Source organism: Ceratosolen solmsi, unplaced genomic scaffold (genome assembly GCF_000503995.2).
Source record: "Ceratosolen solmsi marchali unplaced genomic scaffold, CerSol_1.0 scaffold2, whole genome shotgun sequence".
Lineage (NCBI taxonomy): Eukaryota > Metazoa > Arthropoda > Insecta > Hymenoptera > Agaonidae > Ceratosolen > Ceratosolen solmsi.
In genome coordinates this window covers 5,245,334-5,317,422 of record NW_011948422.1, presented here as the reverse complement: position 1 = coordinate 5,317,422, position 72,089 = coordinate 5,245,334, and the positions used below count along the sequence as shown (strand labels likewise).

At 25.1% G+C, this 72,089-nt stretch overlaps 1 protein-coding gene across 1 annotated transcript; it reads right to left on the bottom strand.

Moving 5' to 3' along the window:
• Positions 1-45,515: 45,515 nt before the first annotated feature.
• LOC105361861 (pro-resilin-like) lies at positions 45,516-59,120 on the bottom strand. Its single transcript, XM_011499142.1, has 5 exons — positions 58,802-59,120; positions 50,957-51,163; positions 46,415-46,676; positions 46,268-46,327; positions 45,516-45,851 (listed from the first exon to the last, which is right to left on the bottom strand). Exons 1-5 carry the CDS (start codon positions 58,820-58,822, stop codon positions 45,667-45,669), a joined length of 735 nt encoding a protein of 244 aa, XP_011497444.1. The 5' UTR covers positions 58,823-59,120; the 3' UTR covers positions 45,516-45,666.
• Between the last annotated feature and the right edge of the window lie 12,969 nt (positions 59,121-72,089).

The following is a 72,089-nucleotide window of genomic DNA, read 5'->3' as shown; positions in this document are numbered from 1 at the left end:
CTATTTACAAAATGTCTATATAATGAAAGTTAGACAAAATTTTATCAACAAATTATAAAGCTCGATTGATTGTATTTTTCAATTGAGTTTATAAGTACGAAATCTTTTCAACAATTTTCGTATTAATTTTGAACCTCAAGTATTATATTACCATGTCAAAAATCTTATGACATATACTATAATAAAAATATATAAATCAAAAGAATCTTTATTTATAAATGATTTGTATGTATTATTAAACATTAAAAGTAAATTAAAACAACATTGATTTAAAGCGGAAAATATATGTCAAATTGGCTTATTCAGAGTGTTGATAATTAAAAGTAGTCTTGAATCTTTTATAAAGTTATAACTGTCTTTTTTGATAAAATTATAACGAACATTTAATGAAGGTATCAATATGAAATAGCAGAAAGAATAATGAATGAAAGACATAAAGGTAAGCCTTTGAAAAATGAAGGATATTTGAGTGTACAGAGGCAAATTGGAGGTAAAGAAATAGTAGATAGCGAGAAAGAAAGAAAAAAATGTATGAGTAAGTTGCTTAATATGCATGTATATGTCGGAATACGTGAAATATGCTCAAAGTGTACGATTGAAGTGGAAAAAGAGAAGAGGAACAAAAAATAAATAAATAAAAATTATAGTGTTTTCTTTTGTGCAATACAGAGATATAACGATAATTTTCACCAACTCGTACAACACTCTTCTTATATCCGTACACACACACACACACACACACACACACACACACATATATATATATATATAAATTGGTAGCTGTAGATGCACATATATATATATATATATATATATATGATGCGTATAATTGTAGTTTATTTACTTGTATACATTGGACAATTTATTATTGTCCTCCGGGATAGGATCCAATTTACTAAGTCGCCTCCTAGAACAAAGTTTACACGAGATGGAGAGTTTGCAACACGCGAGCCGTGACACGCAGAGTTTTTGCTAGAAAACGCGTGACGATCTAACATCGGAGGTGAGGTAGCGTCCCATCCTCCAGTTTTGTTACAGTTTGACGTTGACATTCGAGCCGTTTTGCCTCATATGTTAGAAGGAGAGTTTCTCGCGCGAGAAGTGCAGAAGATTTTAATTTATTAATATTTCACACTTAATTTCAATGCGTGAATTTTAAATGTTTCCTTAATAATTTTTACATAAAAGACTAATTTCGCTCGAATCGCTGAACCTCGTATAATATAATATGACAAATCAAATATAATTTAATGATAATGAGGCATATCAAGCGATAGGAAATATTTTGAGGAAAAATTAATCGTCTAAGCAGCTCAGCTCATTAAATACAAACTTTTCTGTTTGTTCAAATTTAAATTACTATAAAGTACTTAATAATTTCATAATGACGTTTTGTATATTATAGGAATATTAGAAAAATAGAAATATTATAAAGTCCTGTTTCATTATTATATAATCCTTATCAAGGAATAATATTTATTAAATAACAAAAGGTCGATAAAAGTAATTTTTATTACATAGTTTCAAATTGTTCTTCTTTAATAGATGTACCGTTTAATAGGGTATACCATTTACAAATATTTTCATACTATAAACGATACTAATTGCTCCAAATATTCCTTGTGTCATAATGTCAGATCGAATCATTATGTGTAATAATTAACAATTGATAATTAGAGAGTATGTATTTAAATTTATTTACACCATAATCATTACAATCATTACAAAATAATTGAAAATTATTGTTATTAATTATTTCATTTACAATTGATTTTTATGTATTATTTAATTTTTATTTGCTATATAATTTTAATTTTATTAAGTAAACTATTTTATTATTATTATAAAAAATCTTTGTAAAATTAGAATGTGAAATTTCATAATAACTGTGATATTCACGAGGAAAAATTTAAGTTATTTAAAAAATTAAAAATGTAAAGTCTAGTATATTATAAATAATATATAATATATACCGTACAATCTACTTAATAATTCAAAAGATTTTTTAATAATAAATTAATTACAAAATTTCCATGCATAATAAGATTTAATTATTATGTTTATTGTTATTAAAATCACTCTATCTACATTTAAAAAATGATACATAACATTATTAAATTTGTCTAACATTTATTGATTATTTAAAACTTGTACATTATTTATGAAATAATATATAGAGATGACTATTATATAAAATATGTGGTTATATTGAAAAAAAGTGGAATATTAAAAATAGGTAATTAAAAACCAATGGTCAATAACATTCTATAAAATAGTTTTAAAAAATTAAACAATTATTTATAATTATCCATTTGAATTATTTTTATTATATGAAAGTTATCATTTACTGTGGAAATAGATGAGTTTAGGCAAGAAATCAATACACGAATGATCATTAAGTTTCTACATCTTTATGTAGTATATTTTTTTATTAGTTCAAGCATGTTTATTAAAATGTACACTTTGTACTTGCGCAACCCTATCGCGATTATTAGTAGTCATCCTCGCAATAATTTTACAAATTCTTGGAGATTTGCCTAAGACGTGGATTTGGCAGATTCTCAGCTAGAGTGAAGAGATATGAGAGGGCCGACAATGATAACGAAAGCAGATCGGAGTGACGTTCTTAAGGAGAAGCTGCATGAATCGTCAGAAATTCTCGCGAAAGTGTTGAGTGTGCAAAAGTAGGAACAGCCAGTGTAGCCGGATGAGCTAAGATAAAAAGTGAGGGCTTCACAAATCTAAGGTGTATTAAGATAAAAAAGTAAATCGAAAGATCTTCCTAATTAAAGGGCGCAACTAATGTAGAAACAATCGTTAACAATCATCGGGCCGATTTAGCATGGAATTGGTCATGTTACTGCAAGTTGGTCGTGAGGGGGGTGGGGGGATGAGATAATGAATGAATATATATATAGCTTAAGAAAGAGTAATGCAGATAAATATTATCAATATATACTAGATTTTATTATGCTACAGCACTATATGATGCGTAGAATGTGCTACATTGAAAATCACAGCAAATATAATAATAATACCTTAATAAAACATGTTTCTTACACTCTTCAAGTTTAAATGCCTGGCTCAATTAATCCGTTCTTACTAACGAGTTCAGCGGATGGACTGGCGATGAGACTTTGTATACTTTGTATTCAATATTTCTATCTCAAGTAGTCCTTGCACTCTCGAAATATTTCCGTAATATTGAAAAAGTCAACAATTATTTGAAAATATGAATGCTCATTCTGATAAAATGATAATACTTGGTAAAATTTTATAAAACTAGTAGAAATATTAGTATAAATTCTGTAATAAATATATATATATATCAATTATCATTAGTTAATATATATATATCTTTGTAATAAGTTATAATTTTAATTAAATTTTAATGACAATAATAATAGTACAGTGTTACATCCTACATGATAATGTTGAAAAACATGATTTAAATTTAAAATTTAATATTTCGTTTATATATATATATATATATAAATATATATATATATATATATATATATATATTTTTTTTTTTAATTAAATTTTCTTCAACATAAAAATATATTTCTATTAATAATCTAATGTACATATGAAAATAAATCTACTTAACTATAATTATATTTAAAGAGAAGTTTGTTTTGACCTGTGCCATCATTATTCACTAATTCATTTGTAATTATCGATCTATAATAATAATTACTCTACATTTTAAAATACTAAAACATTATTATTTTTATCATTATTATAGTTTACCATTGTTTCAAATACGAATATTCAATAATGATATGTGTATGCCTTGGAACGATTAATGTAACAGAATAGCAAACCTACAATCGATGCAATTATCGATTGTACATAATGTTAATAAGTCAATGTGGCATAAAAAAAAAATATATATATATATATATATATAGTGATATGGTTGATGGCATATATAAAATAGATTAATTTATTTTATCGATTGCGTATGTCTTTGGAGACTAATCGTAGCTTATTGTTATACTTATTTTCTGCCAAAACCTGTGAAATGCATTTCAACGGCCGTTTCGAAATACAGAGCGCGGATGTTTAATATAAATCTAAGCCAGATCTCTATGATAATGACGAGAGAGTCTGAGAATTTTCCCATTATATCGTGGCATAGCGACCGCACCACCACTACTATCGCCTTTGTGATTATTGTTGCGTTACTCTACGTTGGTCGCCTCGTATTATTATACGCTCTCATCACAGGAGACCGGAGACCTCAATCATTATTGGGTTATGCGATATGCACATTAAACATTGCATTGTAGCTGTCAAATTTTTATTAATTTATTGTCGTTTATGACTTCACTCGCTAAATAATACAAAATACAGTTTAATTTCAAGATTCTTAGGTGAAAATTTTATCAACAATATTACTTTCCCGTGAAAGAACATTAATATTTTTTTCACCCAATACTTTCATAAATTCATAATATATGCCCATGAAATTATGTATATATATATATATATATATATATATATATCAATATTTTCAATGAATATTTTTTATTCGGCCTAAATTAATTTATTTAAAATTTATTTAGTCGCTCAATTTATTATTATCTAATTTCCTACTGGTGAATAAATATATTCTATGTTTTTATTAAAAATCCTCAAAATATCTTCTCAGATTACAGATTTCTAATATTATTTACGCTCGTAATTAATTGTCAGAAACTCGAAATACTTTCAAGTAAATGATACAAGCCTGTTATTGTAGTTATCTTCCAATTCACAATACCATATTCGACAATTCATACACTTTTCGTATAATTTATTTCTAGCAATCAAGCACCAGTCTGATTATATACTAGAATTTATGAAGACCAGAAGAATGTTTAGTACGATTTTATATAATCAACTACTCTCCAGATAAATCTTTATTGGTTTTTATCGTACTACGGACGTATATTAGTTTTTTACTAAAAAATTCTTATTTAAAATCAAATACAAGTTATATATATATATATATATTGATGCTTAATTTGTTTAATTTGTAACCTACTAGTTGTACTCTAAGAAATATTTGTTCATATGGAAATATTAGCATTGCTGTTGGTGAAACGTATTTTTATATATTTAATTTAATAGTTTTTTTAAATTTTTGTCCCTTCATCTATTGAAATATGCATATTTATATCTTATACAGAGAAATTTACAATAAATAACAGGTCTAATTATATTTACATAAATAACAGTTATTACATTATATAATAATCAAACTATTAATAAGGTATTTAAACATTATTTGTATAATTATTTATGTATTTAAGAACAATATTTACTACTTTTCCCAACATTTATATAATATCTTGCATAAAAATTACATATAATGTTATTTTCCTCTCGTGCTCGTTTATATATATTTTTTTATAAATTGTCAAATTAATTCTCTATTCCATTAAATACAAAACAAGTTCTGTTAAAAGCAGTTTATTAAATATTTTAATAAATGTTATTAATATATATATATATATATATATATATATATATATATATTTAATTACTTGTGGATGCATAAATAGAGCGGTTACTAGTGTTTCAATTGAATATTTAAAAGTAGTTGGCATTGAGAAACTATTTTAGAGTTAAAATTGAACTTTTGAATCTTGTAAACCTTAATAATATATATGATGAGCTATTCCATATAATTACATAAACATAAATAAGCAGGAATCTTATTAATATTTAATGAATAAAGTAATATAAATTTTGAAGTGATATAAATTATTACATATGCATGAATTATATGTTGAATTTAATTACATGATTCTAGCCTAAAATATTCGAGAGCACAAAAATAAAATGTTGATAAAATTGGAATATTGATTAAATTAGTCGTAAATGATGTAAATGATTAGTATTTTGGCTTATGTTTTTAACTTAATTTTGATTTCATGTTTATGTATTCACTATTATATTTAATTATGTATTCGTATACATGACGTTTCATGCTCTTATTTCAGAATTTCTGATGAATGTAAATTTAAAGTTGAGTCAATTAAAATCATTCAGTCAATTAATATCAGTTTAAAAGAGAGATATAATTGTTTCTTTATTTACAATCGCTTCGTTTCTTATAAAACTAGGTTATTAAAATATATTAACTATACAAAATAAAAGAAATAATAATGTAAAAAAACTCGCCCGGAGTCTCGAATATTCGATCAACGACAAGAAATTGTAAGTGTATGATACATAAACTGAATTGCATTTTAAAGAAAGCGACGACTACCTTATTATAGATAAAAATACATCCATTTAAATTGTAGAATGTATCTCTCTCATTCTCTCTCTCTCTCTCTCTCTCTCTCTCTCTCTCTCTCTCTCTCTATATATATATATATATATATATATCAATGTCTAAAAGAATATTTCTGTTTGCAAGTTTTCTAAGCAATTACGCAGAAATACAAATTTTAACCGTTTTCCCGGAAAAAATTTTCCGTAAACCTAACACATTAAAGAAATGAAATTTTTGCCTTTTATTACCTTTACGAGAGATTTTTATTTTATATAATATATAGTTTAGTATTATTTTATATAATCAAAAATCGTTTGTACAAATACTTACTAAAATATTTCAAAATATTATCAAATCATCCTAAATAGACATATAGTGGTTACTCTTATTAGTATTATATTTGATCTAAAAACGATACGTTTGTAATTTATCTAAAACAGATATTATTGAATGATATAATAATACTACTTTTTACTACCAATTTTGTATATTTTTTCGACACAAGTTAATTAGACAATTGGTTTGGTAGAGTTGAAATTAATAAGCATTATTAAACTTTATTGAAAACGCTAACGTTACTTCAAGCAAACTCATTTCTAAATCATTTCGATATTTTCCTCTCCCTGGAATATCTATATGTATCAAGTTGGTGATGGGCCATCGTTTTGGGAGTTTCTAGGGTTGCTGATGCTCTCGGGATTATACAAGTCTGCAGCCAAGAGTGAGAGAGAGAGAGAGAGAGAGAAAGAGAAATAGTCCGGGGTAAGGTCAAGTAGCTCCACCGTCCGTCACCTAAGTAATAAATGTCAAGTGTGAAAGCCCGAGCAGCACTTTCTCTACTATTATGTTCACTCCTTACCTTAGCCATCCCCTATCTTCCCTTCTGTGCCAACTACTCTGCCGGATCGTTTACAGTTAAGCCTAGTAGTAGTGGATGCTGGGTATTGATTATCGGCAGCAAATCCATCAGGCGACGATACTACTCCATTCTAGTCTTTGCAGTCTCTCCGTTTTCCCTTACCTGTCGACACGTTCGGTTAACTCATTTATATGTATAATTCGCTGCTTTTTCCCATCACTTTTCCCCTTTAGTGCTCCCATTATTCAACTTAGTCGTTTATTTGTATAAAAAGTGAGTTCCCTAGTCGATCCCCTAGTCGAGTTCCCGTACGATGTTCGTTATTCTTTTAATTATGAATATAATGGCCGATGGGTGGCATGATTAAAACTGTCAAATGTAATATTCAAATTATTATGTAATATTGATATTAGTTGTATTGTATTTATGTAGTATCGAAAACTTTACTGGCGTACAACAAATTGCCATATTCTTATCAGTAGAATTTTATTTAAAGATATTTGCGTTAGTAGATGTTTCGTTGCTTGGCTAATATCCTTGATTGCTTATTCTAACGTGACTTTTCACGATTTAAAATATATATATATATATATATATATATATTAATAAACTTATTTTTTAATTGTTTTTTTTTTTTCTCTTCGTATAAAAGTTAATGAATTAATGAAGCAAGCTGAAAGAAATGCAAATTTAGTTTACTCAAATAGATGTTTAATTCGATAATTAGATTTAAAAGAAAGAAACGGATAATTGAGTTCTGTTTTTACTTATCAGTACAAACTACTTCCAGATGTGCAAACGCTTTGTAAACTAAATAACGATAACACGAGCATTGATCAATTTTATTTTATTTATTTTAAATTATAATGAATTACAGCCATCTCAATTAATGTACAATGATTTATATATACATATATAGTAATAAAATATTTTATTATAAATATATGCACGATGATAATACACGGAATGTGCTATTTTATGCATTATGAGAAATATTATAAAGTAAGAGATTATTATATTTTAGCAATATAATAATATATTTTTAAAATGTGCATTAAAAATATATAAGTATTAAGAGAAAGATAAAAATGTATAAAAATTAATATTTCATTTTTTTAAATGCCTGAGCTTAAGAATTATAAGATCTTATAAGATCATATAAGATATTTCTTGAAATTCTTTTCGAATTTGATATTTGAATGTTGAATGTCGTTTAATTTAAATATCAGTCAGATCAAGCATTAAAGCAATTTAAAATAAAATTACAACGAAATTGTGTACAATAAAGAAAACGTCGCATTAATTAATTATGAAATAGGGAATAATTATAAATTTCAACCCTCGGGGAGGTTGTTTGTTTAATATCTAAATTTTTTTAAGTATGTGTCATTTTTAATATTACACGTGAACATTTTGGTCCAGCATAGGCTATCCATTAGCTCAACGTGAATTCTCCTAGCTGTTTTCATGTTGGTCCTGCTCGCTTTTAGTGGGCGTGTCACATAGATAGACAGTAGCCCGGAGTATGTGTAGGCTAGTCCTGGTGCTTCTGAAACATTCAAGAACGTACATTTCTGAATTCGATCAATGTCATCTTCTTTTTCTACAAACAGAACTTCACTCACAACACAAATGGGAGTTCTTTCTCCTTTCGCATGAGAGTTTCAATTTATTCTTATGTTCAAAAGAATTCGTAGATCTAAAAACTTTCGTTTGATAAATTAGAAAAAATTGTTATATTCGAGATTGTTTTTATTATTATTATTATTATTATTATTGTTTTTTCTTTTAATAAAAAGTACATTTACAATTGTATTGTTTTCGAAGAAAAGCCGAATTTTCTCTATACGCAAGAAGTGAAATTTTATTATTAATATTACATATAATACAGTCGTCATACTATTAAAATTTGAAAATCATTCAGAGCTTCTTTAAATTATTAGTTTATAATCTCAGTACATTATTTTACATTTTTTATTTCTTATTTGTTATAAAATTATAGTATATATTTGTTTTCATCTAATACGTAAAATATTAAAGAAATATTTCGGTCAATACTCATTTCATTTACTCATTATGAATTCATATAATAATTGTAACTGAAATAAGTAAATAATTTTTTATAATTTGTATTTGTTATATAAGTACCATTTTTCATTCTCAGTCTTACAGTGCTTTTAATTTCGTTGAATTTCATCGATATACCAATACTTACTATAAACATTGTATCTATTCGAAGGATTTTTTAGTTTAAGACTATTTACCTACAGACAATATAATTTAAATTTTCAAAATTCAGTGTAAAATTAATGTATTAACGAATTAAATACAGAATGTTTCAAAGATGCTTCTTTTTTAATTTATCTTTTCGATTGCACGTTAAAATGGTTTGGAATGTGGGGGTTGACGAAAATTTGTTAAAGCTCGTCGTTTAGTTTTCGATATTTCCGTGCTTTGTAATATTTAACTGACAAACAACAAATATTCAGCATTTCGTATATTTACATGTAACACTGCCCCGTTAAATAAAGTCATTCCAGATATTCTGTGAACTAGATCAATTTGTATTTACTTTATTGTTTGAAATATTGAGAAATGTTAGTAGTGGTAAGCTGATTTATGTAAAGGTATTTAATTTGCTTGTGTTGCTTAAGTAACATCAATAAAGTACTTAAAGTTTTATATTTAAAAGAAAATGAATGGAATATTAAAATTTTTTTTTAAATGTTCTTGGAACCAATTCATATTTTATTTTTTTGTACAAATTTTATTTTTTTTTTTTTTTTTTTTTTTTTTTTTTTTTTTTTTTTTTTTTTTTTTTTTTTTAATGTGATTATAAATAATTTAAATAGTTGAAATAAGGCAACAGTTTTTAAATTTCAAGAAAGGTTATGTACTATAAATCTATTTACAGAAAAATAATATTAATGAGAAAGTTCGTTACAACAACAAATATTTTTTGCGATAATATTATTGTTATCGCTTAAGTTCAATTATAATAATATGAGAAAAATAACAAGAAATTTATATTTTTTTTCAGTTAATACTAATAAAAATTAGTTTCTGAAGTTTAAAACATTAAAAATTGTATAATATTCCTTTTTAACATAGCAACGATTTATATGATCAAACCGCCGATGTTACATTAATTTAGCAAGTTTTAAAAGTTTTTTTTTTGTTTTTGTATTTTTTTTTTCAATAGACTGCAGTAATTTTAAAGTAGAATAAATATTTTATTTCGTAAGAACAAGTCTGGAAAATTATAGCATTTTTGTACTGTCGGAAAATGTAAAATCTCCATTAATACTTGTAGTTCGTTTACTAAATATATAGCCTTTTAAGTAATTAGAAACAGTTGTAAAAAGGGTAAAAAATCGCACAATGATTGCGTAATCCATGGGAGTTTATAAGAAAGAAATGGCTAATGCGAATATATTTAGTAATGTACAAACTGAAGCAAAATTCATTTGATGAACAAACAGAAATTAATTTTGAAATACGCGCTGTGATAGACAACCAACAGATAATTAATATTAAATAATAAATCAGATGGAAAGCGCAGACGTACGTGTGAGGAGATTATTTAATCGTTTGCGAGGGATGCCTATAGTGGACAATGAAAATTGTAATTGTCCTCTCGAAATTTTCAATGGCCTTCGTTTGATTCCGAGCGTACTTATCGCTCCCTATTTCACATTATTTTACCTATTATGAGCTCTCACAATGGCAATTATTAATGCTATAACTTTTATAGAGGTGGAGCGATTTCATAATCTGCAATTTCATGATTCGTTGCTGGAAAAGTGTGTACTCGAGTTAAGGTTTCTCGATTTACCAACACTTTCTCAAGAATTTACAAATATTGCTCTATCGTGCTTTGCGTCATTTAGAGAGTAATAAAAGTTTCAATCGCTGAGCTATATATATTTTTTAAAAGAAATAATGATTTTTTGAATAATATTAATAAAAAAATTTGTAATTGCAAATAAATTGAGTATTATTGTTATTTAATCTGTCACTGTTAAACTAGCGTTGATAATATTCTATTAATGATATTGGTGCTCAAACGTTTTTTCATCTTATATTTCAATCTAATTACGATATATGCCATCGAAATTTCATTTTTTATCAATATTAATTATTTATTAAACACTTTTTTCATTATACGATAATCTATGTATCGATATGAGATTTTTTAATTTTAATTTCTCGACGATATCAAAGTGTTTCTAATTTTATATTACATAGCAGTATATTGATTAATGAATATAATATAAAGTTAAACGTTAATTTGGATTTTACATAATATTAATTTAAGATAATAAAGTAGTTTTATTTTGGTAATTCCGGGACACAATTTTCGTTGCGTGTAACTTGTATAAAACAATGCCATTAGTCACGAATTCATAATTTTTTCATGTTCATTAGCAAATGAGTAGTATTATCGGTTGCTCATTATATAAAAGTCTTATACATATGAATCCAGCAATGGGATGAAAATTTAATATTTCTTGATAATCTATATGTTATAAATTAGACTTCGCCATGCATTTCAAAATTACTGCACATCGTTTAAAGGCACATTACCTTTCGTTGGACGTATTATATAAAAGTTGCGTAGATTACTTTGGATTCCTGAATTCGTGTTTTGCTTGTGCAAACTTTCCATAGTTCATTCGTCGTTTGACTAATGCTTGCAAAACTATTGCACATGGATACGTTGGGCCTGGCATTTCCTCGGTTGGTAAAAGCAAAAAAATCGAGGGCTTTTCATCGAAGTTATCAGGACTAAAGAGAGGCCACCTCAAAAGCCGCGGGATCCCTTTGAGGTTGGCGCCATCCACACCGCAAAGCGTTTTCTTTTCACCCTCATTCTCATATCCAAGCCATTTTAGTCTTACGGTGCGGTCTACGCTCGCTGCAAAAGCATCAGAGTTACTTCGTCAAGAGCTCATCGCTTGTGAATTCCGCCCCTTGCATATCACCGCGTTATCTTCGAGGAACAAACGAACCCCTCGTCTTTTTATCCCTTTGTAGATTTAAGTGTCATGATGCGGTCTTAATTAGCGCATCGTTTCGAGGACGCATTACAATAGTTGAGTGTTCGCTAAGAATTGCAGCAGAAACATTTTTCTCTGTTCTTTGATTTACTCAAATAGGATATTTCATATGAGCTTTTGAGTTCTGCCGTAGCGTATGTATGTATAGTTATGCATAGTAAAACAGACTAAACAATGAAATTTTTTAAAAAATTTTTTTAGTTTTTTTTTCGTTCTTGTTTTGCTTTGTTTTTTTAATCTACAGCGCTACCGCCGAATAATTCTTTACACTTGCATGAGGCATTTATTTAAAATATCATATACGAATTCATATTGAATTCGTATGTATAAATATTCATATATGAATTATTATACATTATTCTATTACAATTATTATATATGAATTCATTGTTTTAAAATTTCATATTACATTGACATGCATTTGAAATTTTGAATTATTTACGTAGCATTTACAATACTCCCGTAGAATATGTTTTGTCATTGAGTATTTGTTATATGATATCCGATGAAGCTTTCAACAAATCGGACCCAAGATTAGAGGCAAATTGCCGAAATACTACTACTTGTCATCAAAAATCTGAATATATTTTAAAAGTTAAAAAAGTAACGTCAATTATTATTGCCAATGAAGCATTTGTATTGTATAAATCCTGTATTTATTTAGTAGAATTTTAGTAAACAAAAACAAAAAAAAAAACAAAAAACAAAAAAACAAAAAAGAAAAAAAAAAAAAAGAAATAAACAGTTTCGTTTAATTCAGAAATAAAATGAGAGACAATTTAAAATTATATGTATGGAGATGTGATGGAAGCATCAAGTGACGAAGATTAGAATATCAGAGATACGTTGCCTGGCATTTCGAACATAATTTCACGCTGACAAGTATAATACGGGCTTGAGACGGGGAAAGGCTGGAAAAGTCGAGCTGCTAAAAAGGAGGCGGTACCATGCAGCAAACGTGAAAGTTGTTAATCTTTAGCTGGTATGTAATTAGCTTAGTCTCTTTAAGATGGCAAGTACATAAGCGCTCATTGACGATGAAATAGGGGTAGACGAAATGATCGATCGATACGTTTTAAGGCGCCTTTAGATTATTTAGCTTTAGGGTAGAAATATTATTATCAGTGAAAGGAAATTTGTTTATATATCCCAGATTGTGATTAAATTATGAAGTTTACCATTATTTATTAAGGAAAGAAATGGAAAGAAATTATGGAAGAATTTACTAACTTTATAAGATAATGTATTATTTATATTTTTAATTTTGCGCTAAATTTTAAATACGGTGAAATTTTTATGTGAAAATTATTTTTTATTTCGTTGAATCGCTATAGTCTTTAAGCAAAATAATAATATTTAATATTCGTATTAGGAGTAAGCAAATTAACTTCGAGCTAATTTTAATGACATCGATAATTAATAAATAAATTTTACTTCTTAATATCAAATCGGAAATAATTCTTTTTAATCGAATTATTTTCAATATTCCTATATCTTTAATACATAATTTTATAATAATTCAATGAACTTTAGATATTACACATAAATTTATCATAGTATAATAGTATATAGTGAATTACATTAATTTTTTAATTAATTAAAGAGAGCAGTGGGGAGCAATTATGTGACTTTTAGAAATTTTCAGATATCGTAAATTTAAGTACAAATATTTAAATATTCCATTAAGATAAATTCTATGACATTTAATCGATTTAATAATAAATAAGCATAATTTCTTTATCAAATGTTGATTAAGTATATATTCAATAAGACTTTAAGAATGTCGATATTTTAACATTTATAATGTATAGACTAAACTGATAGATATTTCAATGCAGTATTATATTTATAATCGTAAAATTTAATTCCAATTAAATTCAGTTTAACGGAAAAATCATTCAAGAATTTTCAATATATGCATTTTTACTTCATACAATTTAACAGAAGATATAAAAATAAATTTTATATTCAAACAAAAGTTGCATAACATAAAATATTAGTATATCAATTTGAAATTTTAAATATTTTTAATGTTCAAAAAAACTAAAAATCCTTTCAAAATCTAATAATAAACATTATATATCTATCTACTATATTTCTTTAACAATTCATATATCCAGATAAATAAATTTTAATTTTTTTTTCCACATCAAAAATTTAATGCAAAGTGTATTTACTTTTCGAGCAATTTTAGTAGGAAATAGTTTTTTTTTTCTTTTTTATAGAGTTGTAAAGTTGTAGAAATACAATTTTGAAAAATCAATTTTTTAAAAAATGTTATCTAAAAATTTCATCCTTAAGCATATACATAAGAAATAATTAAAACCAAATTGGTAACTTTATTTCTTTATTCGCATAAATTCTTAAAATTTTATTAAGTTTTTAATCGCCCGAATGTCATCATATTATAATGGATTTCGAAAAATCTCATTTATATATTTAAAATAACATATTTCTACATTTATAAATATGGAAACGAAACTATGTTGGAAATTATCCATCCGATTTATTTCGTAGATAATCCATTAATAATTGAGACTTTATTTGCATACATCAATTTCCTCATAAAAATACGAGTATAATCAGGATTTAAAAAAGAAAAGAAAAACCGCAGTAGTAATGTAATTATTGAATATTCAATTTTATCGCTATTTATTTTCAGTATTGAATATTTAAAAATTTTAATATTTATATATTAAGATTGTATTTTTCACTGGTAAATATTCTCTAATATCATATATCACAAAACACGGCTCTTAATAAAAAAGAATTTAAACAATTATGATTTTCTCTGTACTTTACGATGAACAATACAATGGAATTGTCAATAATCATAAATGTTTTTTATAATTTATAATTATTTTTAACTTATAATTTATCAGCTTATTTATTCAGATGATTATTACATTGAATCTTAGTAATCATAAAGACCGTTTTAAGATTCGTGTTTTGTATTTACCAATAAATGTAGATTTGATTATATTCGCAATTACCATTATCATTGCAATTTAATATCATTATTCATAGAGATTCAATGAATCAATTACAATTACTATAAGTATATTAATTTATGTATTTATACATATTTATACATATTTATTTTTATCTTTACAAATACATTTGAATCTTTAATGTTCTATATATATTAGATAATACAAATTTACTTCTATCAATGCATTTTTTTTAGAGCCCTAGCATATTAAAATTCTAATTAACGTATTCATTATTAAAGTAATGCAAATTTGATTAAAATTTTTTATTATTATTTTAAGTCGTTGTATTTAAATTAGAAAAAAAAATATTTAAAATTTGATTGTATCAAAATATAAAATTTCATGTTGTGAAATTATACTAAAGTTAGTAGTTTAGTCTTTAAAAATTTCAAAATAAAATACTAATATATAAATAGAAGCTCTTCTTCTATGTTCTCTCCTCTTCTATGTATACAGACGCAACATATATTTTTTATTTTTAAAATGGAGAGCAAATAAAATTCTTCAATAAAAAGTGGTTCTAAAGCCCATAGTAATTCAATGAAAAGATCTATTTTCATACAACAATGTTCAATCCAAACGTTATGAGTAAATGATTTCCTATCATATTTGTACATACCAGTGATTTTTATTACGGCTTTATTGCAAAACATTTTTATATGTGAAAAGGACGTTATTAGGAAAGGAGAGAAAGATGAATCAATTTCTCGAAATCTGACGGTTTGATAAATATTATAATAAATTTTATTTTGTAATTCTGCGCAGAAAAAATTGTAATTTTCTGTTTTGCTTTTAATTATTTATTTGTTATAAAATCAAGTTTACATTTTATGCAATTAATAAGTATTATCTAAGTCATTATTTATTATAATTGAAAATTGTATTAAGTATGAATATATTATATTTACTATATTGAAGATTTCTTTCACATTCATTAATTATAGTCATTAGTTAATGACGGTATTTTAATTGTTTTTCAATTACATTATGATCGAAATAAGTTTTGTATAGTTGATGTGTTTTACACTAAATTTTCGACATATATTTTTCTGTAAAAGATATATTCATTCATACATTAATAAACACGCTGAAATCTGATATATTGAGATAATAATAGCCATTATTTTGTATTGATTAATAGTATTTTTTTACAAACTTTATATTTTAAATAGAAAAGATCTTTTTTGAAGCACTGGGATACTATGTTTTTCTTTAAATATGAGGAAAATATGGTAGTTCCGATTAAATTACATAATTTAATCAAGAATTTTACTACAGAAGTACGAATGATCGTGTTATTATTTTTATACTATACGATTATTATAGAACGATAAAACTCGATTTATATTTTATTTCTCGATAAATATTTATCGACTGTATATAATCTACTATTCCTTCAGCGAGTGATTTTATGTAAATGTAAAAACAAAGATATTCTTCATTGATTATTAGTATTGCGTGATAATTTTGATTAAAATCTTATGCAATTGATATTGGATTATTAATTGATTTATGATAAATTCTGAAATTACGAAAAATACTTAATACATGATAAAATGAAAATTATTGTTTTATTTGTTTTATTAAATTTACCGTAGAATGCTATAAAACTCTAATTATTTGTATATAATGCGATACAGTTTTTAAGTAATCTCATTTTTTATTTTTCAATCCAATTTCCACGTACGTACGCAATAAATAATAATTAGCAATAAAGTATGTAATAATGTATATTTGCAAAATTTAATACAAATTGACATTAATTAATTGCATTGAAAAATGTCAATTATTATCTTAAATAATTTGATTATGAAATTTTGTACAATTTTTATTATTGTGTTTTTTTTTTTTTTTTTTTTTTGAAGTCTCTATTATAAGGATTAAACAATTAAAAAAATTAAATTTTGAGATTACGTTTAAAACTTAGCACTAGTGGCGAAGGTATATAATTTAAATAATAAAAATATAATACTCCATGCAATCAACAATTAGAAGGAAGCTAATTGGTAATGACAAGCATAAGTATATCGACAAATCAGATAAAAAGTAAACAAGATCATCGAAACGACCAATTAAGTTTATACATAATTTTCTCATTATTCATACAATATTTATGCAATGATAAGAGATCATACGCTGCACCTTTACATATCTATATTTTCCATGTACATAAAGGAAATCAAGCGAAATAACGGCCTCGGTCGCGTAAGAGTCTACGTGCGTATGAGCGCGTGCGCGGGAGCACCAAAGATCATCTCCGACGGCCTATTTACGTGCTACCTAACGTTAACTCTAGATACCATGGCCAATTATGCATGGGCACGCACATGAGTCGACGCGTTTACGAGCCTCGTCGAGTTTATGCGCGCGGAAGCCTGTAGAAATTGTATTTAGTTTGTGCGTTTAATGGGTTGGGGGGGTGGGTGGGGGGGGGGGGAAGAGAAGAGGTTTGTTTACCTTGGTCCTCCATGCTATCCGCGGAAAAACAGATTCTAGCATTAGCGAGAGCGGCGAGCTCGAATATTTATAACAAAATACGGGTATTGTATGTACTAATAGTGTAGAGTAGGATTGGGATGGGTCAGTGGTGGTGGTGGTGGTGGTTGTGGTGGTGGTGGTTGTAGCGTTTGCCGGCGGTGGATGGGGGAGGGGGAGGGTTAGGGGTAGAGGGGTTACGCAAACGATGTTGTGGTTTTGTGCAGAGGTAAATATTCGTATTTTGTTTTATGATTTGCAACGAGCATGTATTGTCAAATACAAGAATTCAAGCCTGTAGCCACCGAGGACTTTTAGCAAAGGAATAACATTTACTTCTTATGATGATGTTATTCCAAACGAGAGAGTCCATTGGTATACTATAAAAATAAATGTCCATTTGTTTGGCTGTAGAAAAATAAGATTAACAGACTATTTTTTTGCGAGAAATATTAATTTCCATTTAGAAAATTAAGAGTACTTATTAGAATTTTTCATACATTTTTGCTGGGCATATCGATGAAAATATCCTTGAATAGTAATGTTAAAGTATTAATGAAAAAATTCTATCAACATACTTTAGCGTATACATAATGTATAAGTGTGCAAACAGTCCTTCTATTAAAAGAATTAATTTGTTAAATAAGTATAAAAAAATTACATAATGTTAAATATAAAAGTATCGATATTTAATTAAAAATATATTTAAAAAAAAAAAAAAAAATATTGATATTGATATCTACTATATTAATTTATTTAAGTTTTATGGTAATTGATCGCTGTATATTCTTTACTAAATTAATTTATGTTTATCAATCTGATATTGTGTTGGAATATAAAGAAAATTTATTATTATAATCTATTATATAATACATGTATTATATCATAATATAATAAGATTTTTAAAAATGTTTTATATTTGTATATGAAATTTTAGTTTGAACGTGTTTTCAATTTTTTATGTTATTTTTAAAAATTTCGAAATTTTCGAACTTTCCAAACTATTTGGTAGTATTTTATAGTACATTAATATCAACTTCCTTTTTCAAAATTGTCACATAGATAGTGTAGTTTATTTTACAACTTGAAAAATCTTCCATATTACTTTCTCCAACTATAAATTCTAATCACTCGTTAAGAATTAATATTGAGAGATATTTACATGATTTTCTCATAAAAATGACATATATCATGCTTTTGGTTAAAATATCTATTCCTTTTGGCGATTAGCTTAGTTAAATCTTAATGATATAGTTAAAAAATTTAAAACAACAATATTGTAAACATTAATATTACAATCCTATATTAAATTTTATGTTAATTAATATTTTAGAAAAATTAACCTCGAAATAATATCACCTTTTTATAATCTATTGAGTAGTATTTCAGTCAATAATTAAGAGACTTAGTCTATAGCATTTGATTATAAATTATTGTTGGGGAAATATTTATTTAAAGCATATTTAGAATAACTACTATGCGACAAGTTATATATATGATTATAATCTTTCTGTGCTCGATTTATATTTCATTCATATTTTGTTTAAACGAAGATTTAAAAATACTGTGAATTCTATGATAGATCATTATATATGAGAAAATAAGTTCTCAAATTGCATTAATATAAGGATATATAAGCAATTATAACGGAAAGTAATTATTTAAAAAAAAAAAAAAAACTTGAAAGTCATCCTTTAGATATAAAATAGATATTAAAAACGAGAAATAAATGAATAGTTACGAAAAGAGTATTTCAATTTATGAATCAAATTTCGATTTTTTGAGCATCATAGAAAGAAACTATTGTTTATAAGATAAGATTTACATTATAAAAATAAAAGTGTTGAATAAATAAACGTAACTCTTCTGAAAATTATACTATTCATAAGAACTATAATAAAAAAATTAAGATTTCGTGAAATTAATGAAAAATTAAGAGAAAATTTAACACTGAAGTAATATTAAAGGTTATATTTTGGTAAAATGCCAATCAAAGATAAATGTTTAAATTTGCTTCGATTCGATGAATTATACAAATATATTCACTAATATTGTTCATAATATAAGTCAATTGATTATGCTGTTCCATACAAAAATTTCTTTTAGATATGTTAAATTATATATACTATATAAGAATCAATAGGGTCCGAAAATTCAAAATTCAAAATATTATTATTTAATTTAATGTTTTATTTAAAAATTTTATGTTTCAAAAGGTATGATTAATTTTTTTTTTTATTTTCACAGAAGTTCTTTATTTAATATAAATTAAGAAAAAAATTATTTACATTAATTACAATTTATTTATGCAATTACCATTTGCTATACCATTAGCTATAATTACCATTGTTGTATCTGTTATATTATTTATTTAATGCTTTACTTATAATCGAAAGTTAATATACAAAATTATAAATTTATATGAAAATTATAAATATATTAGATATTGTATTAATATTAAGCAGCATTTTATATAAAATTAAAATCAATATTTTCTTGATTAATGTTTGTCGATTCAGTCTCTTCAAATTGCCTTATTCTATTAGAATATTCGCATTTCACACATTCATTCATGAATTTGTGGCGAAATTGCGTTCAACTATGGAAGATAAATGCGAAGAATTTGCTGCTTGATTTACGTTGTGAAATTTCGGAATTTATAATTCTAGAAGCTTTTTGATTTTTGAAGTTAAGTTAATTTAATGAATATTCATCTATTAACCGTCAAAAACATTTATAAATATATTAAGTATCGTACACATTTTTTAATAAAATGTAATTTTTTAGTTTAATGTTTCTAATATCTCAGCAATCATGTATTTATTATTTGTCTTGAAATTGTGATTGAGAAAATGCGTATATTGGTAGAACAAAATATCAATAATAATATTTATGTGACCGTAGATTACTTTACGTTGACGTTGATAATTGCGCTACAAAAATGATTTTACAAACAGGAAAAAAAGAAGAAATTTTTATTTATTATTATTATATTTTCAATTCGATAGTCTAATAATAATTTATTTTCAACACTTTGATGTGCTTAATTAACTTATTATTCATTTGCATATTGTTACTCCATTCCTTTAATTTATTTAATGAAAGTATAAAGTATTTAATGAAAGATTAGGCACAAAAGAATAATTTCTATCGCCATAATTAGAATGTGTCGACACTATGTAAATCACTAACTACTGAACTACTCCTTCGTTTGATTAGAAAAAGTAGTATTTGTTTAGGATCAGACGGCAACGAAACTTACATAATTACTGGTTTTATTCTATTACGTGACACTTTGCAATCGAGAAAAACGATGAATGCAAATGTTTTAACATCGATTATACATAATTATAATGATCAGTAAATTCATTATTATTATTATAAATAAAATAGATATACAGTATCATTTCATTTAAATTTATGCATTATATTATATTTATTGCAAAACATTATTAATGGCGAATTTGGTAGAATAATAGTAATATTGAAATTTTTATCTGTTATGCAAAATAATAACAATTATCATTATTATTATTATTATTATTATAATGTCAACAAGGGATGTATTTTTTTTGAGGCAAAAATTTTGTGATCTATAGCGTAGTGGTAAAATGTAAATATCTACAAAGGTACTAATAGTTAACCTACATACATTTCATTCCTCAAATTTTATTACTTTTCATTTATTTTAACAATGTAATTGATGGTGTTAAATTTATAAAAGAGAATTCAGTTTATTCGTAGTCTACCGACAAATATTTATTTATTTATTCAAAACGCAGTCTAATGTTGAATGTGAAAATCACATCTTCGGTTTTTACGGAAAGAACCAATTGGATCGAGTACTGATAGAGTTATGGTCAGTATTCTTTTTAGCATAACTCTAAAAGCCAAAAATATATAATTTTTAATTGATTTGCTTTTACTTTATTGAGTTCATTCAATTATAGTAATATTAAAGTTCATTAATGTTGTCATTCAATGAAATTAAAAGATTTTTAATAAATAATAGATAGATTATACGTATATAAAAGAGATATTATTCAATCTACAAGAGAATTAGTTGTGTGATTGTTTGAGGATCGTTATGGTCGATAGTTGAAGTTTTCATTTAATTTCCAGAATCGAAGGCAATATAAATAAGATGATAATCTAAAAATTTATAGAAAACTATTTAATTTTGTGATGCTCTTTCATAAATACCACTTACCAACTACCCAAATACTTTCTTACTTTTTCTTGTTCATATCCTTGGCCTTCTATGTTCTGATATTTCCGAGGCTTTATTACCCTACCTGTGCAGATGTTCAATATCTTGTGATATTTCACGTAGGCTGATGACGAATGTTCTTAAAGTAGAGGGCCAATAATTTTTTCATTATAATAAATAATAATTTTGCGGACTGTAATATGTACATACACAGTCTACGGATTGATTATATGTGTATTTTACATTGATGTTATATTGATCTGATGCAACAACAATTAAATATACATTATTTTTATTGTCCTCCTTTAACGAAATCTTTTTGTCGCTGAGAATTTTATTGGTATTCATGCCAGTGTGATAAAATCTTTATTTGACTTGATTTTTTTTTTTTTTTTTTTTTTTTTTTTTTTTTTTTTTTTTAGAATAATGTTAAAGTTAAATTACGTTCTGTATAATATATTCGCGACCGGCGATTGTGTACTTGAAGCTAGTTGCGATTGAAGCTCTAGTAAATGTCAGGTTTAGTACATTGGATTTGAGAATAAGATTAAAGAATAAAATTTCTTAAAAATTTTGCGTATAAGTACAAATAATTACAGTAATATCATCCTTTATTTCAATTATAAATGAAATTAATAAGATGAAAGTAACATATATTCTATAAAATTCACATTACAACTATTATTGACATTATTAATAAACACTGAATGCTTCATAAGCATGTAAATCTATCTATTTAAGAATAAAAGTTTTAAAAATGCGATTAATAATACTGTGAAAAAGAAAGTATCGTTATATCAAATATAGAATAAATAAAGTTATATAAAAGCTGAATCGATACATGATCAATACATGATCGAAAATTTTATTATCAATGCGAGAAAAATATTCAGAAAATTCTTCTTCACGATTTGAAATTTTAGTATTCTAAAATGTCGATTGATATTTTTCTAATCGCTTAGTAAGCAATTGACTCGCACTCGTGAATTTTTGATTATAAGCTATGCATTTAACATGACATTTTTTTTTTATTAAAATATATTATTATTTATGCAGTTTATAAATAATATGATTAATTAGATTATGTGTACGGCGAATTTTAGCGCCTGAAAATTTATAATTTATAGATTTTTAGGATAATTAGCATAAGGTAATTTGCTATATACGGTTATCTAAAAGTTTCTATTAAAGTGTAAACTAATGATAATTGACTGATTGACTGCAGCTGTCTGTATAAAAACATTAGTGGAATATTATTATTTCAAGTTTATTATATTTATTATTATATATATTATTAAATATAAATACACTATAATAAAGTAATGATGGTTTCTTTTTAGAGAATTCTATAGTTTGAGGAAAATATTCTTATATGTAGAATAATTTAGCGTTGTTTTCGAATGTGAATTTTACACAATCGTGTACATCCCGCGTTTCCTTAATAAGAATCAGATCACAATTAAGGCGAGAGTCAAGTTCGTATCAAGAAAGTTTAATAAGCAAAGTATTTTCAAATTATATAAGGACCAAACTGACAGTCAAAGAAATTAAAACAAAAGCACCGACTACGTTCTCCTCTGCGTGCCTGTACGCGCACGCAGAAAAGCCCGGTTGGCTAATTACAATTAGTTACTCTGCAGTTCATTAGTGTAAGTCCAAAGTAATTGGCCAGGGACTTAGTTCTATCAAGCTATGGAGTACTCGTAGTCGAGGCGAATTCGAATATCGTGAAGCTGATCGATATTCGCCAGTGGTCTGCGGAAGGGTATACGTGAAGGGGAAGAATTGCGTTAGAAATTCTCGCTCCTATTTCTTCTTTTCCTTTCCTCTGCCACTGCTTGTTCGGAGATTTTTTTTTTCTTTCCTCCACGCTTTTGCCGTGGTATGGTTGAATTGGTTGTGTGATAAAAAAGAGAAACGAAAATTATGGAAAATATTCTATATGTATGTTAGAATTTTATGAAATAGATATATATATATATATATATATGTGTGTGTGTGTGTGTATTATGCGATGACATATTCGAAAGTAAAATGTTGTTGGGATGTAGAGATTTTCTATAATGATATTCAAATACACAAATATTGAGAATGATATATGAAATTGTAATCAAGTTTATTTATTTCTAATTAATTTCATTAAAAAAACATCGATTCATCACTAATAGTCACTAATATATATTAATATTGATAATAAATTTATATTGATAATACATCGATTATGTTATAATACACATTGTACTTCAATCGAAATAGTTTTTGTTCGTAATGTTATTTAATATTCATAGTATGCTGAAATTCAATATCATAGTCTTGAATTTTATCGACAAATATTAAAGTCTCCTTTATTAAAATTAAATATATACCGACTTCCTGAATTTTGATATATTTTCTAATGAAGTTTTTCTTATATGTTTAAGAATTTATATTTCTCGTAAATTTTGGATGAAAATATAATAAGAAGTGATAAATTACGTTACAGAGAGAAAAGTTTAATGCTAGGTAGGTTGTTATATGGACTTTAAAATAAATTTTTAAATTTCATTCCTTTACGATATTGAGTGAGTTCAATTATTGTATAAAAATTTTCGAAATCTGATCTAGTGAAACGAGCCAAGGCCTCGATAACATCTCGTAACATTTCGTTCAATAGAAGTAGAAGACATTAAAAGGTATTCTTAAAAATTAAATCGATACTTCCTCGTAATATATTTGCTGAGAAATTTTTAAATTTTCTTTTTTACTATTGAACCGAATTTGAATTATCATTATAATCTACATTAATCCGAGGGTCGCGTTGTTCAAGTTTAGACTTGATTCGTTAAACTTCTTACTAAAGTAGAAACTGAAATTATGTTTAAATTCTATTTTACATTGATAATTATTATTAAAAATATACATGTGAAAAAACAATAGGTGACTTAATATAATATATACATGGATGAATTTGTCGATCTAAAGAGCTGAACACTAATATAACAATTTATTATATATTCGACAGCAATAAAGAAATTTCATATTACTTCATCTAGTTCACGCTTAGACATTATTAAGACAGTCGCGTAATAAAAATTAATTCATTTCCCTTAAACTATCGTGTCTAATAATTTTATTACTTGGGAAGTGTTACATTATCCAATAAACAGATTAAAAACAATATACGAATTGCAAGATCTTATATATTTATCATTCTGCTACATACAAGAGACATGCGTGTCATTATTGGAATCACAATAACAAAAGGAAAGTTTTGCTATTCACGCCGTTCGCATTTCAATTCGTAGGCATGTAATTGCCTAGTGTTGCTCGGTGTGTGTACGCATATGAATGGATTATGATTGTAGTTGTGGCACAGTGTCTGCCAGTCCTTGTTCCACCTGCAATATTCTTGTGTAATTAGGAGCAGTCTTTACGTGCCATTATATTTTTCAATTTACGCTTTTAAATCTTGAAACTATCTCGTTATTATAAGTGTATATCAACATATATACGATAAGAGTTTACTATTATGCGAACTTGAATTTCAATAAAAAAAAAAAAAAAAAAAAAAAAAAAAAAAAAAAACACTGATTACGTATATTCCATTAATTATATTATATATTGAATTATATTTGAAATCTCTCGATTTCAGATTTTGAAGTATTTTGAAAGTCTAGTGAAGAATTAATTTCTACATCGTAAGGAAGAAAACTTCTTCTTTGTAATTTATATAAATCATGTCAACGCAATAGTTGCAAAAAAGAAAACAAAAATTTTGAAATTTATTCTGCTACATACTAAATCTTATAACTATATACACTATTGAATAAATTAAAATTTTAATGAGTAGAAAAACTTGGAGAAATTTAATTAGTCCTTTTAATTTCTTAATAAATTATTATATACGGAAATTCAATAATTAAACTTATTAGATAATCAAACCTTTGTGAATTTTTCAATATTGGCGCTGAATATTTTATGTAAAATGTTACATGTTTTGGCGGTAAATAGTAGGAAGTGATATTAAAATTTTCATTTAATAAACTTTTGTAAGTATCCTTAGGTATAATATACAACATTAAAAATTATTTACGAATATAAATTTGCAATCCAAGTGCAACATATTTAAATAAGTATTAAATTTATTTTAAAAGTTTAATTATACAGTAATATAGTAATTGTTTTTACTATCTAATAAAATAAAATAAATAAAATAGCTTTTATTACGATTGACATAATAACTAGAATGTTATTATGACGATTCGATATTATTTAGAAAATTTAATGATAAAAAATATCTCAATCAATATTAGTAAAAAATATATGCTCATAAAAAACTAAAAATATCGAAATTTTATACGAAAGTCAACAAATGTATATATATATATATATATATATATATATAACTATGCACATATACAGATATCCAATAAAATAAATTCATCTATTATCTTATTGTAGTATTAGAATGTTCGTGTTTGCTGAGTTAGAGAAATACATTGACATATTTAACGTTTCAAAGCTTGGCGAATCCGACATTGAAGTTCACTCGACACTCTCTTCATTTTATATTTCACATCAAACTGAAACTGTTACTGGGTCATAGTTGAATAATAAAAATAGAAAAAAAAAGAAAATCGCGTGTATTGAAATGTTTTCCGTCTCGTTTTTTGTCATCTTTCTTCATCCCTCTCCTCTATGTCTCTCTCTTTCTCTCTCTCTCTCTCTCTCTCTCTCTCTCTGTATTATTTACATTGTTCTATACATCTATCTATTTTTTATTATAACTATTCTATTAATTATGCGCCTTTTTTGTCCGTTTTTCCTATTCCTACTATCAACTACCTGAATTTTGTAAATCTTTAGAATTTTTTTAGCCCACTTTCGAGCTTATTTGCTCTGTACTTCCTTTAACTTTCCGAAATGAGACGTCTCATTACGTGATGATCGCATGAGAAAGTCATTTACGCGAAATCGCGCAAGAGAACGAATGGAATAAGCCATAGTGAGATTGATTTATAGTGATTCTTAAACAAGAAAAAAGACTAAAATTTTTATTACATCTTAGATAATGGGAATTTTTGTTAATATACATGTAAAATAATATACAGTAAATGCCTGTAAAAAAATGTTTAATTTCATATAAAATTTATTCAATATAATAATCTTTATTTGTTCTCTGAATAATGACAAAAATACGTTTTCAAAAGTGAATATATTGAATATTAATATTATCGTTCCTAATACAATATTATATAATTGAGGAAAGTATTGAGAATTAAAATTGTATCATTGTAGGATGAAAAGTATCGAGAAAATTTTCTAAAGATGTAAAAGTATAGGAAAAATATGTGGTTATACAAAATGTAAGAAGCAATAATAAAATATTTATTCCCTTGTTAAACTCGCTTAGTATAAATTAAGCTGATAATATCAAACTTTTCTCAAAACTTTCACTGACACATAAGTTTATATGAATTGCTTGTTTTAACTGATTTTGCTTCGATAACTTTTAAATTTCATTTAATCGTATCGAGACCTCAGTCTCACCTGTCATTCACAAAATCTCATGAGCAGTGGTAGCCAGCAGTTAATATATATTTTGTAAAATTTTAATCGATAATCTTTGATGAACTCTGAATTGCCGTATAAAAGAAAAGAGCATCGGAGCAGAAGATGTACGATAGTCTAATATTAACTATTTCAGAAAAAATTTCAATTGTATTTTAATTGCAACGTAATGAAATTTATGATTAGGTATAGTCACATAAAGAAAAATGAAATACATAATTATAAAACAAAATTAAAGTTTTGCTAAATTAATATGATAATTTCCGACAATCCTTATTGTTAACAGTAACAAGTCTTTTTGTGACACTCTACATTTGTATGTATTACATTTATATTATTTTGGTATAACGGTAAAAGTATTATTTAACGAATTTGTTGCTAAAACTTAAATGCAATTCGTAATAAGAATGATAGAAAAAATGATAGAAATACAATCGAAATTCTTTATGTTGATTAACTTTCGTATATATGAAAAATGTTCAGACGTGCTATTGAATTGACTATATTAAATTTTTTATTTGTGATCCTTTATATTATTGAAAAAGTAGCGCAATATTCTTAAATCCATATTTAATAGTAACATAATAGTTTTAATATCACGTTATTATTAAAAATATAATTTTGAAAACCAGATAATCTTCATGGAGAATTTCATCAAATTTTATATCAGATATTTAACAATTAATAAATAGGAATATTTTTTAATTAAATAAAAAAAAAAATATATATATATATATATATATATATATATATATATTATCAATGTATTATAATAGAGTGAATTATAAATTGCAAAACAAAATTGTTTATGCATAAATGATTAAGCGAGAGTAACTATATTAATTCCTTTTTTACGTATTTCATTAACAGTAAGTTGTTAATAAATTAACTTGGTTGCATATAATTATAAAAATTCAGAGCATTCAACATGAATAAAACTATTCCTTTTCTTTCTAATACTTTATAGTATATTTTTCTCACGAATAACAATATTTTTTTAAGATATTCGGATGAGATATTTTTAATCATATCATCTATGAGTTTTTTTTAAACAAAAATACTTATACGAATGGTAGAATTTTTTATCAATATTAGTTTTCTGTCCGTAATGTATATAATTCATTTATGCTACGTGTTCTTTTACGCTTAATTTACGTCTTTCAATTTACATTTTTATCTCAAGCGTTATTACTTTATCGAAGATATTGACTAGAAGAACTACACTACTTCTTTATTTCTGATTTATATGCTGTATAATTTTTTCATACGTATTGTAATTTTTTAAAAATTATATAAGCATTCATTTAAAAAAATAATTAAAATAAAATCAATATTACTTTGTCGCATTTCTGAAATTTTATTATAATTTTTTTTTTTCAATTATTATTTTTATAATTTTTAAATTATATATAATAAGCCAAAAACTAATTACTTCTTTATTTTATATTTATAATTCCATAATTGCAATAAAAAATATTCCAATGTACCTGAAATTGTATTTTGTTTAGTAACATATAAAATATATTAATAATATTTCATATTATTACTATTTAATAAAAATCATTAATGTAAACAATAAATTTATTAAAAAAAAAAATAAAAATAAAAAAAAATGAAAATATTTGTAAAATTTTTATTTAAATGAGTATTTTGAAATACATAATATAAAATATCTTTTATTATATATGCAAACTGGTAACAAACATACTAAATAAAGTAATTCTTTTAAAATTAAAATTCAATATTCTTATCTTGGCTTAATTATTAAAACATCAAGGTAATCCGTTATATTATTATTTTACTTAATTAGTTCAATAAAAATAATAAAATACTTTATTCATGTTCGAAAAAATTGGAATAAGTATGCAAAGTAAACTATTATAATTTTTCGAATAAAATCAATTGTGTTATATATGTATAAATATGGATAAATAAAAAAAAAATATACTTTTGCATTTAATTCTATATGTTGAATAATAATTAATATTGAGATGATAATTAATATTACAATTTAAATTGTGATCGTACGTGCTATTTAGAATGTAAATTTATCTTCTGTCATCACAACATATATTAACATTATAATATAAATTTAGATTATAAATAATTTTAATAATAAACACATAACAATAAAGAAATAAATTTATATATATTTTTTTTTCTTTTTTTTTTAAATATCAGATATATTATAATTTGAATTTAAATAATATTTGACATGAAAAAAATTTATTTTCTACTGTATGAAATTCTATATTGGTCTTTTGTCGGAGTTTCAATATTAGTTGCACCATTATTTTGCCAATATCATTTTACAATGTTTTCTCTATATTCAATTAATAGTATAAATTACGTATGAAAAAATGTATGTTGGTATTTAAAAATACAAAAATTTTATTTTCAAAAAACAAAATACAACCTTCGTGAATGAATTAGCTCGAATTATAATTATTCCTTGTCATCCATTGCCTAGGATAATAAGAAATGCACTGTAGCTGCCCCGTCAAATTATTTATAAAAACGGATGGTGTGTAAATTTTTATAAGTACCGTAAAAAGAATGTGACAAGAAATAATCGAATACTAATCTTACCGCATATTGAACCGTAAATATAAAATGCGCTGTGATAGAATTTCTCGTTTCTAATCGTGTGAGTTAAAGCCAACAGCTTAATCGACGTAATTATCCGTAGAACGGATAATTTCATGCTCCGTTGGCATGAAAACCACAATGAGTATTTAAAGATATTTAGATGATTGCTCAGAGTGGATCGATGTATTGTTTAAAACCAACGCATAAATCAAATAAGGAAAAGAAATAGTTGAGTAAAATAAGAATATTTTAAAAGATAATATTTACTTGCATTGTATTGTCTATAGTAAAAATATAAATATTTGTAATTAATGAAGCGCTATAATTAAATAGTTAAGAAATTTTCAAAATTGAAATTATACACGATTTTTGAGATTACATACAATATTTTATCAATAATTTTTATATCTCTTTATATGTCCGATTACGCAATTCTATCATTTAACTAATTTCTTCTTCTTCCTTTTTTTTTTTTTATTGCATTGGAATGCATGACAAAGTCTTTTATTTAATTATTTAATGATTAATTAGTATATAAATTATAAGAATGAAAATTAAATTGTAAGAAGACATTCAATGTTAAGTACACAATTTAAATTGAAATATTTTCATATCGTTTAAGCCTATGAAATTGTAGTACTACCAACTTTTTATTTTAATATATGTTTAGTATAATTTAGAGTTTATTATTTATTTCCTCGCACACGTCTTATAAATATCTGAAATCTTGTGTTTGATGATGCTTTATGTTTGAAAAACTTTTATCTATTTAGATAATATTTTAACGAGATTTACATTTCACGTCGGGTTACAATCATTCAAAAGCAGAAAATTTAACAAACAATTCTTCTTATAATTGAAAAATATTTCCTCTACAAAATGCCATATTGAATTCCATATCCATTTTCCATTTTCTAAATAGTAGATAAAAAAAAAATAGCGTACAAATCTTTGTTTTAAATATTACATGTCATATGTCGTAAAATATCTATCAGATAATCTTATCTATGAATTTTTCACACGAAAGTATCATATGTTTAATTACTGTTAATTTGCAGCTCTGACATTAATTATTTACAGCTTTATATCTATTTTCGATGCTACTTAAAAATTACTCTGATTTTTCAAATGTCAAAGTATAATTGCACTTTCTCACTTATATTTCTGATTTAATTGTGCGCTTGCTCGATTTTAATTGCATTTTGTGCTTGTTCTTGTCAAGGCCACGAGATGACGAGACTGATTCCTGTTATACTTTCCTTACATCTTACTTCTTATATCCTCAGCAGATTATTTTCACAGCAATGCAGTTGAAACGGCTAATAAACCGAGCTTATAAAACGAGAGAGAAATATATTAAATCATTATAAATTTATCGGGTTAAAAAGTAATGTTTATTAATTTTTTGTAATGCAATATTGTACATTTTTAGTAATATGACAATTTTTCATTTTTTTCAATGTTCTTCGTACACGTCACGAGTTAAATTTTCTATTCCGTATTTATAAAATATGTATTGTTAATTTATGATATGAAATTTTCTTTGTAAATGTTAAAGGCATTTATTGTTTATTCTGCCTATAAATTTCGTTTAATCTATATTTGCAATGCATTTCTTATAAAATTTTTTTTTAATCATTTCGTAATATGCTATAATGCGGCTACTAATGATGCGAATACTTCCATTAGTATATATTTTCTATACTCACTTCAAAGTTTCGATCGTACAATCTTGATATCAAGATTAACCTTTTCTTGTAAACAGATTCGTATGTTTTTTTTTTTTTTTTTTTTTTTTATAAATGGGATACTAAGCACAGAGTAGAGTAGATGAAAGAATCGAAGATTAGTCTCTACAATTTTCTATATATAGTATGCTTCCACGATTTTCCTTCCTTTTGTCCTACAAGTAGTTTTAGAACGATTTTTCTATCTATTGTGTACTGTTCTTCAGCTTCACAAATACACTAGCTTTTATTAAATGTACATCTGACTTAGGCTAGCATTAAATATTTACTTATTATATTTTTAATACGTAAGGTAAGATTTTGATTAAAAATCTTAATTTATTTCACGAGTGTGTATTTTTTGTATGTTACACAATGTTACTTACCAGAATATTACGCTGCTGAGTGGTGTGCCTAATACTGTAAGACATTTATGCCTTTTTGTCTAGTAGCTCTGGGATTATTTCAGACTTTTCCAACAATTTCAGCCTTACTAGTGGTACTTCAGACTAACATTGATGTCGGTGACTCTGTATTGTTGGCGACTTGGGATAATGCTATGTTCTGTACTGGAAACAAAGCGCCTTCCAACCTTCATAATCAGCTTAGATTCTTTAGTCAACCCCAAAATGTATATCAAGACTTATAGTATTATAGAACTTTTGTATTTCAATACTTTTATTAACGATGTCAGGGAAATAATCAAATAAAAATTGAGTTCGATTGTTAGCAACGTATTTTACTTTCGAACCATAATTATTTTTGGCAAACTCTATTGATTATATTAATTTTCGAAAACGTAACGACACTCCTCTCATATATATATATATATATATATAGTAATTCAATATCTTATAAATTATATATAAGATAATTTTATTGACATTTTAGAGTACAAATAGTCTTGTTTTAAAAAAATATACACGAATAAAGTCATGCTGTCGTACTATAAAACTCGTACTATAAAATTTTGAACTTTCTATCTAACCTACAATGTCAGACAATAGTTAAATTTTATAAATAAATTCTTGATCTTTAAATGATTATTGTATAGTGAAATTAATATCGAATTTCTTAATAAATGGATAATGATATACATAAAATAATTATAATTCTCGCTAATATTTCAATTTTATTAAAAAATTTTGTCGAATTGTTACATTCATCGTAGAAGTTTTGTAAAGGTATTTTACATTTGTCTTTAATTTCACTTATTATTGACTATTTGTATCCTATTGTATTATATTACCTCTTTTATTCATATATTATTCATTATAAAAAGCATTAATTTTTTAATATTAATTAAATATTAATTATTGCAAATATATAAGTAATAAGTTTATCTTTATATAATCTTTAAAATTAAAAATCCAATTACTTTTTCACTTGACAAACACTTAAAACTAATGAAAATTTTTTATAATTCTTTAGTTTATATACACTTTTTTTTTTTTAACTTAATTCTTGAATATTTTTAATTTATGGAAATGAGTTACTCAAAATGCATTATCTATAATAATTCGTTTTGTCGTAAAATTCTTGTTGTATCTATATACATATTAGTTTCTATAAATTGAAGTTTTATATTAATAGTCCGGGAAGAATTTACGAAATTGAAAAATGTCGTAGTATCCTTACATCAAGAATTTAATATGACATGTGTTGAAATTGTATATTTATTGTGAATTAAAAAAATCAATTGTAATTGATATATATATATATATATCATATATGATATATTAGAATTTTAAAGACATTGTTAATAGAAGATTAAATATTCATTTGTACTTTTTTTGTAATTTTTATTAATTTAATATAAGGTATTGAACATTTAAATCACTTTTTATAATTATAGAAGTTATTATAAGTGTTATTGTTTTGCAGTAAATTAAAATTCTTATGTAACTTTAATTTATTAATTGAATATAATAAAAGTACTATTTATTTATTTAAATGCTTGATAGATTTTCCATTGCCGTGTATAATATAAAATCTAATGAATTTTACGGAAAATTATACGTCTAGTAATGCGAAGTCTATCGTATAAATTCAGAAACTGTAATAGCAATACGTAATATAAATTAAATTTTATATGAAAATGGTTTAACGACATATTTAAGACGAACAGGACATGAATTTATAGGATGGAAACTAAAATTTTTATCAATTATATATGTAAAATAGTATTTGATGATCGTTATAAACAACAAAACTATGAAATTTAAATTTTAAAAGAAGATGTGTTTATCTATGCAGCGTCACTTATAAAAGGAGCAACGTGTTTTAAAAATTAATAAGTAAAAGAAATAAAGACACATACAGATAGAATTGCATTATATCTACATTTGACTGCCGAATGGTAGAAATATTCGGGGAATTAAGAAAATTTTGAAGATTAGTCGATGAACAGCGAGACGCACACGCACTGTTTAGCATCAATGCGTGCGAAAAGCGTGTACGTAATCCGTGACACAAACACTATTGCGCATTCACATCTCAGTGCTGGCGCTTTACATCTGGATGTACGTGGAGGCCAAATCCTATATATATATATATATATATATATATATATATATATATTCGCTACCAGCTTACGTGCAAGTGTGCTGGTTACGGACAAATGAAGCGAAGATGCGGTCGGGCTTCGTAATATGCGAAGCGCAGCCAGACTACGCGTCAAGACTCGTGAGACACGCGGGGCTTTTCCTTTCTCGCCGGCGCTTTGGACTATGTGAATTCTAAAGATCTCGCACGATTTCATCTTCCACTAAAGATACGTTCGCATCCTGTCAAGTAGATTCTTAAAGTTATAGGGTTCTGGCCGCAATTCTGAAGAACGTAGTTTTACGAGAAATAAAATCGTGCAGTCTTTGAAATTGCAGTTGATGAGCATCTCTCAGTGCTTAGTGAATCTATTTTTAAATTTTCTACCGGAGACTTCATTTTACGAAATAATAATCGTTTTTGAAAATTATGAATATTGGGAATGTATAGAAATTTATTCATATAGGAAGCAAAATTACTAAACAATTTCATTGGATTTGATTTTCATTACATTTTATGCTTCCATAAAAATAGTCTAATGATGTAAAATTTTATAGAAATGCAATATCAACGAGAAGCATATTAAATGACTCGGTGGATCAATATACTTGAATAAATACTTATTTAGTTTAGTTTAAACCATATAAAAATTTTAAAAAATTTTTGTTTATTTAAAAATTTTTTTCATATAACTATTTGACTTATTTTTATAGATCAATTTTTATATCATATTAATTTGCTCTCAATTCCATTATTATTATTTTTTTTTTTATTCAATTGGAATATAATAGCATTATATGGGTATAACTATTTAAATACAATCCCATGTTTATATAAGTAATAAAGCATTAAAAAAAATGTATATATCATTTTTCAAGCATTCTTCGAGTACGATTGTTAAGTATATTTTTTATATTATTATTATTATTACTATTATTATTATTATTATTATTATTATTATTATTATTATTATTATTATTATTATTATTATTATTATTATTATTATTATTAAGACACTATGTATTGAATGTAGAAATCTTTGTAAAAACCGAGATCGATCTCGTTATTTTCTTAGATATGCTTGAGAACATATGAGCGCATATAAAGCAAATAATATAACAATGTATTGTTGGAATTTTTATTAATACTATGTGCGTGCATAATGGCGAACAATTTTGGATTAAGTAGCGTTTCAGGGAGATGACGAAAGAAGCTGCGTTTGAAGTCAACGTGAGAGCATCACTGAACTACATTCTCTCATTCACACACGTTAACAGAGAATTCTTGCAATACCCGACATTAAATTTGCCAATATACGCTTCTAATTAAATTGATTTATTGTCAAATAGTTGATAGGAACCTAGTGAAAAACAAGTGATAGGACACTTGGCATTGTGTCGGTCAAATAATGATTGAATAGATATGAATAATAATAAACTCTTAGGAGATTTTTGGTATACGATTAGCTAAAATAATAAACCTTAACTCTTTCGTAAAATAAAAATTGTTATTTCATATAATATTGTGTCCTTATTTGCAGATAAAATTCAAGCGATCTGATTATTAACTTGTATATTCCAGTTGTTTTTAGTATTTATTGTGAAACAAAAAGAAATTGCAGTTATGCATTTATATCCAAATTAGTTAAAGACTATTACGGATAGGGGATGATATAGATTTTGAATATACTTGTCAAAAAGATTGATTGTTACCATTATATTTAACTTATAAAACATATAAATTCAGAAGATAAAATATAAACTAATTATTTTATGAATAAGATAAATAGATATAAATAGAATGTGTGATATTATTTTTATCTTTTATTTTATAGATTTTTATATAAAAATATATATTTTGTCACAATGATAATTTTCATTATTTTTAAACTGTTTTAAATTTAAAAATCTTTCCTAATTTGAAAAATTTCTTTGTAAAATTATATATAATAACTATATATAAACATAGTTGTAATAGCTTAAATTAGAAAGATATTAGGTTACAAATTTGTTATCAATAAGAATCATTGCCTAAAAGAATAATTATAATTCATAATAATATATAATTTTTTTACATAATTAATTAAATCATTACTTTGTTTCGATTTATCTCATTTATAAAACAAAATAGGTTTGAAAATATAACTGATAAATGGAAGTGTAAACTATTGTTTATAATACATCCATTACTTACTGCTTTTCTTCTTAAGATCTTTCTCTTTTATATTTTACAGAAGTATAGAAAACTAAGAAAGCTATACTCTGGAGCTTTCATCATCTTACCATCAAATAAGAAAAAAGGGACTGAAAGGAGAAATATTTTTCAATGCTACAAAAACATGTCTCTTTCAAAATATTTTAATCTATTCGTTACCGGCAGTGACGTAAAGCGTAATAAGTATATATTCATGACAGAACTGTCTAGTAGTGACTATATTGGCGTTCGTGTGACTGTGACGGCAAAAATTGAGTGGCCAATAAAGAAGGTGAAAAAAAAGTAAGCAAAAGAGTAAGTGAAAGAACGTGATAGACAAAAAGAGAGCTGGAAGGAGGAAAAAAAGAGGGATAAAAATGGCAAAGGATACGTCGATAAGAGAATGACAATAGCTCTTCAAAGTATTTGAAAAGAACGTAGCTAATCTATCTCGAATAAATTGTAGGATCGTTGTATATCGAGAAAAAGTTGAACGTGCCATTATTGCCGATCGCTTGCATTTAGCAACTTGACCCACCGTTATTACTTACGACCACAACTTACCCTATATATACATATATATATATATATATATATATATATGTATACAGGTACACATACACCTAGGAAAATTCTCATTTACAAAGTGTGATAGACAAGCTTCAAAATATTTATTCTCTTTTCTGGATAAAAGCGTTTCATTACATTGGGAAATGATTTAATGGCTTGTCCTATTGAAGAAATGTAAATCGAATTCAGATGAAACATAATGATTATACTCGGATAATTTGCAATATGGAAAATTCGCCGCAGTTGTATATTCTCTCTAAGTTTTTATATTATTTATATGTTTTTATTCTTTTATAATTCATTATTGAATTCATTATTCATGAAATTATATCTAAGAGACTAGTATTTGATAGGTATAAGCTATATTTGTTCTTTTAATAATCAATTTTTAAACTATTTCGAATAGAAATAAAATAAATTTTTCAAAAGATTCAAATTACTGAAAAATCAATAAAAATTTAAAAACAAATTATTCAAAATTGTTTATTTTAGTAATTAATATGAATATAATACCATATTATCACATAAGACCATTATTGAAAATTCATAAAAGATTTTATAAATAAAATTTCTTTTACATATAATGTCTGAGCGAACAACAGTTTGCTTGAAATATAAACGCTTTTTAATTGCAAAATACCCAACTAGTTAAAGAAGAATTAGTTAAAATTTAAAAATACAATTCGTCTTTTGTAAAAATAAAAAGTACGTACAAAAAAAAAATGGAAATCAAAATTAGTCACGTAATATAACGAGCTAAGTATTATTTTATAAATTAATATTAAAAATCTGTGTTTTTTCCTAACTATTACGTACAGAAAAACAAATGAGTGATAATAATATTTTATACTTTACGTAAATAAATGTTGTAAATTTATATAATATATTTGTATACGAAGAAGTCCAATCATAGATAAAAATATTTTCAATGTGACATATATATATATATATATATAATTTTATATTACAGCTAATGTCTTAACTTAATTTAAAACAACAAATGGAAAACAGTAAAAGAAGTGTCTTTACAATTGGTATTTATTACGAAACTTTTAGCTGTGTAAGAGTATTAAAACATAAAATTATTGAATTGAGTTTATAAAGTATTGACTTCAACAGTGGGAAGAATAATTTTTGAACCGCTGAAATTGGCATGACTAGTGATTAACGAGGGTGTTGCGAGAGGCAGAAGCAACACGTACTGGTGATTTTCGCAAGTAGCTGTACACGTTATAAAGAGCGAAAAATATGGGAATACTTGAAATTTAATATTATCCAGAGTTAATAGCACACGGTTAATAGCTTATTTTTCATTTTGATAATACGATAGTGCATTTAACTTGTATTGTAGTGCATATTATTAAGCTAGAAATGACGAATTATGAAATCAATACATCATTATGAAGGATTAAGCAATTATATAATGAAGAATTGCGAGCCCGTAATAAGCTGTAAATTTGATAAATTATAACGACGATATAAGTATAGATTGACATAATAAGTCTTTTATTCAATTATCTATTGTTGAATGACAGCACCTAACATTTCCCTGTCAATATAACTATTTTAATTTTTAATATACAGTATTTTAATATTTAAAATCTAATGAATTGAATGGCTAAACTATAGTGAAACAAATAAAATCAGCATTAATAATAATTAATCAGTAAATAATAATCAGTTATTATCAAAACAAAGTATTATAATGTTTTTTGTTAATAAAATTTTTTTGGTATTATTTTAATATGTGAGAAACCAGTTCCATTCAATATGTTTTGTTCCAATATCCGTATCATTGAAGTTTAGTATTTAAAATACTTGAAAATCATTTAATCGGTAGATCAAATATAATTACTGCATGAAAATATTTATTTATAATATACAGTAGTGTAGAATCTATATAATTATTTTTAAAAAATTAAGCCAAATTAAAAAAAAAAAAAATTATTTCCAAGTTAATAATGTTTATTTTTACTTTAATATTTGAAAACTAACATTCTACTTGCATAAATGTCTTTGGAGAAATTAAGATGAATAAATAGAATTTTTTATGACCTATTATATAACTTAGAAAAATGAATGGGTAGCACATAATAGTTTTTATTCATAATTGAAATACAATTAAATATTGTTATAACGTTCATTATTTTAAATCAATACTCATTAATGACATATATTTTCTAATAATCTGTACTTAAAATTTAGTTTAATACATTAATATTAATGCATTTGCATTAAATTTTCCGGTATAAAAATAGTATAAACACTAAAATTTATTCAAATGAAAAGAAAAAACCTTTTATTTATAAAATTGATTGTATTTTAGCGATAACAGTATATTTATGATATATAGATTGATCAAACGTATTTATTTATATAATTTCTACAGAAATTGTATAATTTATTTTAAGGAAAAACTATAAGTTCATAATATTGATTCATAATATTATATAAATATCTAATCTAATTACACAATTAATAATCAATAATATAGAGATAGAAAAGTTTATATATAATATAATATAATAAGTTATTGATGGTAAATGATAGATTAATTCAATTATTGAATAAAAACTTTTCTATCTCTATATTATTGATTATTAATTGTGTAATTAGGATAAATATTTATCTAATATTGTGACATGTACTTTACATAAATATATTTAAATTCGTATATTTGCAACAATATACTACATTGATTAATAAAATTATCAAGTCTTGTAACATCAATGAAATTTGAATTTACTAAAAACTAGTCAATTCAGTTTATAAGATTGTATAAAAATTATATAAATTAATTCGTCTTCAATTGCAGCTGTATAATTCAACATCATATGGCTAATATTATGATTAAAATATAAGATATTCTTGTATATCAGATTATATCAAAATGTCTTAATATATACCATTCTAGTAACTAAAGAGAAAATTATTATTATCTATTTCATCTATGAAGTCAAATATTTCTAATGTATACAATGAACAAGCGTACTTACATAAAATATTGCATAAAACATTTAAAATATTTCATGAATACGACTGAATACACGGGCACAAACTTAATTTTACAAATTATAATTACGATAAAGATCTAAATTAGTTCTAAGATAAGTAGAATAAGTAATGTATTATTTAGTTTTGTAATAAAAGTTTTTTAATCCAATGAATATGTAATAATAATATTAATTAACTTTAAATTTAATCAATTATAAAATCACAAATATTATTGCGAAATTTATATCTAATTTGTTGGAAAAAATAATGAAAGAAAGACACTAATTATATTAATAATAAAAATTTATTAATGATGTACGTTGTAATGTATATTTATTCATATACACTCTTGTAATATAAGTGTGCACATGTATACATGTAATTGTATTGGAATAAATCATATATTTATCTTAAAAAGAAAAAAAAAAGAAAAGAAAAAAAGAAAATGTTATTTACATTTACGAGACGATTTGGGACAGTAAAAAATGACACATCTATTTTGTATTTTATATTTTGTTTATAATATCATGTGAGAAAGAAATCATAAGAAATCATATACACGTATAAAGAACCTATTTGAAGATATTTTAGTGGAATTTTAAATGTTAACTTTTTTTAACCAAATTATAATTTTCAATTCATTAGTCATTTCTAATTGTTTTGAAAGAGGAACGCGTAGAGACGAAGAAGTTTCTATCTTCATAATACAGTTAAGTGTTTTCGCACGCGACCATTTTAAAAGCCCTTACATTTCTTTCTCCATATGACGTAAAGTCTTCGGCTTTGAGATTTGCAATTTGCGAAGTTTATTCACGGTTGCATGACAGAATTTTTTTCGCTTTAGTAAGAGCTTCGTGTTTTGTTTCTCCACTAAAATGCGGAGAAAGCGTATACGTTTTGTTGGACGGGTGGACCATCATCTCCAACATAGTAATCTGTGGTAGGTGACGTTAAAAAGAAAATTAGCATATGACGTAATGTATAATTTCACTGAATAGATTGATTTATTATGATTGTACGGAGCTATTAATGTATTCAATATGATGGCTTTATACTTAAAAGAATATTTTATTTTTAACAACATAAAACCACATTTAGATCCGCAAGTTTATTTTCTTTAGCAAATAAGATTATTTTGATTTTAATATGAAATTTATGAAAATACGAAGTATAATTTCGTTCTTCATAAATAAATAAAAAGTTTTATCATACGTCACTCAAAAAAAATTTACTTTGCAAATTAAAGATCCCTTGCGACTCCCGTGAAATGTTATTATTCTCAATATTCATGGTTAAAGTAAATTAACACATATACAGAATTAAAATATCTCGTATTAATAATGATCTATAAGTCAAACAGATATTCTTATATAATTAATTAAACATTGAAAATACAGACGGGCATTAATGTTAATAAACAAAGGCGGAAATGAACTTGATCATTATTCATAGATAAACTTTATAAAATATTATATGAAAAAGTGACGCTCTCGGACTGTCAAAATTTTACGAAAATAAATATCTGGCTTACTTGCATTTTCTCTCTCTTTTCACATACTAATTAATCTTACTTGATCGCTTAGCATTGGGATAAAGCAAAGCAAGCTAAATCTTCCGTTACTTTGTTCTTTCGCTTCTTAAATTCTCTGCAGAGTTGCGCGCCTCTCTGGGAAGTGCTTCGCCAAACATCTTACCATCCTTCGAGGCTTCCTTTCCTTCGCTTAGATGTGCACATATTTCTCGATCCTTTGACTCTGTATTACCTTCCATGATTCTTCACCAAGGCCTGGCTGTTTTAAACAAATTTAATTTTTTTTTTCTGGGCTATATCTACGCAAAATCTTTTAACATATGATTCTTCCAATGTGACGTTCATGCTTGTTTCTCTGCTTTTTTGCAATCTATCATTATACTAAAAATTGTTTACCTACCCTTTTCCAATGAAACTTTCTCTTTTTTCACGCTCACATTTCTTACTAATACGCAATTTCGCTTTTTTTGTTTGTTCGTTTTTTTTTTTGATTTTTGTTTCTTTTGTTTTTATTATAGATTTCGTAGGTATTTCGTTACGGAGCTGCCTCTTTCTCTTTCTCTTTCTCTCTCTCTCTCTCTCTCTCTCGCTCTCTATGCGATAATTCTCATTATGTATTCATAAGCGTTACTTCTTGAAATGTCCTGCTTTAGAATTTCTTAATGTAAGCAGGTATACATTATCTTCAAATATGATCCAGCGTCTGTCTGACTTTATCATCTTCTCTTGAACCACTAACCTGAGTTCGAAGCATAACCTTTTCCGATTATTATCGTTTACGGGATTATTCCTCCCGATTTCTCGTCGACCTTATTACAATTATTCTTATACTGTTAGCGCTTCAAATTGCAGTTTTTGATTATAATGTAATTTTCTTTGTTTCTTCTTCTTCTTCTTGTAAATTTTAACGATATTTAATTTACAATCTTAGACAATCCAAACATATTGATATCTCCTTTTGTTTTTATACTATAAAATGTTTGCTCGATTGATATTTTAATCGATATTGTAATTTTTTCTTCAAATGCATCAAATAAATGTAGATTTAAATATAAAATTTAAAATAGAATTTACTCAAGTTTATTAATAGTATTTATCGAGATATTGCAGAATTTTATTTTGTAGATACAATAATTACTTAGCTTGTAGTGTTTTAAAACTCAAATAGATTATTGATTGATTCATCCTTGGAGCATAATTGAGTTAAAAATAACTGTATTAATATATCTAATAAATAAAATGAATTTATTTAAAATGTTAATTATTAAAAAAATCATAAAATGGAAACACTTTTCAGTGCACATGTACATTATACCATTTTATACAGAAAAATTATGTTTTTTTTGTTCCTTTATTTATTTAATATTATTTAAATTTCTATATAAAAGATGTTGATTTTTCATATAATTTTCTTAATTGAAAACGTAAAATTTACTTATACGTAATAAAAGTATTTGACAAGTGACAATAATAAATTACATTGATTAATTAATTATGCACGCTAATTAATAAGATTACGTTAATCATTGTTGATAATAGTACATTTTCCGAAAGAGTATTACCATTGCGCGGTAATCCTTTATAAATTTGCTTCGAGAGTCTTTGTTTGCTTCTCGGTATGTTCTTTACGATTGATAACGATGATGTGTTCGTATACTTTGATATCAAAACTTATATTAAGTGGTGGTTTTAGTTCCGTGTATTTTGTACGCCATGTCGTGTGAATAGGAAGTGTTGAACAGATATTTACGATTAAATGCAAAACAATTGTAAATTATCCAAGTTCGAACTTCCAAGTACATATACATATAGTACATCGTACAAAATACATAGTAGAGTACAACTTTATTATTATTATTAAATATTTTCGATAGATTTTCATATAAATTGCCACTCTATATATTCTTTTAAGTAGAATTTAAAAATTTTTTGTGTTTTTAATTAATTGTAGGTGGAACGCCATTATACTACCGAATTTATAGAGCGAAGATTAAATGCTACTTAATGAAATTTTATGAAAATATTTGAACGCATTTGTTAAGCCTGCAGAATCATGGCTTTATAAAAATAAAATAAATGGTCATTATATAATTCTTAATTATGGTGTTTAGAATGCCTATTCCGATATGCCGATATAGTTAATTGGTAATAATTACAAATTAAGCTAATAAAGTATTTAAAAGGGATCTTTTATACAGAATTTATTAAATAAATATTAGAAAAACCATTTGCATATATTCTCGCATTCGTAGATTATTTCAAATCCTAATGATATTTTCAATTGATATTTTTTCTATAATTTTTTCATTCTAATAAGTTATAAAATTCAGCTATTTTAGCATGAAATTCAAGATTGTATAAACTACTGAATAATTTATCAAGTAAATATATTTGTTCCTGCTCTTATAATTGAATTCTTTATTAAATTATTTTAATGCTTCGTATCATATAGAGCGATGATGATTAATCAATCAACTCAATAGCTTGCTTCTGCAATTATTCGGATGTACTATTATTTGCGATATTTGAATGGTATTTCAAAATAGTGTCCTCATTCATTTTATCGGGTATTGGTATACGCAACCAAATTACTCTTATCCTCCCTTAGTATATTGGACTTTGGGATACCTATCTTCATCAAATTCACATCTAAACTTTCTCCGAAAGTAACATTCATCTTATTGTCATGCATGCCCTCAAAAATGAAATACTTTTTTTCATTTTGCTTTGGACTTTGAAAAATTTACTGTTTAAAGGAAAACAATATATTACTTTTGTACGCAGTAAGAATATACAGCATTTTGAAAATACTATTTCTATTGTATTTTATCTATTATCCTATTTATTATTTATAACATTCATTAATTTCATTATATTGATTTTTTACATTTGATATTAAATTGCGTAACCAATGTTTTTATTTTCATTGGTAATACATTGTAGCTCTTGTAACAATGTTTTTACTTCATTGCTAATACCCTATAAATAATTCAATACTTATCATTGCCTAAACATTTAAAGTCCTTATAATTAATGCGAGGAAAAATAGGATATTTAAATAAAGAAAAGTAAATTCATTTTATACCAAATATATTTCTAGAAAATCATTTAATTACATTTACAAAACACTCAAGCCCACAATATATATATATATATATATATATATATATATATTAATTTAAAAAGGTATGAATGTGAAAAATTATATTATAAAGTTGAAGTAAGTATTGCGGAAACAATTTTTTTTTTATAAAATATTTATTTTATAAATATACAATAATACTGTGACATCTTTGAATACATAATATTTGCCAGTTAAACATCAAATAAATCGTGTATAATTATAATATGTAAGTATTGTCAATATGATATTGCAAGATATACTATTGATAATTAATCCCAAGCTATTAACCACATATAATAGAATAATATTCTTTAATATTTAAATCTGTATAGAAATTTGTCGTAATATTTGAAATATATTTATTTATTTCATTATTATTGAAATGTGTAGGCAAAATGAATAATATATATATATATATATATATATATATATATATTGTTTATTAGAAACTAATAATACCGTGAATATTATTCAACTTACATATATTTTAATTTGCTAAATTAAGGTAGCATTTATCATTATTATATTTTAGTCTCTATACCTACAGACGATTCATCCAGAATTTTGAAAAATATAAATGAATTATATGATTTATAGTATATTATTAATAAATAAACCATATAATATTAACCTTTGTCAGATTAAATATAGCAATCTCTGCTTTATGTAAAATACATTAATTATTTGGAAAATGCTTTTCGTATAAATGGTCCTAACGTCGATAGCATAATACAGAATTTGAAGATTATATCGTAATAGTAAGAAAAAATGAACTTCCGTATTATGATATTTTACAAATGGATAATGCAATATTCTTCCATGAGTATTAAATTAATATTGGAACTTAAATAAGAGAATATAAGCTCTTAGTTGATTAACGAATTACGTTCATTCGAGTGTAAGTCCGAGGAAAGAAAGTCACTAGAATTAAACACGGTAATCGTACACACAGGTTCACTAGAACACTAGGTGACCCTCAGTGAAAGGGTACACCGTAAGTCGGTTGGGGTGGTGAAGGTGGTGGTGAAACCGATGGTCCAAAGGAGTTTCCACTAGAATAGCCACTGTCTACGGAGTTCGAACCGTATTGATAATTGTAATTGGATCCCGAGTTATAGTTGTTAGCGGCACTCTGGTAATTGTTGTATCCGCCACGATTGCCTGTGAAATCGAGCATTGTAGAGAGGTAAATCAGCAATAGAGTTGAAGAGAGAGCGGACAAAAGTTATTGAGCGCGTGACGGATGAAGTGTGGATAAGAGATATAGAGATGAAATGCGAGAAAAGTGGAAATATGATAGGAGCACACGTGCGCGCGCGCGCGTGTGCATGCTTATATAGTCATGATCTCTCTATCCGTGAGCGTCTTTTCCTTAATTGAATTGTCATAAAACAATTTTAATTGCTAACGTAATAAATAAGGACTTTAATATGAAATCAGTCATTGGAATGAAACATTGGAATTTTAAACGGATAATGTTAGAGTAATTTTTCAAAATCTTCCGTTCTAGCCCGCAATTGTAAATTAAAGCAATGGATTTATAAATTTACAAATAAATAAATAATGTATCGCATTACCTGCTACATTGTTGTACGCTGAGTCTATATTGTTGCCAACATAATCGTATGCTGCATTATGAAAATTGTTAGCGATGCTGTTGCTATTGATGTTACCATTAATGTTGTTGTTGTTGTTGTTGTTGTTGTCATTGTTGTTATTGTTGTTGTTGGCATTGTTAGCATTGTTATTATAACCCTGGTTGCCAGTGTTGTACTGATCTGGGAACTGGGCGACACCCTCGTACCGCACGTCAGCATGGAATCCAGTTCGCCAATCAGCGGTGTAGGTGACGATTTGCGTACGACCGTCCGGCAGCTGGACCCTGTACTCGCCCCGGACGGTCTCGCCGTCGCTTGTCTCGCGCCTGCCAAAGTCGTTGCCACTCGCCGCATCTCGTACCGCGTAGCCGAATTCATAGGACTTTGGCTGGGGCGCATCGACCGAGAACAATGACGAGCGCTTCGTTAGCTCGATATTACTTGTACGGCGGTTAGGAGTAGGCGAATGGAGTGGGTAGTGGACGAGGTGGCGGGTGGGCCGGGGATGCACTGAGGAAGAAGGATGAGGATGCTGCTGGCGAATTTCTCGAATCATCGAACGCGTTGCTCATTAAATCTCTCGTCAATTTCACACATGACTTTTTACAACGGATGCCTGGGCGGTTTTCTTTTATGTTTTATATGTCAAGGAAGCTGTATGCCTGTATGTGTGTGAGTGCCTGCGTGGTATGTATATTTACTCACGTGATAAAGCAATGAAGAAGTAATAAAAAAATTATCTAAGTATATTATATTTGTTGGTTTTAACATTATGATGATTAACCATAATCTAATCTAATCCTTTAAATTTATTGATTAATAATTTAAATTTCATGAAAAATGAAGCAGAACATATTTCATAATTACAATTATATATTAAATATATGTATGTAGAATTATAATTGTATTAATAATATACTTAATTATTTTCAAATTGAAATTGATTATATACATACTGTTTAAAAGTATCATTTGTATAAGATTAATATTTATACCTTTTTATTTCAGAATTTCAGTATATTTTAGTTTTACATATATCAACGACATTTGAATTACTCTACTATATTACGGTATAATAATTATAAATTATAATACAAAATAGATATAAAAAAAGATGAAAACAAATATTATGTCAATTCATGATTTTATATATAAATATATATATATATATATATATATATATATATATATATAATAAGATGTTAATGTTTTTATATTATGTATTTATATTTAATATTCAATATATTTCAGATATATAACAAATTATTATGTTCTCTATTAATTACTCGTGAATTAAATATTAATATTTCATAAACTTTAGATTCAATTGATTTATTTAATTATATTGTATCAATCTAAAATTAAATTTAAAGAATAGTATGATCAAGTTATTTTGTATTATTTTCAGGTCAGTTATCCCTTAATCGATTATGTTAATTATTGAAGTATTTCAATAAAATAAATAATAAGTTACTGTTTTAGGAAGATAATTTTTAAAATAAATTCAATATTAAAAATATTATACTGTTATATCAAAATATCTTTTGTAATTTTTTTGTAAATTTTTTGTATATGTGTTTCTAATTTAAAAATTTTTCTTTTTCTTAATCCTCCTTCTAATATAATATAATAAACATCTAGTTTTTATATATTTAAATTAAAATTAATTTATGTGTGAGTGTTTACATTTTGTAGAGTACGTGTGCGTCTATGTAAATTTTAATTAGTTATTTTTTGAGTAAACAATTTATGTTTGCAATTCATGAGAGCAAATAATGATTTATTCAAATAAGCTTCTTAAATACAATAATCTTCTTTGTATTGTCTAATTTTCGTGAAAAAAAGCCCAGTAAATAATATTGAAAATGAGAATTTATAATAAAGCTTTGGGTATGATACACCTATCCCCTAGTAAATTCTATTAATCAGAATTTGTACTTCAGAACTGTAAAAATCAAAGGAATATTCTATTATTTTATTCATCAAAAATAAAATTGAAATTCAACTTATCACAACACTCAGGCATATAAGAAAGTAATTTTTTCTTAAATGCCGATTAAATTCAAAATAAAATTTAATAAATCTACAGGAGAGCCAAAACGTATGTAAATATATATATATATATATATATATATATGTAATAGTTTATAATAAATATTTTATCAAATATTTTATATGTAATTGAATACTTTATGATTTGTAAATTTTTTGTATTGATTAAAATGTCTCGAATTGAAATTAAAATATGAATATACACCCAAATAGCTTAATTAGTATCGTTACGTTAATATATTTTTTTTATTTCTCTCTCTCTCTCTCTCTCTCTCTCTCTCTCTCTCTCTATCTCATTCTCTTTATTTTCCCTCCGTTATCAAAAAACTAAACCTTGTATACTTCAGTTTTGTTTATGGGCACTTGTTAAATGGAAAGTCGGCAAACGACAGAAGAGAGCTTTCAATCTGCCATCGTCCGCGTAATATCTACGTCATTCCATGGTCCAATAAAGTTTTATGGCCTTAAAGCCCTCTTTCTCCGATCTCGTTATTTGCCGTTGTTTTCAAGAGCGCTTTGTGCTTAGCATCATGAAACGATACTACATGAGACACATAAAGCTTCCAGCGATTGAGTAGGAAATGTTTTCAAAGTAGGACGCCAGCAAGAATGCAGTCTTTATTTTCTTAGATATTTTGAATTTGGAAGAGGTTGGATTCAAAAGGAAATCCGTTGTATTTTTATAATGATATGAGGTATTTATAAAAACAGCGCAACTAATCACTGTATAATTAAAATATTCTTATATATCTTATTAATATATATCCTTGAATTAATTTTATATTAATTCGTGCCAACTATGAATTTTCTACAATAAAAAAGGTAACATTATAACAATATTATTTTATATCGGACAATTTATCAGCCTAATTTAATTAATTTTGCAACTATTTCTAAATGTTTTAATAAACACATTATATTTTTATTTAATTTATTTTAATAATTCGTACATGTAGAATATAAAAATGTAGCATCCATAAAATGAGAATATTTTATCGGCAAACTTTGCTTAATTATATAAATGATCTGTATTTACGTAAATATCGTGATTTATGAAAATGACATTTATAAAGTTTGATTATTTTTTAGAGATTTAATTAAATTATCGACTAGCAATATTATAATGTCAACATAAATATAAGAAAAAAATTTCAACTTTCAACTTTCAATTAATTTCTTTCAGTTTAAAATTGATTCATTAAAATTTTGTCGTTTAAAATATACAAATATTCTAAAACAGTTGAATAGAGTATTGGAATATAAAAAATATGAAAATCTTTCATAATTATGATTACAGAGTACAAAAAAAAAAAAAAAAAAAAAAAAATTAAAACACGAGTAAAATAAATAAAAATTGGCATACAAATAATTATTCGATCTTTTATTTAAGACTATAGATAAAATAATAACATTAAAACATTACTTATTCACTAAATTATTAATTTATAAGTACTATGAAATATCCATACAACGTAGAATAGATTCGTAAAACAAAAATCATAGCTGAGCACATAATACGTGCAAATTTTGGTTTATTCTATCAATCGTTAGAAATGATAAATTGTATAGATAAATAGTATTACTAGAGAAGATAAATAGTAATAGAAATGATAAAAGTAATAGTAATAAATAGATTTAATTAATCGTTCATAACGTTAAAGTACTATTGTAAAAATCAAGCAGAGTGGTAATGAAAAATATGAGTATATTACGTTAACATACATAAAAAGAGAAATTTATCTAAAAAATGAAGTAATTAATTGTAAGATAGGTATGAAATAAAAAAAAAAAAGCGTTCTGTACAAATTTTTGCCTATCAATACACTAATACAAGCTCGTAATGGCCTATATTTTTACACATTTCTCATTTTATAATTGAAATATGTAATACGTATTTTTTACATACACATTTGTATAAACATATAATATATGAAATTTTTCAAATCTCCTATGGTTATTGAATATTTATTAAGTGTAGGTAAATTTCAAAAATAAACATGAGCACAAATTATGTAGCAAACTTATAGGGATTGAATTATAATTTACTACATATGCATGACAGATAATAGATATGGGAAAACAATACGAAAAAAATTTAAAGTGTTGAGGCCTTGAAAGAGTTATACTGTCAAATAAAAACTCATTTTCACTGATGTACATTGATTAAAATTTCTTAGAACAATCATCATCAATGATGATAGGACTGTAATTAAAAATAAATAGTTAAATTCAAAGTAGCCATTATACAATGTTTGATTAAATCTAATGCAATACGAGTGAAAGTAATAATTCTAAATATGTTGAACAATTGCAATTTATTGAATTGATAAATTTGTAATGTCCAAAGGATGTTCTAATCTGTAATTGAATTTTCCCTAAAGTCATCCTTGAATTACGCAGGAGACGCGTATACCCCAGTCTTTGCACAAATCCATAATTACCGCTGTTTCGCTGGTGTATTTCACAAGATAGTGCATTAGTAGATAATAAGCATACAATGATAACATTCGCACTACCCATGAATAGTTGAAATCCGTAGAATACGAACTTGAAAATACTTAAGGCTGAAATGCTCATCAACGCATAATTGTTCCCGGACTAGAATTTCAACCGTACCTGACTATCAATGTAGTCCTGGTGCTCGTCGTGTCCGTGGCCATCAGCCAATGGTGCACCGTAGCTGTTCGTTACGGTTTGCTGCTGCTGGTACTGGTTTCCTTGTGGCGCGTTACCCACGAAATTTCCTGGCACGCCGTACTGGTTGCTTAAGGCTAGTGGCTCACATCGGCTCAGAGAAACGCAAAGCGCCATTACTGCGACCATCTGCGTCAGAGAACAAGCGAGTGAATCTAAATTCGATATTAATTTCTTCCAGATAGGATTTGGATTGATTCTCTCCCTCGTTATTCTTGGATGTGTACAGTGGAAGTTAATAGAGACAGATTATATACACATGGCTGGGTTGCAATTTCAAAATCATTTTGAAATTTCTTACGGAACTTCTCTATGTTATTATAATTGGTAAAGAGCATCTGGAGTTGAACTGAGGAGAAGGGAGAAAAGTAAAGAAGTTTCTGCCCTCCGCAGGTGATAAAGACAGTTTTCTAAATGTTGAACAATATTATTTTTAATTAGGAAAAGAATATACTTTTGCACTTTTCATTACAATTGTGATAATTGTATACATCGTAGATTTTAATGTTAGTAATTTTATTCCAGCCGCAATTGACGAATATTTTGCATATATTTTCAAAAACATATATTTATTGGATCATTTGTAATAATGAATGAATATTTATGGTAGCGAAGTGAGAAGTTTTAAGTCATTTATTTTATTTTTGAGCTGTAACAAAATTATGGTAAATGTGTTGAATATATTATCGCACTCAGATGTTATTACTACTAAAATATAATAATGTTGTAAATATAATTGATAAGATGATTATATATTATATATTGATTATTAATGCTTCTAAATTTACTTGATATATAAGCCGACTGATGAATTATATATTACATATCATAATTATGGTAGTATGATAAGTTTGCTCGCAGCTTGATTAAACCATCTGTTTAATTAACTTTTCAATAATGCAATAATCTCATTTTCCATTATATGTCATGTAACTTTATTATTTTGTTAACAGCGCTCAATATAATTTTCAATGTAGTTGTTTCGGAATAATTTGAAATCTATAGACGAAAAATATAAAATTATTACTCTTGACAAACTTTTACTTTTCGCGTATCTATCTTTTTTATAACGATTTTGAAAACAATTTAATAGCAATAAGATAATCCTTACAGGACAACTGATACTTTTAATTAAATAAAGATATTATTGAAAAAATCTAATAATTGACATTCCCGCTCTCTAGGAATTAAAATATTTATGAGGTACTTATAATTTGTAAGATTGTGAATCATCATTAATTAATTATTATAGCATTTTCAAATATAAACATGATATAGATAAAAACTTGAAAATTATCCGTGATTATCCAAATTTTAGCAAAATTAAATATAATAGAATTATGATTATCCATTGAGTATAAACGTGAAAAAATGAAATAATTTATATATTTAATGATAAGCTAAATTAAAAATGAATCGATAAATATTATGTAATTACACAATTTCTCATTTATCTATGAATGATTCGACTAATAAACGAAATTATAATCTTCAATAATATGAAAAACCTAAAAAAAAAATATGTACAGTAAAGCCTAAATTAGTTTAGTTGTAAAATACGCGCGATTATAATGAAATTCTGAATAATAAAAAAATTATTAAATCAATAAATATATGTGTAGATATTAAAAAACTCTAGCTATATTTTAATAACAATTGATATTGCATTTCTTATAATTGATATATATATATATATATATATATATATATATACAATTCAAATGTAAAATTTATAAAATATTTTTTTTCTTTCTTTTTTATGATCTTTAGACAATATTTTATCGGATTCATTTCAAATGATTGAACAAGACTTTTCTCCTTGTAAAATATATACAGACCACGTAAATAATACTGCCACATAGGAAATACACAAAAAATACACTTAATATTAAAATTCCAAATATTATCAAAAAGTAGAAAGAAAATAATAAAAATAGTACAGGACTCATATATTGAAATGCTTAGCCCATCTGCATTCATTTTTTATATAATTTAAACATCTTCTTTGTGGCAATAGTCTACGTTGGCTATTACACCACGCATAGTTACAAAGCAGTTTCAATGAATATGAACGAAAAAGTACTCCATGGGGGAGCAGCGCGAGTACACAGCTAATTAGAAAATAAATTGTACCTTATGAGACTCTGGCGCGCACTGATACTCACCTCTCGCGGCACTATGTGGTTAGTTAAATAATAGAGTGCGTTCATGCTGTATGTGTACGTAGGCCATGTTAACAAACGTGCATGTGTATTTGTATGAGTAGTAAAAGGATCCTGCGAAGCGTATACAACGAATAAGTAATACACGGAAACATCACGTGAGAGTTAACAAGCTTGCCTTTTTAAACTCAGAGTTAGTGTCTTTTCTCTTCTCTTGCTTCATACATCTCTTGCATTCAGAACAATAATAATCCAACAAGATGAAGTCTTTTCTTTATAGAATAGCTTTCTTCGATCATACGAAACAGTATAGATAGGAATATTTAATAAGCATTACTACATTAAATGATAGTACAAATCTTAAGTACTTTGTGCTTCGTTAATTTTACCGCATTAACACATACCATCGAAATTTCTAATTTAAATTAAGTTAATCGTATAATTCATATTCAATCGTTAAATTCTCAATGATCTAATGATAATTAATTATATTAATATAAATATCGTAACAATTTAATTTAATTAATTTACAATTTTAATGTAATAATGCACAATTTTATGAATCGTAAATTTTTTGTTATTAATCATACAGTAAAATTATAATATCAATTATATTTATTATTATTTAATTTAATTTAATTTAATATAATTTAATTTAATGCTAATTTCAGGTTTCCAAATTCGACTACGAATATATATATATATATATATATATATATATCAGTAATGTTCTGACTTATTTCTAATATTTAATTAACAGTAAAGTAAGTTTTAAAGTTTGAACGCACATTTATATAATAGAAGATTAATAGCGAGTAAGATGAAAATTATAAGCAAAAGTTAGAATATCATGATTTTGTTATTTCTAAGTTTTTTGTACGATGTGAATAAAATAAATTAGATTCTGCGCTTGTGCTTTATTATTAGGACATAAAACTGTGCAAATAGTTTTTTCTCCCTTATAAAATAGACAATACCTTCATATTCAAATAATATAAAAAATATTATACAACATATGCACTCGTAAGGAAATTTATGCTACTCTTCAAATTTTGTACTTTGATTATGCATAGAAATCCAAACAATATAATAAATTGACTTTTATTCTCTCAAACCATAAAGGCACGCGCGCACGCGCCAACGTACACACACACGCGCGCGCAAACACATACGTATATCTGTATATTTTATTTTATCAAAAAATTTATATTAATCTAAGGACCAAAAATATGAAGTAATTTTCGAACAAACTATTTTAAATATTTTATACAAAAACCCTTTAAAGATATTCAGTAAAGAAGTTAGATAGATTGTATTCAGTACATGATCAGTAACAAATGCATTTTTCATTTAAGATTTTCTGCCGTCGAAATAATAAAAAGATTTATTATATATAATAAAGATATATTTAAACATATTAAAGCTACTTATCTCATATCCTTTCCAATTAATTTCAATCTAGAATTTTTTGAATATTCGTCATTATTAAAACTTCAACTCAAATGATGAGTATTATAATTCTATAAGTTATAATAATCCATAACAATACAAAAGTACTAGTAAGTAAAATCGAAGCTTCTATAGTTCTTACAAAAAAAACATACACATATATATATAAATGTTACAGTTAGGAGTAAGTTAGTAATAAAAAATACGTATCCTTTTCAAAAAAAAAAAAAAAAAATCACATATTCCGTACTTGAAACAATATAAATTTAAAAATACAGTGTTTTGAAGCAGAGATACGTTTATATATTATTCCATTCTATAAATTAAGATAAATAATAAATGTATGTGATAGCAGTGGCTGATCCACCGATTCAGTAGCAATGGCAAACATATTCGAGAATAATTTTCCATTTAACTGGGGCTTATGCGCGCAGCTGAAAGCTCTTATCCTCTGTTCTTCCGCTCTACCCCCTTTGCACCATCACCGTGGACGTTTATAAAGCGATTGAAGTGATGAACTGACGTTCAATCGATAAGTGTACGGAGATTGGCAGTTCGTCGCTGTTAAATCGACTTAACGAGAAGCTCAGTGCCCTCGAAACCCGTACCTCTCAATTATGTACCATTTCCAAAAATGTACTTCCACATGTTATTCCCTGTCCAACCCCGCACCCCTCCCTCAACGATATTCAATCACTGATTTATCAACACATTTATACGTACCTTTCTAATATTTTAATATTTTATTGAAAATAGAAATAGAATTTTCCAAAACAATAAAACAGTTTCTTGCCTATACATTAGTAGTATTTTATATACCGAGAAATTAAAGATTTATAGTTATATTATTTAATTTATTAGAATGCCTTTAGGATTCGAATAATTTACAAGGGTATAATTATGTCAGGAAACAATTTTTTTTTAAAAACTTTAATTCGTTATAGATGCGAAATTATGCTATTTATTATGATAAATATACAATATTAATAATTCTAATTTTTAACTCTATACTATTAGCGATTTTCCAAGATCCTTTGGTAATTAATAAGTCTTAAAATGAAAATCTATTCGATCGATAAGGATATAAAGCGATGTATATAAATATTAGTATCTGAGAATAAATTAATCAGAGTAAATAGAGCACTGATAAGAATCAAATCCCATTAAATCTCTTGTGTCTTTGAAATTTAACGACAAAGAAATAAACTTCAATTGAGTAGATTTTTAATCATTTTGCTTTCCATTACAATAATTGAAAAAAATACAATCCCCAAATACTAAATAGGTAACAATTGTATTTCAAAATTAAATATTTTAGATTATTTCATGTGTAATATATATATATATATATATATATATATGATTTGAAATATAGAAATACATTTTTTAGTGAGAAAAGAAGAATTGGATTTTATTTAGGTCTTTTATTTAAAGTATTTTACACAATCTTTTGTAATTCCTGCGAACGTAACTAATTTAATTTGTGCGACTAGAACTCATTATTTTAAGACATAAAAAATTATTATTATAATCTTATTAATAAAATCTTAAAGCTCTTAATTACTGTGCGAAATCAATATTTTTGTAATAAATAAACGATGTATAATGAGATTAAAAATAAACATTTGATTTTAACTTCTTCCGTTTTATATTTACAGAAATAATTATAAAACTGTACTTATGTAAATAAATTAATATTAGTGTAGTTATAACTCATAGAAATGTTTGTTAATATTAAATAAGAATAATCTTATTTTCCTAATTACTATATAACAAAAGTATAATAATTTAAAATAATAAGTTTAAAATACCGTCGACATAAGAAGAAAAGTGTGAACGAATGTGAACGATTTATAATGATTTTTAAAATGTATTTACTTTTAAGTGGGCCTATAATGAATAACTATTATATAATTTTTTTAAATAATAGTACTTGATTTCTATAAATATTTAATACATACAAAGACAAATCGGTTAATCATTAAAATACAGCAGGTTATGCAATTTCATAATTTTCAAATTGATTAATTTTGTTTAATGGCATTATTTAATAAAAAAAATAACTGATAAATTTGAATTTATGCATTTTTTCATGCATAGTAGATTTTGTTTTTTTTTGTTTAATGATTGATATCATAAATTACAAATGTTTAGTCCTAAATTTTTTTTACTATATTACTTTCAATCTATTAATCTTCTGCAAATAATTTTTGTGTAGTTTGTTGATTAAGGTTAGAAAATTTAATACACTATAGATTCAAATAGAAAAGCTATATAATTTATAACTTTTTCAAGGAGACTTTTAATTTAATATTATGAAAGCATCTTATTGATTAGTATATTTTGTGCAATGAATCATAAAGCTACTAGAAACAATAGTATGTTCCTATTGAAAGAATTTAATGAGAAGAAGCTGTAGATATGGTAAGTATCTAATATATTATATACTTTGTAATTTTCATTAAATTTAATTTTTCGTATAAAAGTAGAATCTCACGGAAATTACGAAATTTTTTACTGATTTTTGCGTAGAAAAATATAAAACATATATTTTTATTACAAGAATTATGATTATTCAATGTATATATGAATCCCATAAGAAAAAAAGAATTAAAGAATAATAAGATATTAAAGTTCTCTCTTATGCTTATACTAACACATTTTGTAATTCCCTTTTACTATATTTATATTTATTTTGACTGCTGTTATTTTGCAAAAAGAAATTAAAATATAGAGGATTGATGTACTCTTTGAGTACTAAGCGACAGTTTGACTGAATTAAACCTCGCAGCCGTTCAATCTTTAATTAAAGTACGAGAACTTCACACTAGTGACTTTAAAGCTTAAACATAGACGTATGTTCACCAAAGAAGTAGAATAACTGGGAATTTAAATAAAATAAGAACGAATTACCTACTTTCGCCTTAGAAATGTATGAGAAAAACTTGTTTATTGCAGAACAATATTGTTTAACCGAAAGTTTTCACCTATTGATTCGAATATAGGAATAAAGATGATTAAAATGCTGTCTAAATAGTAGAATAGAATGAAATAGTAAATTTACAATATATTTCATAATTCATAATTGATAGTAGGGACTTTGAAATCATTAAGTTAATTAGTTTACAACCCTGTATTACCAATATGCCATGAGATAAATTTTCATATTACATATGTAATAGATCGTAATTATGTAGCATTTATCGAATTTTCAAAGTCGATATCCTTTAAAATAAAATTATTACGAGTAGATAACCGTAAAAGGTTTTTAATTTACCACGTTATTGTTACTCTCATCTATATTCGATCTATTCTAATTACATTATTGTATTCATTACAAAAATATATATTATTATATACATAATGAAATTGTGTATAAAAAGAAAACAAAAAAAAAAAAAAAAAAAAAAAATTAGCTTATGAACAATTTTCATTATTTGACGCATCAAAAAAAGACTAAAGCTCATTAAATTTTTCATATTAATCAAATGAATATTAAAGCGTAATTCATTATAACATCTAAAGGGTAGTATATAAACCATTACATTATCAACGTATTTTATAATCTTTTACAGTTATAGCAAAGCAATTAGAGAAAATAATTATGGACTTAGTCATGAAATGCCTGTATGTAAAACATTTGAAAAATATCTAGTGCATATATTATAAAGTCCCGTAAAAATATTAAATTCATATGAACAAAGGAAAAAGTGAGTAAAGTAATGAATTATGACCGTATTAAATCTCATCTCAGTCATCACGCAACTTCTTTTCAGCGTTGTAACAAACTCATTTTATATCTCTGGCGTGCATCACAGGTAAAAAAAAATAAATAAAATAAAATGAAATAAAATTACACAACTCACGTATATCACTAATTACCGGTTAAACAATATTAAATCAAGTACAAACGCAATCAAACGTTAAACTCTTTTTCAATCTGTTCAAAGCTCAATGTCCAAGGGCTCGCAAGGTAGGGCTCGTAAGTTAGACCTTGGAAGCTATAAGTCTTCTCTGTCGTGTTTATGAAAATGGCATAACTGCTTCGCGCACTCGCGTAACACAAAAACAATTGAGAGTATTTTTATAGAAGCAGGAAAGAGCATATTGAATCTAATAAAGTAATTAAGCTCTATACTATTATGGCGCTGTTTACCTTCCGCACGACTGTATCCATAGCGATGGAAGGATGAAATCTCGATTGGCCAGGGTGAAACGTTAAAGTGCGAAGGTGCCCCGGGTACCTCTTGGCTTATATATACTCGCGGAGTTCCCTCACTTCCTGTGTTGGTGCCGCGGCTTCGCGTAAGCCTACACTTCACGAAGAAAAACGAAGGAGGGCACGTCGCCGTGGTTCGGAGGACGAATCTGGAGCCGCATACCTAAGGAAAGAGGGGGAAATGCGTGTGCCATGTCGACTTTCGTCACCTCTCGAAAGTGCTCTGCTCTGTTCTATGATTTTTTTTTTATTTTTTTTTTTTATTTTTTTTTCTTATTTTTTTGACAATTTTATACCGAGACTGTTGTTTTGCAACTGCTATGCTTTACTCTTGGATATAGCGCAACTTGAAAAAATTTATTACTTTCGCTGATGCGGTAGTCTGAAGGAATACTCAGTTAGACATCCAGTACGATGGCATCAATTGAGCTTAAGAAATAAATATATTTGAGTGTGTATTAACTTATTTGAACATATTAATAAAAAAAAAAAAAAAAAAAAAAAAAAGGGCGGGGAGGGGGGAGTAATGTTAATGCACTTAGAAAAATATATCTGTATATTTACTAAAAATGTAGTTTTTTTTCCATAATTAAGCGAAACTTGCATTGTTGTCGAAGTAGTGAGTATTAACAATAAAGAAAATGTTAAATATTGTATAACTCCATTGCCTAAAAGTTATCCGAAGAGCTAAATGAACATTCTTTCGTTATTTCGGAGTTTTGCATGTTAAATGATCGAGAATATCTACATTTATGATATTATAATATTTCAATTATATTAATTGCTATAAATAATAAATTAATTAATAAATATAAATGTAATAATAAAGATACGATATTAGTACATATATATTTCTTATTATCTTTGAATATTTTAAAACAACATAATGTACTTGGATATCTCCCTTATTTTCAAATTGTTTTATATTTTCATATAAATCGTTTAAAAATAATAAAGTAGACCAAAATAAAAACTTTTTGTCTTGTTGATTAGTATAAAATACTTATTATTTAAGAATGGGAGAAATGAACATAAGAGAATTCTCAATGCAATTCACGTATATACCTTAGGCAATTCAGAAATCGCAAGCTTTTCATTGTTAGTTAGGATTAAAGTTAACAGCGTGATTACATGTGATTCTATTTCTATAATCATAAGCATTAAAATAAAGAACTTCTCTGAATATTTAAATGGGAGAGATTCGTATAGTTTACCTTCGAAAAGTATTCGTCCATATTATAATTTATATTTACATTAAACTTTTTAGAAAATTTCATAATATTGAACAGCCGTTATTATAATAAAATTATATACTAAAATAGTATTGATAAAAATATTTTTACGCGATATTGTACATAAATTTTATTATCAGTATAAAAATTCACATTCAAATATCAAATATTCGTAATAAAATTATATTCGTTTATTTAATATCATTTTTAAGTACTTATTTTTTTCACATAATCTTATTTATTATAAATCTATAGTTATAAAATATTCATCTCTCAAAATATAATTTTAATAATATCTTTCTAGGATAACGAGTATAACAAATATGTAATATAAAAAATCGGTCATGTTTAAAATAGACATAATAATGCATATCGCAAAACATTAAAACAGAGAAATATACGAATTTAAATCCTTTAAATATTCGCGAAAAGCATAAAATTCCTTCAAGAAATTTAACATCTAATACAACTTATGTAATTTCTAGCTAAAACTTTTAAATTGCTAAATCTACCATTATAAAAAATATGATTATTTCAAACTTCAACTATTTCATATTTTTCAAATCTTATAAAATTATTATAATACAATATTTAGTTACATAATACACATGAGGTATTATCACTGACTCAGTATTTTATTACTTCCAAAAATAACATTAAATGAATAGAATAATTTTTATTTCAAGAATATTTAAAGCAATTGAAGTAGAACATTGGATATCTGCATGAAAAATTTCTTAATTTCAGTTAATAACAAATGTATTGCATTTCATTTATTTATAATTTGGATGATTTACTTGTTTATATGAAAACTGAAGGCAACTAAAATATTCCAAATATAAGTAGAGACTTATGAATAACAAATTTATTCCATTTTATTTATTAACTGATAAAATTTTCATTATAATTTATTTACTATATACATTTAACTAACCTATTGACCTCGTTCAAAAATATCTTTTATTATGTTTGAATAATTCAATGTTGGTGTAAAAATTTTCATTAAATAATCTTTTCACTATTTATATATGGTAAAAATTTTTTTATTATAAGTATGAGTGAGAAAAAAGATCAAGAAAAAAGATCAAGAAAAAAGATTAATTCACACGCGTTACGCGCGCGCACACACAGCATACACGTACAGGTGCATGCGCGCGTTCATACATAAATTGAAAAATAAATGGTACACTTGTATTTTAAAAAAATAGCTGTTATGGTATTATTTATTTTTTCCTATTAATCTGTTTTAACGGTTATTTTTTATTTAAAAATTTATAATTATATTCTAAGCTTTTTTATAGTACATTGATGATTTATAATTTAATAAAACTTAAAAATGTTATGCTTTATTAGTATAAAGAGATAATACTGATATTGCATAATATAAAAGTCACATATCGGATATTATTAATAATAATTTAAAGTATCTTATATTATTAATTCTAATAGCTTCTCATAGATTTTTATCTTTGACATTCGGATACATACTTTTCAGCAAAAAATCATAATATTTTTTAAACAAGTGTTTTAATTAATTTAAAAATTGCTTTCATAAATATGACTAAGAACTTGTCATACAAACAGATTCAAATGTTTATATTCAAAATATTCAAAGCAGAATAATTTTACAAAAAAATAATTTTAACTTTTATAAATTACTGTTCTTATGTAAGAGGTAATTGTGTTTTAAATGAAATGAACCTCGTTAGTCTTAAATAATGATGTTAGTTCTTACTTAAATGTATTACTGTACCATAAATCTTGTGACACGTAAATCAAATTTTTTGCCTAGAATTATTTAAATTCTCAAACCTTAATATAATTATAAATTTATATTATAAAATTATGATCTGATATTATGATTTAGTTGTTTTTTATATTTTCTATTATTTTAAGGATAAATAATAAGTCCTGTATTATTTTTGTTATTGTTGTAGTTTTTGTTGTTGATATTTTTAGGATTTCATAATATATATACATAATGTGTAATAAAGTTTATTTAGTACATAATTATATGACACTATGATCCCTTTCAAATAATTGCATATTGTTCATTATTGTTATTATTATTATTATTATTATTATTATTATTATTATTATTATTATTATTATTATTATTATTATTATTATTATTATTATTATTATTATATGGCAATAATCGTTTAAATATTAGTGAAAATAGTTTGAGAATACTTTAAATTAGGTTATAGTTCACGTTGTAATATAACTCAGAAGTGTAATAAATTATAGCGTAAACGGAATTTATTAAGCTACTTAAAATTTATAATAACAAAATTGTGTCATTAACATAGAATTAGAAGCTACTAAAATGAATGATAATTGATAGAAAAAAAAATGATAATTCATGTTCTAAAAGATTTTCATACTCATTGAAATTTAAGTAACGATGCAAAATTATACATGAGTATGTACTTATTCCTACGAGAGAATCATACGTGAGATAAAATATTATTAAAAGTTAAAAAAAAAAAAAGATCAATAAGATTTAAAAAAATATTTTCAATCTTGTAATAGTTGTAAACTAAAAGCGAAGAATATCTTCTTGAAATGCTTGATTATCTTATCTCTCTTCCTATTTGTTAACTCATTCATACTTCAATAATGCTATTCCGATCTATTCATCCGCGTAAATTAACCTGTTTTATTTCTATATTATACAGAGTGTAAATTATATTTTCGAGACCACGAAATTAAGAGAGAGAAGTAATAAAAGAGGATGAGATGTGACGTAGAGGTTACTTCATATAATGAGATAACATGTAATCAGTATGTCTAATGATGGATTATATTCCATTACCTTAACCAGCTAATTAGGTAATTGAAACTCTCTTAAAGTGGGAGTGCAAAAATCTTTATAAATTTTCCTCGACTCTAAGTATGCCTGTGAATCCGTAATGAAGAAATTTTTAGGATTCTAATTTATTCGACGCCATTCATATTGAAATTCTATTATATAATCTCTCCAACCTTTTTGGATAAACGCTATTTATAACGGAAAAAAATATATATTATTTTTTATACTTATATTACTTAAATAATTTATAATATATAGTATTCTATTATTGTACTATTTATCTTTATCATAATGATACTTATTAATGAAGAAGTCCAAAAATTTTTTGTTGCATAAATATGCCCCTATAGAAATTTTTAAATTCTTCTTTTATGGACGTTTCTGATGAGTATTCGATTCTATAATTTTTATTGTGAAAACTAACAAAGTTTTTACTATATTTTTTAACCGATTTTTCAGACTTGTATTTATGAAGCTTATATTTAGTATATCAGTAATATAAACTTTTCTGTTACATTTTATAGAAAATAAACAGATATTTATTCGGCTACTTAAATCATATGCATAGTTTCCCAGTAGAAATTTTATACCTATTTTTCTTTACAAGCTGCATATTTCAGATTTTTAATCTCTTCAATATATTGTGACAATACAATTATTAAATATATATCACAATGCCAATTATTTATTTCTTTTTTATTTCTTCTTATAGGAATAATTGAATGATCCTGCAAATAAAAATCGTTCTCAATTACGAGATTCTTAAAATCAAAAGAATTATTGCTAATATTAATTTACATAATATTTGTATGTATTATCTAATTTTCTATTTTGAACTAATAAACAAAATTTTTTAATCAAATACAATCATATGAAAGTTGTTGGAATAATTTTGATTGTATTTATTATTTTTATTTTTTTTAAATCATTTTATATGTCACTGCACTGATTAATTAAGTACCTTTTGGTATTTGTAAGAAAAAGTTAACATATTTTTTTATAATAATATTCTGTTAATAAAATAATGTTTTAGTATAAAAAAAATTATTATTAATAACTCAATTATCTATAAATTGTTAGATGTTATACCTAATTAAAGTTGTAATGAATGTAAAATATTTCTATTTATATTGATTAAAATGTTTTTAAAAACATATAAAATTTTTTTATTTAGAATACAATATATATATATATATATATATATATATATACATCGAATTACTTTATTACATATTTATTGAAATTTATTAGATCATTAAATAGTTCAATAACATTATAATGGTAAATTAATAATATTTTATTTTGTTATGCTACAAATAAGTATAACTTTCATCTAATTTATGTTCTTCAAAGGATTAATTTAACTATATGTTAAATATTAATATAAAATATTATATAACGATTTTACATTCTTAAATCAGTTTGAATTCTTAGCAAATTTTTCAGGAATTTTTTTAAAAAATCTATATTCAAACCACTTAGAAACTATATTATTATTTTCAAGTTTACATAAATTACAAGATTTCATATACTCTTATTATAAAAGTATTTGTTGTTTTTTATTATATTATAGCACTGGATTCATTAGTATATTTTACATAAAATTTTTATTAATTCTAATAAAATATATTATAAATTAATAATGATTTCAATACTACATAAACTAGTAATTGTAGAACAGAATCTAATTTTACCGAAATTTCTATTTCCAATGATAAAATAGATAGCATTACTACTAATAATTAATTTAGTAATGATTAAACACTATTAAAGATTGTTAAAAGTTTATTTAATAATGAGTAGTGTTTTATGATTATCTGATGTTTCATTCTCCCAATTCAATTTTTTATAATAGAATGAAATAATAGTTATAAACCGTTTGAATTTCAATAGAAAATTGCAATTTAATAAAAAATCTTTTTATTAAATTATGAAAAACATTAACATATAGCATAAAATTTTATTTGCATAAGATTTTGCTTAATTTGAATATTTTTTTGTATTATATTATTTAATGACAATCGTTGTTTTTTTTTTTAATCTATTTGCGATTAATAGGGTGATATTTTATTTTATCTTTCAGACAATTAAAAATCTTTGTATTAATATTAGCTATTTTCCATAAATATAAATTACATTACATAATAGAATTTTTTACATTAGAAATTGTTATTAACTTCTATGTATTATTTTTGTAAGGTATGTAAATCTAATATTTACAATTAAAGAATATTTAATTAACAAATTAAAATAATTTAAATATTTGAAATATATTCTTCTATCGTTAGCGGATATGTGGAGTAAAATAAGTATTTACTTTTATATACAATTTAAGTATATTTTATTACTAATAATATAATTTATAAATAATTTTTTGTTTATTTATTAAAAAAAAAAAATAAAAAAAATACGTCAATTTAAAAGATTTTAAGTTAAACAAAACAAATTTCAGTAATAATAAAATTAAATATTTTATTATGTTATGTGTATTCCACATTATTATATTTTTATATTATACTTAATTTTTATATTTGTGATGGTAACTTTTATTTTTATAGTTTATTTATGATTCATATTAATTGCACCATTAATGTTTGAATTAAAGATATATTGCTGTAAACTATAGAACTTTTCTAACTACATCAATTTTAAAAATATTACTAATTAATGAAAATGAAAACCTATTATGTATTATTGTTATAATTACATGCGATTGAATAAATTTTAAAAATTAAATATTAAAATGAGAGTTAAAAATTTTAAATAAAATTATAATAAATCACAATTTTTTATAATTTTGTTTAAATTTCGGTATATAAATTACCAAAGTAGTATGAACAGAAATAATATAATGTTGTTTTCATAAATGAAATATGTGTATTATTCAGTTTTATATTTAATTTAAAAGAATTTTCATATTTATAAATATAAACATTCATTGATATTATACTGATTAATATATGTTTTATCATTTCATCTTGTTTTCATTATTCTATCGATCTGCATTACAATATAAATGTTCAATAATAAATTTTATTGGGTAGCGATAAAATGTTAAGTTATTTTACTGATACATAATACAAAAATAAATGTAAATGTGATTGATAATGTGTTATAATATTTAAATATAATATACATTTCATGTTCCAAAATAATTCATATATATATATATATATATATATATATATATATATATATATTTGTGTACATGCATTTATCTATATGTTCTCTACATTTAATGACTACATAGAATTAATTTTGTTATTAATTTCGTAGGCAAATACTGTTCAAATGATTCTAGTTTAATGTAATAAAATACTTCTTAAATAAAAAACTTCTTCTCAATCTATAAAAGAAATGTAATTGTATTAGTACTATTTATAATTTAATTGGGCGGTAAAATCTCATAACAATTGTCTGATATTTTCTTCGCAGTTCTTGCATATCTTATTAGTTTATTATATTTATACATGATAAAATTATGTATAAAAAAATGTATAAAAAAGATAATGGTATATATTTCCCTACTATAATAAAGAATTAAAAAATATTTCTTTTATCAATAAATTTATTAATAATATTATTAATCGAATTATAATAATTAAGCTTAAACAATTAAACTACTTACGAAATATTTTATATACAGACTTTGTTGTATTTTTAACAAATTTAACTCAATGTCAAATAACATAATTTTTAACGAAAACTTTTTTATTCAAATATCTTAATAGTTATGACTTTATTATCTTAAGGGCTTCTTCATTGTGCGCATTAATAAGCAATTTTCTTTTTAATTTATAATATCTGCATGACATAATATCTGATCGTCACTGGTACACATACATAATCCAAGTGCTAAAATAAAGATGGCAGAAGTGGATGTTGTAACAGCCGTAGCACGTGCACGCGAGTAATGTAATTTCTTTTACAAAGCAAGACCCCCCGATGAGTCTGGCACGTTTCTCTCATTCTCCTTTCATTCCTACATCGGTTCATCATTTTATTCGTTGCTCCTCATTCCGGAATGTCCGGATTCTTTATGAAACGAAGGTCTGCGCTTGAGCAAGAGCACTAATTATCAAGCAAATAAAGTCAAATTTAAATAAGATCTTATCTCCTTGTTCACAACACGGCGAGTGCGTAAAGTATAAGCATCTCTTTACCTCTTATGCTCTTCCTCGCGCATTTAACAGAGTCGTGAGTTATAGTATGAAGTAAGCAAGTCTTAATTAGACAGAGGACTTTCACTTTTTTCGGAAGATTTCCACTGATGCACAGTATGTGTGAGAATCCTGATATGGATAAGCCTGACAAATTCGTATTTCATCGTTTCACTTTTATTTTCACATATCCAAATGCGACTTGTCTGGTACAGAATTTTTTGGAGTAATTACGGTCCATCCGCATATCATATACGTATCCTACTTAGTTGTATGGCGTGTATTGTAAAATTTTATGTTTTTATCGGAATAGTAAAATATTTACCTTCACAATCGCTTGTTACCTTATCGCACACACCTCCTTTATATTGTATTTTGTTAAAAATTTGCTACTGTTTACTTTCTTTTAGCACTAATTTCATTATTCATTTAATTAAGCATGGATGTTACCATTGAAATTTCTTTCGGTATTATTGATTCTTATCGTATCAATGTTAAATTCTTAACAAAACTTGCAATCACATTTTATATTTAAAGAGCATGTTTAGAAGCCGTTTTGCGGCAATTTAAATATTTAATAGAATACTTATTTCTATATAAAATACCATTCTACTGATAATTAAATATGAATAGACAGATTATGAATTTTTTTAATTTAAATTTTATTATGAAATTTTTATCAAGTTTTTCTTTCAGTTCTTTTATAAGTACATAGTTTTGCGCATAATAATAATAATAATAGCGTACTGTTTATTAATAATAAAATAATTAAATATCTACATTATTGAGAGAAAAAAATAAAAATATATAAATTTTCAATATTGGTATTATTTTTATAATAAATATGTTAGTATAAAAATTAAAATTGATAATTATACAATAAATTAATAATAACTAAGGATATATAATAAATTATTTATAATCTCATACACAATGGTTGGCAGAACTATAATTATAAATATACAGTTATCGAGTCAATAAACGAATAAAATGGAAAAACGATTTTTCATATATCTATAAAGAATTCCAACATGAATGCTTATAAAATTTGTATTCCAGAGCCATAATAATGTGTCCTCCTGCCATTGTTCGAGATGTGCATGTATGTATGTGTCTGTCTGTTTCTCTCTCTCTCTCTCTCTCTCTCTCTCTCTCTTTCTCTGTACATTCGTCTAAATGGGAAATCTCTGCAAAACTGGCCGCTCCACGTAGACTTTCGTAACTTGCCGTCAATTAAAACTTTCCTAGATGGCGCTTGTGCTCCGACAGCTTACAAATCGCGGAAGTTTTGTTGGCGCGCCAGGGGGAGAAAGCTTAGCCGTCCGGACGGGGACACGGTGCGCACGCCCACGTCTACTTAACTAACAATAATTAACTTGGACGCTTAAGCTTTAATTAATCTTTCCTGTGACTCATAGATAACGTCAATTAAGAGATAGTCCAGGCGCTTAACGTCAATGCCTATTAAATCGTTCTGCACTTGGCGCAAGACTTCATTTCTTCGATTTTTAATAAGTTTTCATATCTGCATATGCGGTGTACGTTTATAACGATGCCTTATCTCAACATTAACTTTATAACAATAATTGGAGAAAACTATAAAACTAAAAATGTTTCAACTCTTCAGATTCGTTTATTATATTATATACGGGTTTAGCGTTTATTTAATTTCGTCTGGTTTTATCGAAACATTTACAAGTTTATATTAAAAAAAAAAGGAACACCCTTTATGTAAAAACAATTTTTATTATTTAGTGATTTATTATTATAATATTATTTTGGAATACAATTAGAGAGACAATACAAAATTTATTGTGCTTTTATGTTTCTAATTTTAATAAAATAATACCATGAATGAAATAGCTTGGTAAATGTTACAATTTAATATCTGCTAAAATGAAAATGCAAGTTACAATCTACAGTCATTCCCTTCATTATACGTAACGATTATACATACACGGAAAGAAAGAGAGAGAGAGAGAGAGAGAGTGAGAGAGAGAGAGAGATGCAAAAATAAATATACGCAATTATATAAAATTATCGTTCTAATACAAATATCATTCGTTCTAAGTCAAATACTAACGATTATTAAATTATAACATTAAATTTTAATATATTGGTTAATGTTAATGTTGATAAAATAAAAACTATATTTTAATAAATATCGATTTTCCTTATATTGTTCTTAAGATATTAGATGAATTGTACAGAATATTTTCATCAAGAAATAAAACATTAAATTAAATATATTTATTTTAGAAAACGTAGAAAATCGGACACATTTATGAATAATTTAAATTCCTTAACTCAATTAATATTCATTATCATTGTATTATTTTCACATAATTCCAGTTTTAAGTAAATGAAATACATTTTGCGTACCGAAAGACGCTACAATATGATGTTCAAAACTTTAAAAATAGATTTATTTAAATACACAAATAGCAAATGTATTTATAATCTAATAAAAGAGAATATATTTATATCAATGTAGGTTTGTTCTTTATGAGTAATCAATGGAATAAATTACATTATTACATATTGATATTATTAGATAACGAGTAGCAGTGCTTTATACAATTAATAATCTAATTTTTTATTTACTGAAATCCAACAATAGTATATACACTCCTTTGGACTATCGGCATCAGCTACGTTGATACGAACACTTAATTATGTTAAAGAAATAATCTTCGGTTAAAGTAGAATTGCAACCCTCTTAAAATTCCAAATATGAGAGAAAAATGAATATGAAATTTAAAAATTCGAATATTACTTATGTTAATTTAAAAAAAAAAAACAAATGAACAATTACAGCAGTTTATAAAAATTTATATCAATGCTTATTACATTAATAATACATAGAGTTTTTAATTAGCGTATTTCCACAATATTATTCTTAAGCAATTGAAATTTATCAAAATTAAATTAAAGTTCGCTTTTCACTACCTAAATGTTATCCACATAATTCCCTGCCACCGTCTTTGACATAGATTTTGCAGATTATATTAAAGTTCGCCTACGATATATTGCGATGATAAGCATCGTGGTTCACGAAGTACTTAAATCTCGCCATGTGCATGTGTCAGAAAGCAGCATATGATGGGTGGGTGGGGGGGGGGGGGGCGTTGGTCAGGGCTGCTTGTCTACTCTCATCGTACCCAAACTCCTAGTCTGATGCTTGATTGATGATTCTATAGCTAAACTTGTACTTACACTCTGTCACTTGCATTCCAAACAGCGATCCGTTAATTGTGCGGTAACACTGTGATTTTTCTCATCTATTGGTAAACAAGAGACGAGGGGTTTCGGGTTGATGAAAGTTTAAACGTTAATTATAACTATAGTAGGTGGAAGCTTGTCCGGTCTTTGTGATATTGTTAAATTGCTTAAACGTCATTTAATTATGAAATTCCTGATATTTATAATTTTCCATCGATCAAAATGAATTTATAAATAACATATTGACACATTTGTGCATTGTCAAAGCCTGAGTTTTATCATGTGAAGATGTACATTACAGTTTATCTGCCGTTTAATATAATCAATAAAAATAGTTAATATTTCAATGAGATTTAATAAAATTTAAAGCTACGTTAGGTTACTTTTCTTTTTCAATAAAATAGGAATAAATTATACATATTGTCTATTATCTTTCACAAAGCCATGGACGAATGACGAAGCTATTTGTTATAATAAAATTAGATGATATTTCATTCAGTTGATTAATAATTAATTATTAATATATGGACCGATTGTTTTCTTCGAATGTCTAATATTTACAATTAAAATATCATCCAATTTAATTCAATTATACGAACATTAATAGAAATTACCATTGGCGCTGATTGAAATATTTATTACTATTAGGTTTACAAATTATAATATTTCAGTATAAATAGTTTTGAATAAAAAGACCTTTACACTTTTAAATTCAATTATTTAAAATTAAAATAGTTTTTATGTTAATACGGTTTTAATGTTGCAGTTTTTAATTTTAAAAATTCTTTATTCATCTTAATTTTAAAAGTTTCCTATTGACCATTCTAAATTTGAAAAGAGTATTTTCGTTACTCTGTTAAGAAAAAACTTTTGCATAAAAGTTTTCCTGTAATATTTTATACTATTTGCAAAAACTAAGTTCACAAGTTATAAGAGAAATATTTTTGTTTAACTATTTATATTTAAAATATTTTAACAAAACTTCAATTATTCTTGTAAAATTTTTAACTTGTAAAAGCCATAAGATTTTAGAAAAAAAAAAATAAACTATGCATAAAATGGCTTTATTTAGCTGAAATTATTAAATTATATTATTTATATAGACAGGACTAAAAATCTATATTCACTCATTTATTTGATATATATATATATATATATATATAGGGTATTGGATAAATGTATCATCACTTTCAGTTAATTGTAAATATAAAAATGAAAATAAGAAATAAGATTGATTTTCTTAATAAAAATTTTATTTATAAAATTGCGACCAAGTTAGCAGATTATTTATCTTCAAGGAACATATCTGGAATTTTAATAATAAAATTTAAAAAAATACTACGCTCCTTTATAGCTAATCATTAAATTTATAAAAATAATGTCCGATTTGTCTTATATTTTCACAAACCATTAATTTTCGATAATACCGATCTCTTTTATTACTTTTTGAAGTAATTAATTTTTAGGCATAAACGACAAGAATCAATAACCGCCTTATTATTAGATAGATGGAAGAATAATAATTAAAATTGTTATCATCCATTCTTTATTATCACATTTTGTAAACGAATTAATGCAGATAAATCAGATATATGACCAGTTAGTTTTTATTTTTTATGTAAATGTAAATGCAAATGTAAAATGATGTTACGTTGAATGAAAATTTCATTCCCTATCGTTATCACGAAGTATATATCAATATTAAATTATTTTTTCTTTTTCTTATACATTAATTAAATTAAAAATTGATATAATATTATACGTTCTTTGCTACTCAATACGATACTACTCGTACA

Coding starts and splice junctions, on each gene's coding strand:
- LOC105361861 (XM_011499142.1), bottom strand. CDS start 58,822: ATGGATACAGTCGTGCGGAAG. Junction 46,677..50,956: donor AGGACTACATTGATAGTCAG/GTACGGTTGAAA, acceptor GATGCGCCCCAG/CCAAAGTCCTATGAATTCGG. Junction 45,852..46,267: donor AGCGTACAACAATGTAGCAG/GTAATGCGATAC, acceptor TCGATTTCACAG/GCAATCGTGGCGGATACAAC.